Source organism: Zea mays, chromosome 6 (assembly GCF_902167145.1).
Source record: "Zea mays cultivar B73 chromosome 6, Zm-B73-REFERENCE-NAM-5.0, whole genome shotgun sequence".
NCBI lineage: Eukaryota > Viridiplantae > Streptophyta > Magnoliopsida > Poales > Poaceae > Zea > Zea mays.
Window position 1 is genome coordinate 78862395 of NC_050101.1, and position 72089 is coordinate 78934483.

The 72089-nt window shown below is 44.7% G+C and overlaps 1 protein-coding gene and 2 pseudogenes across 1 annotated transcript; 1 reads left to right on the forward strand and 2 right to left on the reverse strand.

Annotated features, from left to right (window-relative positions):
• Positions 1 to 20046: 20046 nt before the first annotated feature.
• Positions 20047 to 21530, reverse strand: LOC100277923 (uncharacterized). Its single transcript, NM_001151366.2, has one exon. It carries the CDS (start codon positions 21410 to 21412, stop codon positions 20264 to 20266), a length of 1149 nt encoding a protein of 382 aa, NP_001144838.2. The 5' UTR covers positions 21413 to 21530; the 3' UTR covers positions 20047 to 20263.
• LOC103629461 (GT1 superfamily pseudogene) lies at positions 23012 to 24241 on the reverse strand (annotated as a pseudogene).
• LOC103629462 (uncharacterized) lies at positions 29369 to 31135 on the forward strand (annotated as a pseudogene).
• Positions 31136 to 72089: the final 40954 nt, after the last annotated feature.

The following is a 72089-nucleotide window of genomic DNA, read 5'->3' on the forward strand; positions in this document are numbered from 1 at the left end:
ATATGGTGAGCCGATGTGTTATTTTGTTGTTGGATCGGATATGTATGTGGCTGCGATAGTTCTTTTGTACGTCGTAGGGATTGGTCGCGGATGTAGTAATTGTTTGCTAAAGCACTTCGTCATAAGGTAGTGTGTTAGTTGTGGTAAATTAAATAAAGCGTAAAACATACTTAGTAATTTCCATAGTCGGCTAATGAGTTAGTCTATGTTAAATATATTTTATGTATTCATCGTGGTGTAGGATAGAGTGGGTCGAAGATATAAATTATGAGACATGTGATTTGTGTTTAAGGACGAGAGGTGCGAATAATCGGTTAGTGTTTCACTTGTCTAGTCGATAAATGTGGTCATGAATAATTGTGCTCGACATAAATGTTTGGTCGTTGTATCACTTCCTCTATGTTTATAAGTCGGGCCAAAATGCGGGATACTAGTGGTACGCTAGGCGGTGTCCAAATAAATTAACCGGTCGATGTGGTAGTGGTCGTGCGTGATTTATGGCTAGCGAGTAGTTGAATTACGAGTTATGCGAGAATCATGTTAGAAACTAATGTGCGGCGTGTAACTGTGCTCGGGTGGTAAACCATAGGTCAGTAGGTATTATTGGTGTCATTAGCAAAAGGGGATGATTCTTGTTGTGCGATAAAATTTAAAAGGCAAAGAACATGGATAGTGTGTCGATCAAGTTAACCGATAGGTTTCGTAAACACGCTTGTAATGCTTGTATGAACGTGATAAAATCGATGCCTTGTCGTCGTAGTCTTAGGAAATTTTCTGAAATGCGCTAGTGCTCTACTGATGGGTTGAATAAACTTGAGATGTATTACAATAGCTGTGTCGTGCCGGTCATCTAAAAATGGCGAAAGGTGGTGTGTGATGGTAATTGGGAAATAGTCACGTCATTAGCCAACTCATGTTAGGTAGGAGCTGATTGTGTTAAGTGATTGTTATATATGTTGTGTCTTGAATTGTGATAATAATAGGCAAGCCGACGTGTATGCTGTCTAGCGGGCGGTGTCGTTGTTCTAGCTAGCCGACTCTTAGATGACTTTAGTTAAGCTTGTAGTCACGGTAAATTGCTTGTTGTATTCTAAATGCGTATGGTTACGGTCGCGGATGAAAAGTATTAGTGCTCATATAATGTCTAATTTAAAACGCAAATGGTTGGGTGATTATCGGGGAGAATGCGTCGTTGATTGGTTGTAGTAGTTTTAGTGCACTAAATGACTTGAATAAAAATTGTAAGTTGACTTGTTGGTTCTCATTTGATTAATTTAACTCTAACAAATGGTAAAGCGTTAGAGTAATTCAAGTCTCTCGAACGCGGCGATTCTTGAATTATATAGAAGCTGAATTTTATTGATTGCTGTTTTGGACTGCACGCGCTGTTTTAGTTGTGCTGTATGTTTGATGAACCAAATTGTGTTTTCTGTAGATATGTGCTATAGAAAAGTGGTAGATAACTTTATTATCTTGCTGGTGTTAAAATTTGACAACCATAGGTCTGACGGTTTAGGAGTTAGGATTTTTACAAATTCAGTAACTGAATCTGTCCAAATTCTGTACAGATTTCAGAAACTGCATTGTTTGCCTAATTTAATGTTACAATCTGTTCATGGTCATTATAAGAAAGTTGTAGATGCTTTTCTGATCTTGCTTGTGTTAAAATTTCATAAACACAGGCCTGATAGTTTAAGAGTTATGAATTTTACAAACTGGTTGCTGTGTTCTGTCCTCTGTCAGAACAGATTTCGAAAACTGTAATGTTTGATTTGATTAATCCTGGAATCACTTCTTGGTGATTATAAAAGTTATGTAGTGCTTTTGCCAAGCTTTCCAAAAAGTCTTGGATCACTATTTTTGGTGGTCTGAAGATTAAGTTACATGTGTTTGAAGTGTGAAGACTGAATCTGTCCAGTTTTGGACAGCACAGCCTTCATAATATATTTTACCCTTGATACATGCTAAACCAGCTAGGGATGTTTATAAATGATATGTAGACAATTTAATTAGCTTTCCAGAAAGTCTAGGATCAATTTGTTTGGATGTCTGAATCTTCAGTTATGAATTTTGAAAGTCACAAGTCTGAATCTGTCCAAATCTGGACAGAGCTGCTGTGATTGCACTTTTAACCTTGCTAAGTGTTGAATCTTGTTGAGGTGAAAATACCAAAGTTGTAGAGAACATTTTAATCTTTCCAGAAAGTCCTAGTTTGCTATGTTTGGATTAATATTTGAAAAGTTATGATTAAAACAAGTGACTGCTGTATTGCTGTCCAAAAATCTGCAAGTGCCTATTTGACGATTGTTCGCCCTTTTGGCTAAAAATGCTTAGTTAGCACTTAGCGGACATAGACTCGTAATGGCTAAACATAGGCTAACATGTGTTCCATGATTAAGGTGCTTGCTTGCTGTAGTTGATTGTGATAGATGAGTCCATCGACTTTGATGCATCGGTCCTCTGTTAAACTTGTGTGTGATGCTTTTGTGTGATCAATAGAACTAATGCAAAGTCGTAGCAATTAAATGAATGCGTGTACCTGTGATATCGTATTTGTGTTGCGTGAATAAATAAAATATGGTCGTCTTGTTAATGGTGTTAATGATGAACGCCGATAACGTACGAATAGCTAGCGCTTGCGTATAGTCGTTGCAGTGTCTTACTAATTGGTGTTTAGTTCGCTACCATGTATTGTATATCTTGTGATATTTTTCACCATATTCATCCATATGCATCTTGCACCTCATATAGGACTGAGAGATGATGATCGAGCCAGTGACGTGGTGCCAACCACAAGATGTCGTGGTGGACGACCTGAAGAATGGACTTAACCAGTGGATGCTCGCCAAGCGAGTACCTCCCCAGCAAACACTCTCTAAGTGTTAAATTAAAGGCAAGCCCCGGTTTTATGCATAACCGTTTATATATGCTATTTTACTACACTTAATGTTTGTAGGCTTGTACTGTGCACTTAAGTGTAGGAGTTGCCTGAAACCCTAGTTGCATGAACTCAGGATTCCTTTGAGATGGATACTAGTATGCTAGGTCGAGTAGCTGCTTTAATAATTAGGGATCTCGGTAGAAGTCGAGTGATTTTTCTAGCACTCGCGCGAGGTCAGGAATTGATTGTATCCACTTTGATAACAGAATGATGATGGTCTGTGGACACGGATCCATGGGGATGCGTGGTCTACGAGATGAAATTGGAATAAGGATTAACGTGCGGATACCTGTGTCAAGCGTTTGAACGTACTAAACATATGCCGAGAAATATGGTAAATCGGTAAGCCTAGTACCTGATTGAACCTGGCAGCAGATTGCCCTCCTCACGCGACCTGAGACGAGGTCTCCCATTCCGGTTATGGTGGGTATAAGTGCGGTCACTGCACGACGGCCAGTCGGGGTCAGTGAGGCATTGTACGCCAAGGCGGTGAGCCCCTCTCTGCTGACAGGGAATCGATGGGGACGGTTGATGTGTGTGGGGACGGAGTGCCCCTGCATGTCGTGTGTTTAGGTTTACCTTGCAAGGATAAAAACTCGATTCGAATCGTCTGCTTCTCGCAGCTAATGAGACTGCTTGATCCATTGTACTGCATTGAGTAATAAGTGAAAGTATGATGAGTTGAGATAAGATGTTGATTGTTAATAATGCTTGCTACCATGTATGAGTAGATAGTCCACTTTTAGCCTTAAGAGAGTCACACTTAATTTTGACTAAGTTAAAATCTTGAGTTAGAAACTCAGCTAGTGCTTTTGGCAACCAAACCCCACAGCCAAACAGCTGCATGTCTAGAGGTAGAGGAGTAGACTCCTCACACCGGGTAAGTCTAGCTGAGTATTAGTATACTCAGCCTTGCTTGTGGCATAATTTTTGCAGGTACTTCTTAGGTCGATTGGTTGATGGTGTGACTTGGCCTTCATCCCTGCCACCGGGATAGACGGTCGAGTGGGTTATTGCTTCCGCAGGAGAGGACCAGGAGGAGTAGCGTGGCCAGGCTTCGCCATGTTACTCGGTTTTCTCCGTTAGTTATTTCCGCTGCATTAAAATTTATGGTTATTATTTCTGAAACTCCGATAATGTAATCACTAATGATACTTATTAAATTTGTGGTATTATGCTTTATTGTATTTCTCTGTGCCTCACATTCGAGTGAGCTAGTGGTATTCGATCCTGGTTAAGTGGCTTTATCGGACTAGATCCGAGGGACTGACGGGTTATTCCTGTTTAAGTGTGGTCTAGCCTCTAAGGCGGGACTTAGGCACTTAAGTTGGAATAATTCGGGCGGTTCCGCCACAGCTGGTATCGGAGCGAATACCATTAAAGAGAAGTCAATAAGTCATAAATACCAACTTTTCTAAAGTAAAACTTGCTCAGAAACAAATGTTGGATAGATATCAGGACGATAAGGATAGACATAGGACGTGAAGCCTTAGGAAATAGATGGGTAGCTAGGTGGCTATTTATATAGGCCATAAAGGCTACTAATACTATTAATAGGGATGTTGTAGAAGCACCCGAAAAAAAGTAGTTAGGTCTGAGAAGACGACTAGAATGAGCATGCATCATGATTGTCGCATAATTGTCTCTTGTGCACTAACATGCTTCTCTCACCTTTATTCGAATAATAAAAACTGGTGAATAATGTGATGTACTGCTATGTTAGAAATGCCTTACCTCGTGTCAGATGGGTATGTGTTGTTAGGATTGTGTTATGTGTTTGTCTTGTCTTGCTATCTAGGTAGTATTGTTAAAGTTCAACCCTTTTTGCAAAACATTTTGTTGCTTGTTCTGTTCATAAAAAGACCCCCACCCAAACAACCTTGAGTTTAGCGAGTGAAACCTCAAAAAAAAATCCTGCTTGTGTTGGTATTTTCTAACCCTTGTGTGTTTTACCCATAAAATTTCACCTGCACAGCTTAGAGACCCCCACAGCTTGACCGCTAGACCGACCTAAGTCTCCTTGTGCACTTGTGTAAAAAAAATTGTTGTTTGGTGTCTAGTTGCGCAAACCCTATCAAGGCCATGTTTCTTTCCATAGATCCTGTCCCGAAACTTTATAACATTTCTATTGATCATCCTAGCCGATCATGTTTGCCTACCTCTCCTTTCGCATGGATCTGGTGATCTCTTTCCTTGTGAATCATGTTGTGGCTTTATCATTCGAATCCCTGGATCCTTTAGTGATTCTGCCCCGTTATTTGGTTATCTGCTATAACCCGTTCTCAAGTATCGGATGTTGATCTTGCCTAAATCTCTCATTTCTGTTCATTCTCATACCCCCCCTTCTCCGAGGATCATGACGTTGTTTTATCAATTTTTATCTCTAAACGGTGTATCCATCGGGTTCAATGGATTCCATTGTTGTCCTTAGTTCTCTCATGCCTCTAAAAGCTCATTAATCATGATCTCGTGAGTGCTTCCTTCTCATATCCCATCTCATACTAATCGCTGGCCTGCTAATCTCTGTGATGATCAAGAAATAGTTCTATGAGTTGAAGAAAATTTTTATGTGATGCTCATTTGCCAGCAATCTCTGCTTCAACTCTGATCACATTCTTATTTTCTGGGCCATACTCTCATGGGCTCCATCTAATTATGCCAAGTGAATTTTTCATTGGTTGCGTTTGGTAATGGTATTATGACTAAACGACCGATGGTGCCGCGACGAAACCGAGAGCCTCCTATGGGTGCACACATGATTGAGCTGCTCGGCACGCGCTGGTATCGCGGTTAATAGTCGTGATCCATTACGAGACTATACTGATGTGCTATCTTTCGTGGATATTATCTCAAAGTGATCGCTGCATTTTGTCTCCACATGCCGCGATATTCTACCCAAATCTATCTTCAGTATCTTGTCAGATCACATCTCATAAATTTGCATCTATCTCCAGCCTGGGAGTTACATGCTTCTCCACCCTTAAAGATCCCCATTCGAATCTCGGGACGAGATTCTTTTAAGGGGGGAAGGCTGTGACACCCCAGGTGTCTATTTCGCGTTATGTCGGAAGATTAATCCTAATCTCGGATACTCAGTAAAAATTTTCTATTTCTCGATCGTGCTTATCTCTGTTTATCAGGCTTTCTCTTGGAAGTTCACCGAATTCAGAGTTAATCGATCGCGAGAAACAGCCAATTTTGGAGCGTGTTAAAACTTTTAATTCTCGGAACTAATGCAGACTCGAAGATCATTCTCGAATTACAAATCTCATCTGAAGCTCATTTAATCAAGCGCTCGATAGTTGCTAGTCGAGCTGTGTCAGAGTCCGATTCCCCGAACCTCGATCGATGTCCGACTATTTTATTCGGATCCGTACTCGCAAACGGAATACTCAGTATGTCGTCCTCTAATTCATTTTTACTCGACTCAGCCTAGTATCTTTGTATCTAAACCGAATTCAAAACTCACTCCGACAGCGATTTTTAAAATGTCACGATTCGCTTTCTCCGACTAAAATTCAAAGCCGATCAGAAATCTGAGAGAAACATTTATTTCTAAAATAGTGCGCGAGGAATTATTTCCGAGCGAATTCAAATCCAACTCTCGGACGAACTGATCGCTCAATCGTCCGTTCGTCGAAACTCCAGCTCGCTCTGTTTTTACACAGACGACTCCCGCGAGAGCATTTTATTCTGGAAAATAAATTTAGCGCAGCCCGATTACGTATTTTGGGCCAAGCCCATTCTAGCCCGGCCCATTTGGCCCACTAAGGAAACCCTAACCCTAGCCATCTTCTATAAATAGGGGTGCCCTTCCCTTGCACTTGGGCTATTTTTGCACTCCCACCCCTCCATTTCTTTCAACCGCCAGCAGCTTTCTTCCTCCCACGCGCAGCAGCAAGCGCGCAGGAAGCAAGGCCAGCAGCCATGGAGTTTCTCCTGCGAGCTCCCCTCTCTCCCATGGCCGGACCTCTACTCCAGCTGCTCGACGCCCACTACTCCTTCTCCCTCGCGCAGCAGCAGCCGGCGCCCTTTTTTTTTCTTCTTCCCTGGTCTCCACGGCAACCAGCAGGGAGCTCAGCTCCTCCCATGGCGCCCTCCTCCCTGTCCTCCCTTGCGCAGGGCAGCCGTGGTCGAGCTCCCATAGAGAAGGCACTCCCAGCAGTAGCTTCTTCCTCCCTGCGCTCAGCCTCCCCAACTCGGCGCCCTTGCTGCAGGCGAGCAGCAGCTCCCTGTCCATGGCGCCCCTATTGTGTTTCCCCCTGCGTGCAGCGCTCACCTCCATGCTTGCGTGCTGCTGCGCAGTGCCGTTGGTGCTTGCTTGGTGCTCGGCAAAATGCGCAGCAAGCCACGCACTGCAGCAGCTCCGTCCCTTGCCTTGCGTCGTCGTCATGCTTCGCTACTGCACATCTCCCATGGAAAACAGCAGCCCCTCCGCGTCACGCGCTCGACTCGCTGCGCTCGCCCACGTGGTGTCGCAGTAGGACAGCAGTAGCGTCGCGTTCGCCATCAACATCGCCTTCGTGTACACCCCCTCGCAGCAGCGCCAACATAGCAGCCGCGACACTCCCCTCCACCCCGCACTCGCCACGCTCAACAAAAATGCCTCCCCTCGCGTAGCTACACACTTGTTGTCGCTGCACATTGCTCGTCGATGCGCAGCCCCTTTGCGCCGTGCCTATGATATCGTCGTTCTTGCGGTTTTGTCGTGCCAATCGACAGCCGCAGCAGCCCCTCCGTGGCGTGTGCTCCACCTGGACACGCCCTCGGTGCCTGTCGTGCTCCTTCGACTTCGCTTTGGTCTCCCGCGATCGACGACGCGTTCATTTTCACGCCACATGTGCAGCAACCACGACTGAGGTTTGATATGGTGAGCCGATGTGTTATTTTGTTGTTGGATCGGATATGTATGTGGCTGCGATAGTTCTTTTGTACGTCGTAGGGATTGGTCGCGGATGTAGTAATTGTTTGCTAAAGCACTTCGTCATAAGGTAGTGTGTTAGTTGTGGTAAATTAAATAAAGCGTAAAACATACTTAGTAATTTCCATAGTCGGCTAATGAGTTAGTCTATGTTAAATATATTTTATGTATTCATCGTGGTGTAGGATAGAGTGGGTCGAAGATATAAATTATGAGACATGTGATTTGTGTTTAAGGACGAGAGGTGCGAATAATCGGTTAGTGTTTCACTTGTCTAGTCGATAAATGTGGTCATGAATAATTGTGCTCGACATAAATGTTTGGTCGTTGTATCACTTCCTCTATGTTTATAAGTCGGGCCAAAATGCGGGATACTAGTGGTACGCTAGGCGGTGTCCAAATAAATTAACCGGTCGATGTGGTAGTGGTCGTGCATATGTTCATTAAGTAAGGGGGAGTTTTTTGATAGTCGTTTTTTCCCTTGACACCCTGCTGTCCCTTGACATCATCCTATGTTCTTGCTCGAGTATGGTTTTTGGTGTTTGATGTCAAAGGGGGAGAATTTGTGCATTAAAGCTTATCTCAACCTGAGAGGAAAGCTTATCCTAAGGGGTGATGTGTTAGTTTAAGCTTTGCTAGTGTGTTATTCATATGCTTCCTGCAGTATTATATGTGTTGCATCATATGGACTAGTGCTTCCGTTGCTATAAATTTATTGGCATCTATTGTGTTCATTCTGAAATAGATAGTCATGTGGTTAATGGTGCTTTAAGATTGCTTTCAATTAGTGTCTTAGTTTGAATTGGTATCTTAATGATGAATAGTGGTAGGCTGATATTTCTGTGATATATCCACTAAATTGAATGGTGTTTAACTCTGATTATGTGCATTTGTGTGTTATAGCATCATGGTTTGATTCTTGCCAATGCATACTAAAAAGTGCTAAGGTGTAGAAATGTTTCGATTTGCCTAAGTATGTGCAAATTGGCGTCTGAGACCAAAATTATGTTTTTGAAGTAAGCACTTATTTAGGGGGAGCATTCTATAATCTTAGAATTCAAATTTGTGCTTCAAATCTTATTCTTATGTAAGCTTTAATTGTGTTGCCATCAATCACCAAAAAGGGGGAGATTGAAAGCTCTCTTGTGAGTTTTGGTGTTTGGATGACAACTCAATTAAAGGACTAACAAGTGTACTAAGTGTTGAACAGGTGCTTAAAGTAAAGCCTACAGGGTTCAACACAAGTGAACAAATGTGATGGTCCAAGAACTGGATTATGGATACATAATGGACATCACAAGTAAGATGGACATTGCAAAAGTGAGACTCGGGTGCGTAGCTCGGAGACAACTGATCAAGCCAAGGACGAAGGCAAGAAAAGCTTCGAGGTACCAAGTGCACGGGAGAAGGTCAAGGAGGCTGAGGAACCCAAAGCCAAGGGTGAAGAAGAATGCTTGCAAAGTCAAGGGTGATCGAGTTGAGAACAGCTACGGCACATCAAGGATCACTACATAAGGACGTGACTTACAGCCAATGAGGTAACAGCTACAGTTATGTGGTGTAAGTCATAAGGCTCAAGATCAAGCTCTAAGGAGGAAATCAAGGTCACTAGAAGGAGAACAAGTGTCAAAATCAGAACTGGAAGCAGCCCAAAAGAGCTAAGTTCACTTTGATCTTTAGTTTGGGTTATTCCTATGTTTGGAGATGTTCTATGTGACCTTTACAGGATGTTGGAGCCAAGTGATGTCAATCTAGATCAAGTCAAGCCGACTTGATGATTTATGAGTCCAACATCAAAGCTCAAGCATGTGGAATGCTATAGATTTAATGTTTAAGAGAAGGTATGTTTCTATACTTAGTACATTGGTTTTGTGGACTAATATACGTGTCTAAGTGTTAGAAACAGAAAGAAGAAGAAAAGAAGAGAGGTGCAAAGGGCTTGGCTATGTACAGCCAAGGCAGCTCAGTCTTGCACACCGGACTGTCCGGTGGTGCACCGGACAGTGTCCGGTGCGCCAGGCTGAACTCTGGCGAACTAGCCGCTCTCGGGAATTCACCGGCGACGTACGGCTATAATTCACCGGACTGTCCGGTGTGCACCGGACTGTCCGGTGAGCCAACGGTCGGCCGGGCCAACGGTCGGCCGCGCGATCTGCGTGGGACACGTGGCCGAGCCAACGGCTAGATTGAGGCACCGGACTGTCCGGTGTGCACCGGACATGTCCGGTGCGCCAACGGCTCCAAGACTCCCAACGGTCGGCTTCGCCATAGAAGGAAAGAAATCGGGCACCGGACAGTGTCCGGTGTGCACCGGACTGTCCGGTGTGCACCGGACTGTCCGGTGTGCACCGGACTGTCCGGTGCGCCACCCGACAGAAAGCTGATATTGCCTTCCAAATGAAGTCCAACGGCTCCTAGGCCCCTTGGGTCTATAAAAGGGACTCCTAGGCGCCTCCAAGAGATGATGTAGCGCAGCCAACAAGTGTAGACTTCACTCGAATCAATTCTCACTCTCCCTCTTGTGTGTAACTCTATAGTTTGTGTAGAAGGCACAGCTATAAGCCTTAAGAGAGAGGAGAAGTGCTGCTTAGAGCTAGAGCAAGGTCTTGAGCGTATCGTTACTCTGCCGGGGTGCTGCCAAGAAGTTTGTAAGCAGCCGCGGTTCTGCTGTAACCCCACTCAATAGTGAAAGGCTCTATCTGTCATACTGACAGATCTGAGCAAACGGAGGAAGGAGTTGAAATAGACTCCAAGCCCAGGTGTGGCTAACTCCAACGAGGACTAGGCAAGCATTTCAGGCTTGGCCGAACCTCGGGATAAATCCTTGCGTCTGTGTGCTCTGTTCTGTATTGTATCCTGACTCTCTGTCTTACTCGTCTTTATATCTGCACTTAAATACTTATCTGTGGTATAAGATTTATTTGAAGTGCAGGACATTTTGAGACAGGATCTTCCATTCCGCTGCAACCTACTCGAAGAGTCTTCTCACTCCACTGCGTACTAAGTCTTCGAGTAGAGTAAGAATTTAAGTTTTAAAGTAATAAGTTTTATTCGCCTATTCACCCCCCCCTCTAGGCGACATCCAGATCCTGTTCCCGGGTCAAAGGGAACTTTCAATTGGTATCAGAGCTAGGCCTCTCCAGTGTGGGCTTAGCCGTCCGGAGATAACGATGTCGTCACAAGAGGTAACTGTAGAAATTCTTTTAGGCGATGGCTCTAATTACAAATCTTGGTCTGTCTCTATTTATAATGCTTTCATGAGTGTTGATTCTGATTTGAGACAGATCTTCAGTAGAAGTATTTTTCCATCTGATATTAGTAAAAATCCCTCTAATGATGAACTAAGATGTTTATCTCTCAATCACCGTGCTTGCAACATCTTAGTTGAGTCTCTTTCTAGAAGTGCCTATTTTGCCATCATGAGTAGTGATAATGATTTGGTTGTTGATGCTCATGATTTATGGAATAGAATTAAAGTAAAATATTTTGTGGCAAATTGTACTACTTCTACTCCCTATATTGCTTGTGATGCTAACCATTCAAAGGGAGAAGATCAAGAACGATGGACACCCAACGATGAATCTACCTCGTCGACAGGTTTGGTCTCCACTAATAATAAGTGTTTTATTGCTAACAATGACGGTGGAGACAAAAGCCATGATGAGGAGGAGTATGAGGATGATAGCGAGGATGATTCTTCATCATCACAAGGTACATTTTCCTATATTGCTTCCACTGACATTAATGACAGGGAAAATGAGACCGATGATGTGGAAGAAGAGGAGATTCGCCGTTTCTACAACCATCTCAACAAAGCGGACAAAGCTCTCTTGGTTAAGCTATTGAGAAGGAACAAGGAACAAGGCGAGACGCTTCTCAGGCTAGAGGAGACTCTAATCAAAACAAACAACAGCCTGGAGAGGATGACCAAAGAACATGAGGAGCTAAGGTGCTCTCATGATGTCTTGGTCCAACGGTATGATTCAATGTTAATTGAGCAAAGTAATAATTATGACGCTCTATCTAATGTTGCTCAACTTAAAACTGAAAATTCTATGCTTAGAAGTCAAGTAGAAACAATGAATTTAGAAAAACTTGCTCTTAGTAAAAAGTATGATATGTTGTCATACTCTCATAGTAAACTAGTTGATGATCATATCATGCTCGATATTGCTCATGAGGTAGTAATTACTAGTTTAAACTCATATGAACCTCATTCTTGCACTAGTAATCAATTGGTCAAAATATTATCATGTGCTGACCTCCACCGCCCCAAGAAAGGCCAATCCTTGTTTGAGAAACAAGTTGCAGGATCAAAAAGAAAATTGCGTGGGAACAAGAAGCAAAGACAGCTAAGGAGAAGACACATTGCTCAACTCTCTCAAGATATCCACGGGCGCGTGGTGAAGAAGCTTGAGAAAGGAAAAACTGCAGCAAGTGTTAAGCTCAACAAGAAGAATGTTCCCAACGCTATAAATGAAGAAATCAACATGAACGAGGAAAAAGGTAAAAATTCAATTAGTCATGTTGTTTGTACTAATCATCTCTCCATGTCCTTCAAGCACAAAAAGGGAAGAGGAAAAAGGAGGTGTTTCAAATGCAAGGAGATAGGCCACCTCATCGCGTCTTGTCCGTACAAAGACAAAAATGAAGGGACAAGGAGTTGCTTTAGATGCAACAATAAGGACCACTTTATCACTTCATGTCCAGTCATGAAGAATCAAGGTTGTGCATCCTCCAGGATGACCCTCTCCAAGGAAAATGACAAACAGCAAGCGTCATGTCAGGTTGAGCAACGCTTCTGCTACAAGTGTGGTGAACAGGGTCATATATCAAAGGTATGTTATAAAGGTAAGATTCCTAAAGAAGTGAATGTGTGTCAATCTCATTTGCTTAGGAGACCCAAATCATACACTTGTGCTAGATCTATAACGAGATCACCTAGAACTAGCACAAAGGCAATTTGGGTACCAAAAGCGCATTTAGATGATCATTATGGACCCATCCAGAGATGGGTACCAAACTGTGCTAACTAGACCATGCAGGTGCCTTGAGATGGACAGGAGGCCATGGGAGAGCTTAAGACGGTTATCTAAAACTCTATACTTAAGCTGTTAATTGTTTTGGTGTTTATTGACCCAAGGTTGAATTATTGTGAAACACTAATCCCATGTTCATCTCAAGTGAAATAAGGTGTATAGGTCCTGAATCATTATTGGTGAATCAAGTAAAGGACCTTGATGATAATCTACAACATGGTACCCCGTGTATTTTAAGTACATAATTGCAATTTAGTATTGCTCTTAAGTTGGCTTGTTGTGCTACCTATCTTTAGAGTAGTTATGCTTTATGATTGCCTCTGCTAAATGAATCATAATGATGTTTACTTAATCATGACTGGTGCTATATCTTTTGAATCATTCATGGGTAGCTCTTTCATTTGTTATATCCACAACGATTAACTCTCTTGGTGTATATGGATAAACCTTTTTTTTGTAAGTCATGCTATATGCAATTATGACATTTTGTTTAGTCCATGTTCACATGATTACCCTAGTTTGGTACGGTGTGAATTTCAAATCCATGTTGTGCCCTCTTGAGCTATGAGGTGCATGAGCAAAAGGAGCCCTGAATTGGTGATAACAAGTGCTCTCATAAAGGCAAAGGTATGGAAAATGGAACTGTGCAATTTTATTGAATATCTTGAAGTTCCATTGATAGTGATCATAGCTATGTTTCTTGTCTTTCAATTGGTAATATCTTGGTTTAGGTAATTTATGTTTTTAAAATGTTGTTTCTTTTGTGCATCTAAGAAACCTTCTTAATCATGACATGCTTAGATATTTCGCTTTATATACATGATTGTGTTGATCTTCAATTGGTATATGCAATGATAGTTAAATATGAAGCATGTACAGGTTGAGAAAATGTTAGACTTCTGTAAGTATTCAATTGGCTTAGGTGTCACTAAGGCGTGCATTGCTGTATTTAGTCAACCTTTCATTTAGCCTTCAATTGATGTTAAGTGGCGTCTCATTTGATATTCAAATTGGCATCTTTGGGTGATGAAAGTGGTAGAGTATGCCTTGACCAAGGTATGGTGTGATCCCCTCTAGTTCTAAAGAAGCTAGAATGTGCAAAGTGCAAGTCATTCAAATACTTGATGCACAACTTGAGGGGGAGCACACATAACTTGTGTCCGTTGAGACTAACTGTTTCTTGAGCGATCTTGTATAGTCTCTAGGTGGAAAAGAGAAGATAAGCAAGAAATGAAGCAATCTGGACTTGGGTACCTCTGTAAGTCAAGAAATTGGTATCTCAAGTTGTGAGTAAGTGCATATCTTTAGATTGCTCATGCTCTATAATATCTGGTGATAATAGATGTTTAAATATCATGGAGCCATGATAATAAATGAACTTTGCAATTGGTATCTTTCAATTGGTAGCCGTAATAGTTCGCTTCAATTGACATCTTTCGATAATCATTAGATTGGAAGTTTCTTCTTGTGCCAAATACTATAACTTGTTCTAAGTTTGGTGTCTTAGCAACAAGAAAAAGTAAGGATACAGAATCAGGCACAAGTGTGAAGAAGCTCTTGAGAGATCAGATACTTTCAAGATGGGAAGTACACTACAACATGGTAAAGGTACAAAGGGAGTATTAGTCTTTTTGCATATATGTATCTTACCTAAATGTTGATAGTGCATATGTTCATTAAGTAAGGGGGAGTTTTTTGATAGTCGTTTTTTCCCTTGACACCCTGCTGTCCCTTGACATCATCCTATGTTCTTGCTCGAGTATGGTTTTTGGTGTTTGATGTCAAAGGGGGAGAATTTGTGCATTAAAGCTTATCTCAACCTGAGAGGAAAGCTTATCCTAAGGGGTGATGTGTTAGTTTAAGCTTTGCTAGTGTGTTATTCATATGCTTCCTGCAGTATTATATGTGTTGCATCATATGGACTAGTGCTTCCGTTGCTATAAATTTATTGGCATCTATTGTGTTCATTCTGAAATAGATAGTCATGTGGTTAATGGTGCTTTAAGATTGCTTTCAATTAGTGTCTTAGTTTGAATTGGTATCTTAATGATGAATAGTGGTAGGCTGATATTTCTGTGATATATCCACTAAATTGAATGGTGTTTAACTCTGATTATGTGCATTTGTGTGTTATAGCATCATGGTTTGATTCTTGCCAATGCATACTAAAAAGTGCTAAGGTGTAGAAATGTTTCGATTTGCCTAAGTATGTGCAAATTGGCGTCTGAGACCAAAATTATGTTTTTGAAGTAAGCACTTATTTAGGGGGAGCATTCTATAATCTTAGAATTCAAATTTGTGCTTCAAATCTTATTCTTATGTAAGCTTTAATTGTGTTGCCATCAATCACCAAAAAGGGGGAGATTGAAAGCTCTCTTGTGAGTTTTGGTGTTTGGATGACAACTCAATTAAAGGACTAACAAGTGTACTAAGTGTTGAACAGGTGCTTAAAGTAAAGCCTACAGGGTTCAACACAAGTGAACAAATGTGATGGTCCAAGAACTGGATTATGGATACATAATGGACATCACAAGTAAGATGGACATTGCAAAAGTGAGACTCGGGTGCGTAGCTCGGAGACAACTGATCAAGCCAAGGACGAAGGCAAGAAAAGCTTCGAGGTACCAAGTGCACGGGAGAAGGTCAAGGAGGCTGAGGAACCCAAAGCCAAGGGTGAAGAAGAATGCTTGCAAAGTCAAGGGTGATCGAGTTGAGAACAGCTACGGCACATCAAGGATCACTACATAAGGACGTGACTTACAGCCAATGAGGTAACAGCTACAGTTATGTGGTGTAAGTCATAAGGCTCAAGATCAAGCTCTAAGGAGGAAATCAAGGTCACTAGAAGGAGAACAAGTGTCAAAATCAGAACTGGAAGCAGCCCAAAAGAGCTAAGTTCACTTTGATCTTTAGTTTGGGTTATTCCTATGTTTGGAGATGTTCTATGTGACCTTTACAGGATGTTGGAGCCAAGTGATGTCAATCTAGATCAAGTCAAGCCGACTTGATGATTTATGAGTCCAACATCAAAGCTCAAGCATGTGGAATGCTATAGATTTAATGTTTAAGAGAAGGTATGTTTCTATACTTAGTACATTGGTTTTGTGGACTAATATACGTGTCTAAGTGTTAGAAACAGAAAGAAGAAGAAAAGAAGAGAGGTGCAAAGGGCTTGGCTATGTACAGCCAAGGCAGCTCAGTCTGGCACACCGGACTGTCCGGTGGTGCACCGGACAGTGTCCGGTGCGCCAGGCTGAACTCTGGCGAACTAGCCGCTCTCAAGAATTCACCGGCGACGTACGGCTATAATTCACCGGACTGTCCGGTCTGCACCGGACTGTCCGGTGAGCCAACGGTCGGCCGCGCGATCTGCGCGGGACACGTGGCCGAGCCAACGGCTAGATGGAGGCACCGGACTGTCCGGTGTGCACCGGACATGTCCGGTGCGCCAACGACTCCAAGACTCCCAACGGTCGGCTTCGCCATAGAAGGAAAGAAATCGGGCACCGGACAGTGTCCGGTGCGCCACCCGACAGAAAGCTGATATTGCCTTCCAAATGAAGTCCAACGGCTCCTAGGCCCCTTGGGTCTATAAAAGGGACTCCTAGGCGCCTCCAAGAGATGATGTAGCGCAGCCAACAAGTGTAGACTTCACTCGAATCAATTCTCACTCTCCCTCTTGTGTGTAACTCTATAGTTTGTGTAGAAGGCACAGCTATAAGCCTTAAGAGAGAGGAGAAGTGCTGCTTAGAGCTAGAGCAAGGTCTTGAGCGTATCGTTACTCTGCCGGGGTGCTACCAAGAAGTTTGTAAGCAGCCGCGGTTCTGCTGTAACCCCACTCAATAGTGAAAGGCTCTATCTGTCATACTGATAGATCTGAGCAAACGGAGGAAGGAGTTGAAATAGACTCCAAGCCCAGGTGTGGCTAACTCCAACGAGGACTAGGCAAGCATTTCAGGCTTGGCCGAACCTCGGGATAAATCCTTGCGTCTGTGTGCTCTGTTCTGTATTGTATCCTGACTCTCTGTCTTACTCGTCTTTATATCTGCACTTAAATACTTATCTGTGGTATAAGATTTATTTGAAGTGCAGGACATTTTGAGACAGGATCTTCCATTCCGCTGCAACCTACTCGAAGAGTCTTCTCACTCCACTGCGTACTAAGTCTTCGAGTAGAGTAAGAATTTAAGTTTTAAAGTAATAAGTTTTATTCGCCTATTCACCCCCCTCTAGGCGACATCCAGATCCTGTTCCCGGGTCAAAGGGAACTTTCAGTGTTCCATGATTAAGGTGCTTGCTTGCTGTAGTTGATTGTGATAGATGAGTCCATCGACTTTGATGCATCGGTCCTCTGTTAAACTTGTGTGTGATGCTTTTGTGTGATCAATAGATCTAATGCAAAGTCGTAGCAATTAAATGAATGCGTGTACCTGTGATATCGTATTTGTGTTGCGTGAATAAATAAAATATGGTCGTCTTGTTAATGGTGTTAATGATGAACGCCGATAACGTACGAATAGCTAGCGCTTGCGTATAGTCGTTGCAGTGTCTTACTAATTGGTGTTTAGTTCGCTACCATGTATTGTATATCTTGTGATATTTTTCACCATATTCATCCATATGCATCTTGCACCTCATATAGGACCGAGAGATGATGATCGAGCCAGTGACGTGGTGCCAACCACAAGATGCCGTTTTGGATGACCTGAAGAATGGACTTAACCAGTGGATGCTCGCCAAGCGAGTACCTCCCTAGCAAACACTCTCTAAGTGTTAAATTAAAGGCAAGCCCCGGTTTTATGAATAACCGTTTATATATGCTATTTTACTACACTTAATGTTTGTAGGCTTGTACTGTGCACTTAAGTGTAGGAGTTGCCTGAAACCCTAGTTGCATGAACTCAGGATTCCTTTGAGATGGATACTAGTATGCTAGGTCGAGTAGCTGCTTTAATAATTAGGGATCTCGGTAGAAGTCGAGTGATTTTTCTAGCACTCGCGCGAGGTCAGGAATTGATTGTATCCACTTTGATAACAGAATGATGATGGTCTGTGGACACGGATCCATGGGGATGCGTGGTCTACGAGATGAAATTGGAATAAGGATTAACGTGCGGATACCTGTGTCAAGCGTTTGAACGTACTAAACATATGCCGAGAAATATGGTAAATCGGTAAGCCTAGTACCTGATTGAACCTGGCAGCAGATTGCCCTCCTCACGCGACCTGAGACGAGGTCTCCCATTCCGGTTATGGTGGGTACAAGTGCGGTCACTACACGACGGCCAGTCGGGGTCAGTGAGGCATTGTACGCCAAGGCGGTGAGCCCCTCTCTGCTGACAGGGAATCGATGGGGACGGTTGATGTGTGTGGGGACGGAGTGCCCCTGCATGTCGTGTGTTTAGGTTTACCTTGCAAGGATAAAAACTCGATTCGAATCGTCTGCTTCTCGCAGCTAATGAGACTGCTTGATCCATTGTACTGCATTGAGTAATAAGTGAAAGTATGATGAGTTGAGATAAGATGTTGATTGTTAATAATGCTTGCTACCATGTATGAGTAGATAGTCCACTTTTAGCCTTAAGAGAGTCACACTTAATTTTGACTAAGTTAAAATCTTGAGTTAGAAACTCAGCTAGTGCTTTTGGCAACCAAACCCCACAGCCAAACAGCTGCATGTCTAGAGGTAGAGGAGTAGACTCCTCACACCGGGTAAGTCTAGCTGAGTATTAGTATACTCAGCCTTGCTTGTGGCATAATTTTTGCAGGTACTTCTTAGGTCGATTGGTTGATGGTGTGACTTGGCCTTCATCCCTGCCACCGGGATAGACGGTCGAGTGGGTTATTGCTTCCGCAGGAGAGGACCGGGAGGAGTAGCGTGGCCAGGCTTCGCCATGTTACTCGGTTTTCTCCGTTAGTTATTTCCGCTGCATTAAAATTTATGGTTATTATTTCTGAAACTCCGATAATGTAATCACTAATGATACTTATTAAATTTGTGGTATTATGCTTTATTGTATTTCTCTGTGCCTCACATTCGAGTGAGCTAGTGGTATTCGATCCTGGTTAAGTGGCTTTATCGGACTAGATCCGAGGGACTGACGGGTTATTCCTGTTTAAGTGTGGTCTAGCCTCTAAGGCGGGACTTAGGCACTTAAGTTGGAATAATTTGGGCGGTTCCGCCACATCATTTGCATTACATTGTGTGATTTATTATTAATTATGATCTTTTATTTAATTGAGATGATATACACTTATACTTAGTAATTGCTAATAAAATTTTGACCAACTTATTAAAAGCAATGCTCAGCCTTAATCATTTTCTTTTTGGTAAACCTTATACTTTATATGAGCACCATCGTAAGTGAACTCATGCACATTATTTCCCACAACTTGCTGAGCGATGAACTTATGTGAGCTCACTCTTGCTAAACTCACACCAGGTCAAGAACATGTACTGCAAGATGATAACCATTAAAGATGCTACGATGAGTTTGGAGAGGTCTAGACCGTTGTTTTTCAGTCAACTATGATTGTGAAGGATCGTTGTCGTCATATGATGTATGTGTTTAGCTATTTTGTAAACTTGTATTATATAATAAAGATGTAATATTAATTTTTTTACCATGAGTTATCGTATGTGTAAGATTTGATCATATCACACATTTACTACGCGCTTTAATTTGTCTTTAGATCCTGGTGTGACATTTTTATATCGATTATTAATCTGAATTCTCAAGCAATCGAGTAACTGATCCACGACCTGAACAAATTTTATACCAGTAATAAGTATGTTTGACCGTATTTGACTATAGCAGAACTGGTTTTCCCGTGATTCAGTGATCAGCATGCTACCCGGAGTACATTGCACATATACCAGCAGAGAAACAGTGTAACATAACGGGACTCTCTCTAGCGTGCGGACAGATAAAAACGTGTTTTACCAGATAGAAGAAAGAACATATTGGTCTAAATCCCACAAATATGAGAGTACAAATAGAAGCAGAAAACTTGTCTGCCATAGCAAACTTATCCACAAATATGAACTGCTACGGCTGTAATCTATAGAGATAAAAACACCGTAAAAACAGTAAAAACTGATACGAATTAAAGTCAAGCGAACATACTTAACAAGTCCGTGGAAATTTGAAGAAATGGTGCTGGTGCCATACACTATAACTGACAGCAAAAGAATAGTTTTAGATAGATAACATGAACAAATAGCTCAAAGGGCCCTCCTTTGCTTTCCTTCTCTGCTTGAATGAGAATAGCAGCACATCACTGCAATCTGCCAGATGAGCAACAACTACCTAACAGGCTAACAACTACCTAACATGATCCATCCACTCCATTCATTTGATTTCAACTTCGTGCCGGCTTCTCCAACACTGCAGAGAGGTACATCGCCGGCTTTGCGCTCCCTGTTCCGGCCTTCTCTCCCGTTACCCATTTGAGCTTCTTGTAACCAAACCTACCAATTAGCCTGACGAGCAGCTGCCTCCGTTCATCGCTGTGGCACACGTAGCTGTCAATCCAGAGCAGCCCACGGGCGCGCAGCACCCGGTCGACATCAAACATGAAGAACTCAAGCGCTTCCTCCGTCCCGGCCTGACCCAGCGCCGGCGACCCTCCTTCGGCCAGCGCGGTGGTCCCGACGTGCACGAGGTCGAACACCCCGTCGTAGAACGGGAACCGGTGCGCCGGCGAGAGCAGCAGCGGGAACAGCCCCCTGGCCGCCACGAACTCGTTCATGGGCTTCCCGGCGCTGTCGAGTACCGTGGTGAAGACGGTGACCCCGCGCTCCCTCATCCGGGCGGCGAAGTTGGCGGCGCCGCCGGCGACGTCGAAGCCGATCCGGATCTTGCCGCCGCCGCCGGCGAGGCGCAGGACGTCGTCGATGAGGAACTCGTGGTCGTGGCGCGGCTTCACCCAGCGGTGGCTGTCGACGCCCATGTTGGAGGCCGGGAGCGCGGCGCGCGGGCCCCGGGAGAGGCAGCGGCGGCGGGGCAGCGGCTCGCAGGCCTTGGAGATGAGGCGGTGCGGGAGCGTGGCGTTGCGCCGCGGGCAGGCGGTGTGGGGCGTGTAGGTGGCGAAGGCGGCCAGGAGCGCCAGCGTGGGCGGGGAGCGGAAGCAGGCGTGCGCCACGGAGGCCGGCATGTGGGTGAGCCCCGTGCGCGCGTCGCGGCCCAGCGGGAGCGCGTGCGGGGACAGGAAGAGGAGCAGCTCCGGGGGCAGGGCGCCGCCGCCGTGGCGCGGGACGAGGCGGGTCGCGTCGATCTCCCGCGCGATGGCGGCCACCTGCGCGGAGATGGCGGCGGAGGAGGAGAGGTTGGCGGCGCCGGCGGCGGGGACGGAGTGCGCGCGGGGGGAGAGAAAGGCGCGGAGCGCCAGGAGGTTGGTGGAGAGGAGGGAGAGCAGCACGAGCAGGTTGAGCAGCGCGGACGAGCACAGCCACGCCAGGCGCCGCCCGCCGCGCCGGGATGACGCCACGTTCAGGGACACCGACCCCATCGCGCGGCGGCGCCACTGCCCACGGCCTGCAGAGGAGAGAAAAGGCCGCAGATTTCGCCGACGCTGGGATTCGCCGCGTTCGTGTCAGTGTGCGACTGTGCCTGTGCGTGCGTCCGCGCTCGAGCTCGGGACGGGGAAAGGGAGTGGGGGCTGGAGATAGCGACACTGGAGGAGGCGCGTGAATGGTATGTCGGCTGCCCGTAACCCCGTGCCCAACACCCGGATTATCAGAACGACCCGGCTGTTCCGTACTGTACTAAACATTCGGTCGAGACGAGAGAGAGAGAGAGAGGGGGGAAGGATCTGTGACAGCAATCAAATCAAATGGTAACATTAAAGCTTGGTAACGAGCTGACGAGTTGGGCGATCAGTCCTGTTTTGTGAATGCCCTAATGACATGTTTGGATGAAACTGATTCTACTGACATTGATTGAAGTTGAGAAATTGAAGGTTGGAAGGAAAGTGTTGTTCCCATTTTTAATTTCGTTGTTGCACTGAACTAAATTTGTTGCTTTTAAAACATGTAATCTGAGAAATTTGCTATTTGAGATGAGTAAAGTGCGTACATGAACTATTTTAGATGTTCAAGGTTATAGGAACAATTATTAACTATTTAAAGTGTGTTAAATGAAATCGAAATGGACCAAGGCCCATTCCAACAGCTGACGTGGCGTTCCACCTAAGGCTTTGTTCGGCAGTTTGAGATTTTTTCCTAGGCTGGTTTTTCTCCATATATGGATCAGGTGAATCCAAAATTTTCACCTAATCCTTTGTGGGATTAAATCCCTAAACTCAATTCACCAATCTTTGTTCGTTTTTTCCATATGGATTATATCCTAAAACCCAATCAACTATGTTTTTTCGTTTATTCCATATGGATTAAATCCCAAACTTGAAAACCAATAAAAGCCAATGAAACCAACAAAGTTTAAGCATAGAACATGTCACTGTATCTCTCCAGAAATTTAAGCATGCATGTCACGTGATTCTCAATACATATTTTTCGTTTAGATTGAACACATTTTTAATCCAGATTAAATAAAAACACAAGTCAACATAACATCCAATGATCCTAGAGCACAAATCAACATAGTTTCTTTATCCTTAGATGGTAGAACACCATTGATCCTGGAGCACAAATCAACATAGTTCAATGCGTCAACTAGAAACTAACACGATGTAGATTTTCTGATTCAGACCAACGGTGCTACAGAAGTCCAAACTGCAAAACACGATAGAGAAGCAACAATATTAATCAAACTACTGAAGCCCAAAGATAAGAACTATAGTACAATTCCTACCAGAAATACTCCTACTACTCAGGCAGCTACACTACCACACCCTGCAGGATTGGGAAAAGAAAAGCAACTATTTTGCAAAAGAGAAGAAGCTGGATGATTGCATTATATTATTGCTGCATAGCACAAGAGAATTAGGTGTTTGTGCTATAAACATACTTCAAGACAGTTACACAGCAATGAAACAATGATTTCAGTTTTTAAAATTCAAAGATTTTTAGTTTTGAAAAAAAAACAAATTGACTATACTTAGAATATTAGAAAGTCAAGAAGTTCAACCTTTTACTTTAAAGAAACTAATCATAGATTATACTTACCTTAGAGCTTATCCATCTTCCGTGTTAACCATAGGAGGGTAGTTTCTAGCTCATCAATACTAAAACTGATAAAGGTCTCTGTGTTGTTTGGTATGTCGAACACCTCAGCTGCTTTTATCTTCTCATCTGCTGTCACATTCATGGATCTAAGAACAGAAATGCATCTCATGATGGAGAAGTCATTACCTTGAGCAGATTCTTTTCCTTTAGCCATTTGTGTAACCTCATCCTCAACTTGTTTTGATTTTAGATCTAGATATCTCCCAACAAGTCCTTCCAAAGAATCCTTGTTCATCCTCTTTGCTTCCTTATCTTGATTGATTGTTGATGCAGTAGACCTTCTTGTTATTACATGTACCCTCTGTTCAGTCATTTCAATTATAGGATCTTCATCTTGTTCCAATCTTGAATCCTCTTCTTGTGGTTGTTGTTGAATAATACCTTCCTCATCCATTCTTGTGGTGTTCACTTATTCTTCTTCATTTGAAATTGTGTGTCCATTCTATAGATGTTATGTTCCAGGTCCCTTGTGCAATGTGCCCATCGTATAGTTCCCCAAGAGCATCAAAGAGAGGGAAAGACTTCTTTTGAAATTTCTTGGCCCTAGGAAATCACTGATAAAACATTGTAAAAAAGTAAGTTCCTAAACTACTTTATGATAAGTTCACAATTATAAAGCTGGAGGCACAATTAGATATAAAGCTGGAGTCAAAAACTTACTTTTATGATGTTTTCCCATATTGGTGGATCAACAACAATCATGCATCGTTTCTCATTCCAGGAAACACCACTTTGCTTTCTAGCATCTTTCAACATCTTGTAATCCCTTTTCAATTCCCTCTCCTTCTCCTGAATTTGAATCTTGTTGAATGTGACATACTCATGCTTCTTGTTGAATTCAGTAACAATTTTGTTCCAAGCATCTGGACTCCAGCCATTTTGAGCCCTATATGGAGGTACATTGTGCTCAAACAACAAATCAACGAGGCTCTTCTCCAATTCAGAATTCCATGTTGCTCTCTGAACACCACCTAAATTTCAAAAAAATATGAGGGACAATTAATCATTTGAAGTTGAAACACAATAAGAATAACATGTACAAGCTTTATATTAAATAACATGTACCTCCACACTTCTTTGATGTAGAAGCTTTAGGAGAAACCTTCTTTTGAGCAGCTTTAGATAACATCAAAATTTTGGGAGAACCTCTTGTCAACATCATATCTATTATAGAGAATCACCAGCAAAAAAGAAACTATGAACATCATTTCTACTTTTATTTTTGTGACACAAGGAATAAACTGTGACCCACCCCCACCGAAACACTAGCAAAAAGGAGGCTGTAATTTGCCATCACAAAATATCCATTACAACAGTAATTTGCAAAATAACCATTACAACAAAATTCAGCAGCTTACAAAAATACACTTGATTATTCTCAAAACAGTAGTAATTTGCCATCACAAAATATCCATTACAAAATATCATCACATGTATGTAGTCCAATGGAAATGACATTTATTGATCACATAATATCCATTACAGAAATGATTCACTGATTTCTAAGTTGCTCATAATCTGCCCACATATGATAAGCTATCATATCTCTTAAGTTATTCCCTTCCATATTCCCTTCATCATTTCCATGGTCACTATCGGGTAGGCTGACAAAACTTTGCGGGTTGATATTTCCTTGATCATTTTCTAGCCATCTCTCATCACCATTGTGTGATCGAATTAAGTTATGGAGGACTGCAGTAGCAATAGGTATTTTTGCTTGATTTTCCATTTTGTGAAGGGTAGCAACTTTAAGGATTGGAAATCTCTTCTTTATGACACCCAAAGCCCTCTCTACATAATTTCTTAAAACATCATGGCGATGGTTGAATAACTCTTTGTGACTTTGAGGCCTTCGATGACCATGACCAAACTCTTTTAGGTGATATCTAACCCCACGATATGGTGCAATAAAGGAAGTCGTATTGGCATAACCACCATCTACTAGGCAGTACTTCCCAGAAGGTACTTCAAACTTTCCTACAACATTGTTCATTGCAGATCTAAGAACCATTGAATCCGTTGCTGATCCTTCCCATCCGGCTGACATATAAGTTATGTTAAGGTTAAAATCACACGCAACCATTACGTTTTGGCTAAGGGTCCCTTTTCTATTCCTGAATAGTGCGGCTTGATCGAGTGACATTGATACTGGAACATGGGTTCCATCTATTGAACCTATGCAATTCTGCAAAAAAAGAAATGACCAGATCTTCATCTGTCTAACAATATTCTGCAGGAGGTTCTGGCGGAGAAAACTGCCGCTGCTCTCTGGTTGAAGCTGGAGTCGATCTGTATGTCAAAGGATCTGACCAGCAAGATGCATGTCAAAATGAAGTTGTTCTCCCACAAGTTGCAGGAAGGAGGATCCGTTCTGACGCACATATCGGTGTTTAAGGAGATCGTGGCCGATCTGACGTCTATGGAGGTAAAGTTTGATGATGAAGACCTAGCTCTTCTTCTCCTATGTTCCCTCCCTGCATCGTTTAGCAATTTTCGAGATACCATCCTATACAGTCGTGATACTCTAACCGTGGCTGAAGTGTATGAAGCTTTGACTGCGAAAGAAAAGATGAGACAGATGGTTAACTCGGAAGATGCTGCTGGCTCGAGTGGAGAAGCTTTGTATGTCCGTGGCCGCACTGATCAGAAAAAGTCCAACTTAGGTGGCAAAGGAAAGGGGAAGAACTAGAGGGGTCGCTCCAAGTCAAGGGGGCCATCCGATGAATTATTTTGCAAATACTGCAAGAAGACGAACCATGTAATTGAGAACTGTTACAAACTGCAGAACAAGGAGAAGAGGAACAAGGAGAAGGGTAAGACTGGAGGTATTGTCTCTGTTGCATCCGAAAATAATTCTGATAATGGTGATGTTCTTATTGCCTTTGCTGGTTGTGCTGCTGATGATGCCCAATGGATCCTCGATTCTGCTTGCTCGTATCATGTTTGCACTAAAAAAATCTCTGTTTAGTACCTATGAAGCTGTGCAGAACGGAGGTACTCTTCGGATGGGTGATAATTCCCCTTGCACTGTTGTTGGCATGGGCACCGTGCAGATCAAGATGTTCGATGGGATTGTACGCACATTGACTGAAGTATGGCATGTTCCATCCATGTCCAGGAACCTTATCTCTCTGAGTACTCTGGACACAAAGGGCTACAAGTATACCGCCGGTGAAGGTGTCATAAAGGTAACAAAAGGCTCTCTTGTGGTTATTAAAGGTGATTTGAAAGCTGAAAACTTATATGTGCTTCGAGGTAGTTCTGGCTCTGCTAATGCTGTTGTTGCATCTGATTCTGAGACTACTAAAATTTGGCACATGCGCCTTGGCCATATGAGTGCACCTGGTTTGGCAGAATTGAGCAAGAGAGGCCTTCTTGATGGTTGCCATGCTGATACTCTTGATTTCTGTGAGCACTGTGTTTTCGGTAAGCATAAAAGGGTAAAATTCAGTTCTGCTGTTCATAATACCGGAAATATTCTTGATTATGTTCATGCTGATTTATGGGGGCCGTCACGTATACCTTCACATGGTGGTGCTCGTTACATGTTGACTATCATTGATGATAATTCACGCAGAGTTTGGCCTTATTTTATTAAGCAAAAATCAGATGCCTTTGAGTCTTTCAAGGTTTGGAAGACTATGGTTGAGAAGCAGACTGAGAGGAAGCTGAAGGTTCTGAGAACTGACAATGGTATGGAGTTTTGTTCTGGTGATTTTAACTCTTTCTGCAGGAAGGAGGGCATTGTGAGGCACCACACTATACCATATACGCCTCAGCAAAACGGTGTGGCAGAGCGTATGAATAGAACAATAATCTCCAAGGCTCGGTGTATGCTGTCCAACTCAGGTTTGAGCCGAAAGTTTTGGGCTGAGGCCGCTTCCACTGCTTGTCATTTGATCAATTGTTCACCATCCACTGCTATCGATAAGAAAACTCCAATTGAGGTTTGGTCTGGTTCCCCCTATGATTATTCTCAGTTGAGAGTGTTTGGTTGTACTGCATATGCACATGTTGATAATGGTAAACTTGAGCCTAGAGCAATTAAGTGTGTTTTCTTGGGTTATGGATCTGGTGTTAAAGCATATAAATTGTGGAATCCTGATACACAGAAGGCATTTTTTAGTAGAAACGTTGTGTTCAATGAATCTGCTATGTTTCCTTCGGTTGTATCTACCAGTGCTACTAACCAGAATTCTGAGTCTATCAGTGTGCAGGTGGAGCACGAGGGGGATGTTGATGATCATGCTCCACCATCTGCTGAACCTGCTGAAAATTCTGTTTCTGAAATTTCATCACCTGTTGTGGAGTCTCATCCCCAGTCTCTTGCTGAAGGCCGAACTAGGAGGCAGATAGTTCGGCCCCAAAGACTGATTCAAGAGTGCAATGCTGCTTTTGCTTTGGCTGTTGCTGAAGAAGTTGATAATGTTCAGGAACCATTGAATTATTCAGAAGCTATATTGTGTACTGATATTGAAAAGTGGATGGGTGCTATGCATGAAGAAATGGAGTCTCTTGATAAGAATGGCACTTGGGAACTAGCTCGGCTGCCTTCTGGTAAAAAGGCAATTAAGTGCAAATGGATCTTCAAAAGAAAAGAAGGTATGACTCCAAAAGAGCCTCCGCGCTTTAAAGCAAGGCTAGTTGCAAAAGGTTTTAGTCAGATTCCAGGAATTGATTACTCTGATGTCTATTCTCCTGTTGTCAAGCATAGTTCAATTCGTACCTTTCTTAGTCTTGTTGATGTACATGACTATGAGCTTGAACAGTTAGATGTGAAAACTGCTTTCTTACATGGTGATTTGGAGGAGGACATTTATATGGACCAGCCAGAGGGGTTCATTGTTCCTAGAAAAGAAGACTATGTGTGCAGGTTGAAGAAGTCCTTATATGGTCTGAAACAATCTCCCAGACAATGGTATAAGAGGTTTGATTCATTTATGCTTTCTAAGGGATTTCAGAGGTCTCAATATGATAGTTGTGTTTATCTAAAATTTGTTAATGGATCACCTACATATTTGCTGCTATATGTTGATGATATGTTGATTGCTGCCAAGAGCATGAAGGAAATCACTGCTTTAAAGGCACAGCTGAGTAGCGAATTTGATATGAAGGATCTGGGTGCTGCAAAGAAAATCCTTGGCATAGAGATAGTCAGGGATAGGAAGTCTGGACTGCTGTACTTGAGCCAGAAGAATTATATTGAGAAGGTCCTTCGTCGTTTCAACATGCAAAATACTAAACCTGTGAGTACTCCGTTGGCTCCTCATTTTAAACTGTCTGCTAAACAGTGTGCTGAAACTGATGCTGAGTTTGAATATATGTCAAAAGTTCCATACTCTAGTGTTGTTGGGTCACTCATGTATGCTATGGTTTGTTCTCGTCCTGATTTGTCTCATGCTATGAGCGTTGTTGCTAGATACATGTAACACCCCAGGTGTTTATATTCCGCTCGACAACGAGTACGAATTTAAGCACGTGATATCAGTGAATAAGACGGACACTAGGGTCTAATTATTTTCATCTATCGCGATTCTCATATCGCATCTGTTTCGTTTGTCACGAGCGCGACATCGTTTTTATTTTTTTATCTGTCTGGGCTCTTCCGAAATTTTCGTGCTATTCGAAACATCGTCATTCCGAAAATCGGTGCGTCCGGTGATTATTTAAAATACATCGCTCGCACGAATGCGAAATCGGAAGCTCGATCTATTCTTACCATTTTATCCCGGACAAATTAATTAGAATCGCGCGTCGTCTGAGTAAAATCGTGCGCGCGAGGTTATGACCCAATTTATCCTCCAGCACGCTGTTTTGGCGAGCACAAGAGTAATAATTGGGTTTTTTTTTTCTAGTATGTTATCTTCGATAGAGAAATCGGGTGCTTGATTAGTGAATGAGATTATCAGGTTAGACGAATTAAGCGCCGACTAAATACCGAAGCCGAAATCCGTCTAATTCGATCTATTTGCATCCTGTCCGAAGCAATCCAAACCACCGTAATTAGTACTGACAGCAAGTAATTAGTAGATAATTTAGTTCATTAAATCATTAGAATAAAATGTGTAGCTGTATAGCATGTCAACCCAGTGTATATCTCTAAAAATCGTGATCGAAATATCTGTAATTTCCGGTTAAAAAAAAGAAAGAAATAATAAAAAAAAACTACCAGCCGATCCTATCCTGGCGTGAGGATTTTTCTCCTCCTCCCGTCGCTATCCTCTCCCTGGATCTTTCTTCACCAGTGCTTATCTCCTCCAGCCGAGCGCTCCAATCTTCATCCGTGCACACATTTGTTATCCACCGCCGTTCTCTCTCCGTGGAAAAATCTTGCCGCCGTTCATGGAAGGAGATTCCGCCGCCCCTGTGGATTTTTTTGGCGCCGTTCTTATCCCTGGCGGCATTCATCTCTTGCTCGCGCTTATCTTCCTCTCTGCTCTCTGCCGTTCAGAAGCTCCCAGCCGAAGCCCATGGCGCTCGGTCGCCCGGCTACCTAGCCCAGCGCCGATCTCCCTTCAGCTCCAACCCCCTCTGCGCGCGGACCTCTCTCATCCCCATGGCGTCTTCCCCTACTGGTTCGCCGGCGCCCGAGCTCCCTCTGCCCATCAATGGCCTCAGCCCAGGAGTTCGTCTGCTTTCCCCGCTCGTCCTTCCCTCAAAATCGCCTGACCGCGCGACCTCCATGTAGCTCCCTTCAGTTCTTCCCAATTCGTGGCCGCGTCCCTCAGCTCGCTCTCCCATGCCGCACCCAGCCCCTGCTCTGCTCGCCGTGGAGCTCGCCTCCGACCCCTGCTTGCCGCGTTCCTGCGCGCCGTCGCCTTGCTGCGTGCGTCGTGGTTTTCTTCCTCTGCGCGCCAGGCTGTTCCGGAGCTTCCTTTGCTCCATTCCTTGGTTGCGTGACGAGCCCCTCGCGCAGGCGCGAGCTGTCTGTTCGCCGTAGTCGAGCCGTTCTCAGTTGCTCGCCGTCGAAGCTCCCCTGTTGGCTGCGTCCTGCTTGTGCCGCATGCGCTCACTCCTCATCCATCGGGTTCTGGCGGGTTCACGTTAAGCGTCGAGTCGTCAAACCCATCATCCTCTGCTCAAACTCACCTCGTCAGCTCGCTCCAGACATAATCCTGTCGTCGTTCTGTGCGTTGAGTGAAGACGGAGCCAGCAGTGTGGTATTCACCAAGTGCGTGACAAAAATCTCGGACATCCTGCGCGACTCAAGTTCGACTCGTCAGAATTATTCAGTCGAGGAAAAGATCTTCAACAATTGATTACCGAAGAAAAGAAGGCCCCTGGGTGACGTCAACCGGAACCCGTAGCTGTGCTTGCGACTATTGCGTCGAATTAGTCAGGGTAAGCAAATTTGTTATTCGTATTAGCGGATTGATGGATGGTTTGACTAGGTAAAATATTTATTAGATTGTCTGAGTCGCTTTGGTAAATTGGTCGACGTCGTAGGATAAAAGAGGTCTCAATAGGTCTCAGTATTGCAGAACTATAGGTACTAAAAATGAAGTGTTATTAATATATATGATACACAGGTTAACCGGTAAATTAGTTTAGAAAGTTAATGAAAATTCTTCTATCAAATTTTATAAGTATTAGGTGCCCAAGAATTTTGAAGTTAAAATTATAAGCCGTTTAGTGTGTTCTCTAGACTAGGTATGGTATTTTATGTGTTGATCGAGTTCATACTTAGAATGGATGTTGATTGCTGCCTCGACTGTTTAGCTAGGTTAGAAGAGCATGATTATCGTAGGTAACAATATATCGATAGCTAGTGTCCGCAATGTCTCGTCATTAGGTAGGTTATTTCTCTTTTGCGTAGTATCGTAATGTCTGGTGTTATTGTTCCTTATATGCATTCATGTGCATAATGCATCTCAATTAGGTACGTTAATTGATCGCGCGATGCGGAAGACGACCCAAGTCGACCCCAAGCGCAGGCTAATCTGCAAGCTGAAGCTGATGAATCAACCTAAAGATGGTTAAATCAAGCAAGTGCTCGGTCGAAGAATACTCGTCAAGCGGACGTCACCTAACAACACTAACCTAGTGTTACTCAGGCAAGCCCCGGTGCATTTGCCACCTTCCTTGATGTTTTAAAAATCTTTCTCACTTGCTTGATGCATTAGGTGATAGGAGTTGCTTGATAAAACAATTCCTGCATTACCTTCCTTGATCCCCCGTTTTACAAAAGATTTTGATGCTTAGCCTTGCTTTAGAAAAACAAAATGTTTTGTTTTTACAAAAGATGATGTGGCAAAAGTGGGTGGGAGGTTTTTGAAAATAAAATTTGATGGTGGATCCATCAGGGCCTTGATGGATTCAACATCTGGAAAAGATGTACCTCTGCCAGGTACCAAACTTTGGGTTTGAAATGATTAAGCTGAGACCGGACGGGTGACTTGCACAAGAAAGGAGTCTCGGTGTAGTGTCTCCGTCTGAGTCGATTAAGGACCTTGTCGATGTAGGCTTGATGATCGAGGACCCTTTAACTGGTCACATGCCTCGTCATGGGTAAGCCTTGCCTCGGGCAGACTAAGGCCGGAATAAGACAACACGAGATGGGCGTGGAGCGGTGGCGAGAGTAGCGTGTACCCTCCGTGGCAAGAGGCTGGACGGTGGTGTATCTGTGCTCTCGGTCTGCGTGAACCTGATCCGGTCTTAAGAACCCCGGTGGCGGGTTGACATATGCAAGGGTTAAGTGCTACATATGTCGTGTGATTGGAGATCATCAGCTGAGTATAATCGATTCGGATCGCCGTACCTTCGCGGTTATGAAGACTTGGTCACTGCCCTACACGTAGCATTCCACTAAAGATGATGGGTCTTTGTTAAGAAAATTGGCTAGTATAGGCAAAGTGATTGAACTAGGGTAGAAAGAACTCTAGTTGCAGGTAATTGAACTTAACTTGACAAATAAAATTGGATTTTAAGGATCCACTTTAGTAAGCATTTCTGCAAAACAGAGTCTTTGATTATTGAGAAGCCTTACCTTGGCTCCCTTACAACCAGCATACCCTTGAGAGTCTTTTCTTTAGTCGGGTAAGTCTTGCTGAGTAATTCCATACTCAGGGTTTTATTCCCTGTTGTTTTTCAGGTTCTAACTTTGTGCTGTTGTTGATGGTGTTAAGTGCCGGTGGGCTCGGCCTTCTTATAAGTCTAAGTACTCCTTCTATACTTCTTATTGTGGATGGTCACTTAAGCTAGCATATATTTCAAACTTATACTTTTGTAATCACTCCGATAAAATAATATAAAATTTTTGTAACTTGTAAAATTTGGTAGTAAGATTTCCGCTGCAATAATATTGGTGTGTGTGATTTGTGTTACTTAATCCCGCGGTTCTGGTTGAAAGTGGTTTATCCGATGTCCTTGGGGCAATCGGACAGATCCTGTTGAGTTATCTGGTGCACATGCATGGCCGTCTGAGGTCTTCGGGACAAGGACGGGTGCATGTGGGCCCAATAACTTGGAGGTTCTGCCACAGGCTGGTATCGGAGCAGGATTAAGTATATACGGTCACATACATATTTTCAAAACAAAAGTTTTGGTTATAGAAAACCTATTTTCAACTAAACACATTGTTTGGCTTTGAAAAACAGTTTTAAAAAAACTATAATGCTAGCGACATCCTCTATTAAGCCCTAAGTTAAGGACTATCAGGTGGCTTAGTTCAAAACCACTAACCCACAACCGGGGGTATTGCATACATGTGTATTGTTATTTTTGAGGCCATTCAGTTCTGAATGGATCGACGCTCAGGTAAGGTGAGATGTGAGAGCATGACCGAACAAACGTCGGTCTAGGGGAGAGTATAAAAAGCGCTTGATTATATACATGTTTTACATATGTATATATGAAGACTGCGATGTGGAGTATTTACTTTTTTGGGAATTCAGTACCCCATGGATGTGTATGGGTATACAGACATGGGAATACTGAGAAGTGTAATGTACTTGTAACGACGCACCTGTAGGATTACGGGGAGGCTACGCTAGCGCAAAACAAAAATTTTCATCCCCATAATACCAAGAACTACTGCGGTTATAGGTCATGGAATTACCACTAGACGCGCAGAGCAGCGGAAGACGTCTCGATGTAGACGAACGCGTCGAGCAGTGTCGTGCAGTCGCCGGCGTCCTTCACGTCCTCGCACGGTTCGTCCAAGTGCTCCAGATGCAGCACCTCCGAGGTATCCACACGTACAGGGAGGAAGCGCCGCGTACCGAACTGCTAGGTTCGCGACGGCGGCTTGGCGAGGGCGAGAGGTGGGCGGCGGCTGTTAGTCCGCTGGTGGCGAATTAGGTTATCCTTAACCGCGCCCCCGCCCCTCATTATATAGGCGTTATGGTGGGCTTCTGACGCCGAGGCCCATCATTAACCCTAAAGCCCAGTCTAATTTCGGATCTAATCCGAATTAGGCTTCCTTCCCCTTAAGTGTGTGACCCTATAGGTTCACGTACAAATAGACATAGCCCGAGTACTCTTACTTGGCCCAATAATTGACAGCGGCCTCTAGCAAGACATGTCAACTCCTATGTGTACGTAAAGATCATATCAGACGAACCATTGCGACATTAAGTACATGCTGTTCCCTTTGTCTCACGATATTTGGTCTGGCTCTAAGCTGACCTCTCTTTCTCGATACTGTGAATTGGAATCCTTTCAATGGTTAACTCTTAACCCTAGCACGGCCATGCATTTCTTGATCCAATCACTCGAGGGGCCCAGAGATATCTCTCTCACAAAGAGAGGGACAAATTCCATCTTGACTGACCATGCCTCATAGCATGCTTCCTGACAAACCCAAAACTACCTTTATAACTACCCAGTTACGGGATAGCGTTTGATAGTCCCTAAGTAAGTCAATTCACATCTTGAGAACATGCGACAATCTCAGGTCTAAGGATACAGTATTCATGTTGCAAGAAGAGAACTATATTACAATATCTCACGTTGGGTCGGTCCAGCCTCATGTCATACATGCGCCCACATTATTAATTTAACATCTCCATGTTCATGACTTGTGAAATGTAGTCATCAACTAATACATGTGCTAGTCATCGACTCTGACTAGGGACATCATTTAGAATAACCATATAAGTAAAGAATCTCACAAACAATTCACATAATTGCTAATCAATACAAGGTGCCTTCCATGGATATTCAATTAAGCAATATATATATCATGGATACAAAGAAATATGCTCATCTCTATGATTATCTCTAGGGCATATTTCTAACAGTCTCCCACTTGCACTAGAGTTAATCTAGAAGATATCTAATACCCATAGATCTCACGTGTGCCTCATGCTTAGGTTGTGGAAGAGGTTTTGTCAAAGGATCAGCAACATTCAAATCCGTATGTATTTTGCATATCTTTATCTCACCCCGCCTAATGAATTCCCGTATGAGGTGAAACTTCCGCAGTACGTGTTTGTTTTTCTGGTGGTTCCTTGGCTCCTTAGCTTGCGCAATAGCCCCATTGTTGTCACAGTAGAGGTTCAATGGGCTAGATGCATTAGGAAACACACCAAGCTCGATGAGGAACTTTCTTATCCAAACACCTTCCTTCGCAGATTCAGAAGCTGCAATGTACTCGGCTTCTGTTGTAGAATCGGTCACAGTCTCCTGTTTGGAACTCTTCCAACTAACAGCACCACCATTTATTGTGAACACAAAACCTGATTGCGATTTTAACTCGTCTGGGTCAGTTTGGAAGCTAGCATCGGTGTAACCAGTTACAACGAGCTCCTCCTTACCCCCATATACCAGGAACATATCTTTAGTCCTTCTTAAGTACTTAAGAATGCCTTTTACCGCTGTCCAGTGATCCTCACCTGGATCAGCCTGGTATCTACTCGTAGCACTTATAGCGTATGAAACATCTGGGCGTGTACTTATCATGGCATACATGATTGATCCAATCGCTGAGGCGTATGGTACCTTACTCATGCGCTCTCGCTCATTAGCCGTCGCAGGACATTGCATCTGGCTAAGGTGTTTACCATGTGACATAGGTATGAAACCTTTCTTGGACTGTTCCATGTTGAACCGTTTCAAAACCTTGTCAATGTACGTATCTTGACTTAATCCTATAAGCCTCTTCGACCTATCTCTATAGATCCTTATGCCCAAAATATATGCTGCTTCCCCTAAGTCCTTCATAGAAAAACTCTTTTTCAGTGAAGCCTTGACGGACTCTAGCATAGGAATGTCATTCCCAATCAATAATATGTCATCCACATACAAGATCAGAAATACAACAGCGATCCCACTTTCCTTCTTGTAAACACAAGCTTCTTCTTCATTCTGATGAAAACCAAGCCCTTTGATCACTTCATCAAAACGAATGTTCCAACTCCGAGATGCTTGCTTCAACCCATAAATGGATTTCTGAAGTTTGCATATCTTTCCAGCATTGATCGGATCGACAAAACCCTCGGGCTGTATCATATACACGTCCTCATCAAGGTTTCCATTAAGGAAAGCTGTTTTGACATCCATCTGCCAAATCTCATAATCGAAATATGCGGCAATAGCTAGAATGATCCGAATAGATTTAAGCATCGCTACTGGCGAGAATGTCTCATCATAGTCAACTCCTTGAACTTGTCGAAAACCCTTTGCAACAAGTCGAGCCTTATAGATGTGAACATTTCCATCCATGTCTTTCTTCTTCTTATAGATCCATTTGCATTCTATAGGTCTAACACCATCAGGCGGGTCAACCAAGCTCCAAACTTGATTTTCTCCCATGGAATCTATCTCGGATCTCATGGCGACATGCCATTTCTCGGAATCTGGGTCCATCATCGCTTCTGAATATGTTGCAGGTTCGTCGTTGTCTAACAACAACACTTCCCCATTGCCCAACAATAGCACTTCTCCTCGTGCCTCGCGAAGCCTTGCTGACCTTCGTGGTTGTGGTGGTGTTTCTCTTGCCATAGACGTCTCAACTTGTTCTGCTACATTAGCATCGCTTGTTGAATCTTGTCCCACTGGCTCATCCTGAACTTCTTCAAGATACACCTTTTGTTTACTTTTCTCTCTTTTGAGAAACTCTTTCTCTAAGAACACACCGTTCCGGGCGACAAACACTTTGCCCTCTGACCGGTGGTAAAAGTAATATCCCAAAGTTTCCTTTGGATATCCCACGAACATGCACTTGTCCGATTTTGGAGTGAGTTTATCCGACTGTAGTCGCTTGACGTAAACCTCACAACCCCAAATCTTCAGAAAAGACAAGCTGGGAGTCTTCCCAGTCCACATCTCATATGGTGTCTTAACAACGGACTTAGACGGCACCCTATTTAATGTGAAAGCTGCTGTTTCTAGAGCGTATCCCCAAAACGACAAAGGTAGGTCCGACTGGCTCATCATTGATCGAACCATATCCAATAAAGTCCGATTACGTCGCTCAGACACGCCATTCCTCTGAGGCGTTCCAGGCGGCGTAAGCTGTGGAACAATTCCACAACTCTTTAGATGATTGCTAAACTCATGACTCAAATATTCACCACCACGATCTGATCGCAGTGCTTTAATTTTCTTGCCACGCTGATTTTCTACTTCATTCTGAAACTCTTTGAACTTTTCTAAGGATTCAGACTTGTGTTTCATTAAGTAGACATACCCATATCTACTAAAATCATCAGTGAAGGTTATGAAGTATTGGAATCCTCCCCTAGCTGTCGTACTCATTGGTCCGCACACATCAGTATGTATGAGTTCCAATAAATCTAACGTCCTCTCCGGTAAACCCGTGAAGGGCGCCTTGGTCATCTTACCAAGTAAGCAAGCTTCACATGTCTCGTATGATTCAAAATCAAACGAAGTTAAAAGCCCATCAGAATGAAGCTTCTTCATGCGATTCTCACTTATATGACCCAAACGACAGTGCCACATGTAGGTAGGACTTAAATCATTAGGCCGAGGCCTTTTAGCACTAATATTACAGATAGGTGCATCATCAAGATTTAAAATGAATAACCCATTCATAATGGATGCAAAAGCCACAAACATGCCATTCTTAGAGATCACACAACCATTGTTTTCACTCGCAAATGAATAACCATCCTTCATCAAACATGAAGGAGACATGATGTTTCGACTCATACTAGGAACTAGATAACAATTATTTAACTCCAAAATAAATCCTGATGGGAGGTGGAGTTGCATCGTCCCGACGGTCAACGCAGCAACTCTTGCATTATTGCCTACCCGGAAATCAACTTCTCCTCTTTTCACGCTTCTACTTCTTATCATTCCCTGCATCGAATTGCAAATATGGGCAACCGATCCGGTATCAAATACCCAAGAATTAATATAAGAATCAGCAAGAAAAATTTCTGTAATGTGAATAGCAAGTGTACCTGCTGCGGCTGTACCCTTACCGCCGCGATCCTTAATAGAGGCCAAGTACTGCTTGCAATTCCTTTTCCAGTGACCAAGTTCTTTGCAATAAAAGCACTCTGCATCTGCAGCTGGTCCAGCCTTGGGCTTTTGATTTGGCTTGGATACTGTATCCTTTGCCTTGCCCTTATTCTTTTGAGACTTACCCTTCTTCTTAAAGTTGGGTTTGTTTTGGACCGCCATCACATGGCCGCTACTGCCAGTGCTTTTCTTTATGTCCCCCTCTGCTGTTTTCAGCATGCCACATAGTTCATTGAGGCCCCTCTCCGCCCCATGCATATGGTAGTTCGTGATGAAGTTTCCATAGCTGGGCGGAAGAGATGCCAAAATGAAGTCAGTGGCCAACTCTTGGCTTATTGGGAAGCCTAGCTTCTCCAACCTCTGACTGTAACCAACCATTTTGATTACATGTGGCCCAACTGCTGCGCCTTCTGCTAGCTTGCATTCCAGAAAGGCTTTGGACACATTGAACCTTTCAGTCCTAGCCTGAGTCTGGAACATATCCTTGAGCGCCACGATCATATCGTACACCTCATGGTTTGTCTCAAACTGCATCTGGAGCTCAGGCTCCATGCAAGCAAGCATTAGGCAACTCACTTCAAGATTAGCATCCATTGCTTTCTTGTAAGCGGTTTTAGCTGCAGCAGTTGCATTTTCACCAGGATCCTCTGGCAGTGGGGTGTCTAGAACGTCTTCCTTTTTTTCAGCCCTGAGAACAATTCTCAGGTTACGGATCCAATCCGTATAGTTTGTTCCATTTAACTTATCCTTTTCAAGAATTGATCGCAAAGTAAATGTTGGTGTGCTAGGTGCCATCTACAACAAAATAATGCAAAATACTAAGACAAAAATATCCATGACAGAGTAAATCATATTAAACATTTAATAGTCTACTCCCACTAAAATCAATATCCCTCGATTGATACTTAGTGATTCAGAACCCACAACTAACAAGTCTACTAGTGAGCTTTAGCATCACCGCTAGAAGACAAGGTAGATCGGTAAGCAACTCCTTGCTAATCATATCATATATATGACTCCTGTTGTTGGGTGACATCTCTATGTCTCGGCTCCCAACCTTATGCCTCAAAGTCCTTAACCATTAAGCTGACTTTGTTTAAGTTAACCAACCCTTTCTGCAGTTCGTATCCGATACAAACCTATCTAGTCAAGGAAAACTGGTGGCACCCTAATTTCATAGACCCACCACCAATTGTACAAGACTTATGATAGTGCAAGGTTTGGAGAGGCATTAAAGCTTAAACATTTATGAGGGATCGTCCTACTTATAACATCGCACGCAAGGAATTATATGCAATATAAACAAGTAGAACAATAAGAATGGCATTCACACAACAGTTGTGATTCGGTATGGCTTGCTGTCACATGGTGATCCCCATCTCCAATAATCTGTCCATCATGATGATCTCCATCTCCATGATATAGGTATGCCATCCTCCAGGTGATGAGTCCTTGAAGACCTATCTAACGTATGCTGGTAAACAAATTACATATACGCTTTGGATCATCACATGTTGACACGCAGGTCATTACATTAAATTTGGACAATACATGTGGCTCCAGCCGTATTGCCCTGGTCACGACACGCAGGTCATGAATAATTTATTAACATGCATCACATACACATAATAGCCATACCGATCACATGTCCTGCAAAAACAGGTTAGACAAACACGTTTCTATACGTTCGCCACTACAGCAGATAGCCACGGCGGTCCCGCTGGTCGGTCAGCGGGCGGGGGGTCGAGGGGGGAGCCGCCCCCGCGGGTCTCAGGGCAGCGCCCTGAAAACCTCACAGGATTCCATGCATCATATGTATGGAAATTCCACTGGAAATCTCATGCGGTTGATCAAATCAACCCAAATCCGAGACTTTCGACCCGAAGAAGATTACACTCATGACGTTGATCTGTTACATCAATCTACTAGTTGTGTACGCAGTTAGCCCCGATGGTGATTCCAGCCGGTAGGGGCAAGTCGCGCACATAACAGAGAAGGACGAACTGATCTCTCCAGTCATATCCGATGTAATCGACTTCAACCCTTCATAACCAATTGATCTAATCAAACCGTGCATCAAGTAGATCCATCTCATGAACCTAGATCCAGACCTAAAACTACGCAGAACCTGGCTCCGATACCACTGTAGGATTACGGGGAGGCTACGCTAGCGCAAAACAAAAATTTTCATCCCCATAATACCAAGAACTACTGCGGTTATAGGTCATGGAATTACCACTAGACGCGCAGAGCAGCGGAAGACGTCTCGATGTAGACGAACGCGTCGAGCAGTGCCGTGCAGTCGCCGGCGTCCTTCACGTCCTCGCACGGTTCGTCCAAGTGCTCCAGATGCAGCACCTCCGAGGTATCCACACGTACAGGGAGGAAGCGCCGCGTACCGAACTGCTAGGTTCGCGACGGCGGCTTGGCGAGGGCGAGAGGTGGGCGGCGGCTGTTAGTCCGCTGGTGGCGAATTAGGTTATCCTTAACCGCGCCCCCGCCCCTCATTATATAGGCGTTATGGTGGGCTTCTGACGCCGAGGCCCATCATTAACCCTAAAGCCCAGTCTAATTTCGGATCTAATCCGAATTAGGCTTCCTTCCCCTTAAGTGTGTGACCCTATAGGTTCACGTACAAATAGACATAGCCCGAGTACTCTTACTTGGCCCAATAATTGACAGCGGCCTCTAGCAAGACATGTCAACTCCTATGTGTACGTAAAGATCATATCAGACGAACCATTGCGACATTAAGTACATGTTGTTCCCTTTGTCTCACGATATTTGGTCTGGCTCTAAGCTGACCTCTCTTTCTCGATACTGTGAATTGGAATCCTTTCAATGGTTAACTCTTAACCCTAGCACGGCCATGCATTTCTTGATCCAATCACTCGAGGGGCCCAGAGATATCTCTCTCACAAAGAGAGGGACAAATTCCATCTTGACTGACCATGCCTCATAGCATGCTTCCTGACAAACCCAAAACTACCTTTATAACTACCCAGTTACGGGATAGCGTTTGATAGTCCCTAAGTAAGTCAATTCACATCTTGAGAACATGCGACAATCTCAGGTCTAAGGATACAGTATTCATGTTGCAAGAAGAGAACTATATTACAATATCTCACGTTGGGTCGGTCCAGCCTCATGTCATACATGCGCCCACATTATTAATTTAACATCTCCATGTTCATGACTTGTGAAATGTAGTCATCAACTAATACATGTGCTAGTCATCGACTCTGACTAGGGACATCATTTAGAATAACCATATAAGTAAAGAATCTCACAAACAATTCACATAATTGCTAATCAATACAAGGTGCCTTCCATGGATATTCAATTAAGCAATATATATATCATGGATACAAAGAAATATGCTCATCTCTATGATTATCTCTAGGGCATATTTCTAACAGCACCTACGCTCAGGTAAGAAGGTGAGTTACCATAATGAGTTGCCCTATGGTTAAAGTGTGGCAACGGCGCCTATGCGTGGCTCGGCGCTTAATGATGAGCTGGCCTCCATATAGCAATATATGGAGTATAAACTATGATAAATTGTCATGTGTGACTTGCATCATTGGGAATTGGGCTGCAATGGATTTTCTGCAGGTACACTAACCTCGAAAACGTATGTGTAGTTGACGACTAGCAAAATACCGTGAGAGTCGTAAGTATGCCACCGAGATAGAACGCTATCGCCATATTATGTTGGCAAAATCATTGAGGACGAATAAGACGAGCATGCATCCTGATTGTTGCATTATGTTTGTCACCTATACACCCAAGATGCTTCTCTCATCTTTATTCCAGTAACCATTGATTGTAGATAATGTGGTATAATGCTGAATTATGAACTTCGATGAAATAGCTGTCCTCCATTCTTTAGGTAATCTGTTTAGGTGTTATATGTATTTTGCCCTAGTGCTTGATGTGTCGATAGAAGGTTAGTGACTTATTTTGCCTAAACCCAAAATTAGGCCATGTTCTTAGTTGGTGAACCATGACCTAAGGTTGATTTTTCCGTTATCCCTCCCTAACCAAACTCACACAAATAAATGCTTAGATAATTTCTTTGTTGAACATAAAATGTACCCAAGCTTAAAACAAGAATCTCGAGTCTGTATTCTTGACAATTAGTTTATCACTCTTTTATGGTCCTATTTCCAACCAAAACCATGCCTTTGCTTTGTTGGTGCAAGCTAATACCCCTAATTTCAGTTTGCTTCTTCTTGAGGATCCTACCGTTGTTTTATCAACCTAACCTAGGAAAGGCTTGTCCGACCATTTTCTTAAAGTTTGATGCCTTTGGATTCCCCATCTCTATTGAAGGCCTACCAACTTAATCTTATGATTGTTTTCCCTCCGTATCTAATCGGATACTAATTCTTGACCTTGTAATCTCTACGATGGGCATAGAAATATGCTTGAGGCTGAATTAACAGTCTCCCATCGTACCCCTTTCATTAATTTTAGGTTATGGACACGCCTTGTTCATTTCATCGGGACATAATCTATTTGGCTCTCTACTTGTAACCATTTTTACAGGTGGAGTATCTCCTTGTATATTGTCACCCTTGTTCAATTCATTTGTATCGCGCGAGATTTCTTATTGGTTACGTCTGGTAATGGCATTATGGCTAAAACCTGTGGTGCCGTGACGAAACCGAGGGCCTTCTATGTGTGCGCACACACGGTTGTGCTGTTCGGCACACGCTGGTATCACGATTAGTAGTTGTGATCCATTATGAGACTAAATCAATGGGTTATCTTGGCACAATCTATTTCTGCTACATAAGATTCATTATTGGTGTTAGTTCGATGATGGTGTCCTAGTCAATAACTTAGGGTGCCGCGTAAATCCGAAAGTCTCATGTGGCGGCCGACACATGGTAGTACTATTCGGTACGCTAGTATCGAAGTTGTTGGCTATGATCCATTATGGAACCACACTAACATGCTATCTTCCGTAGATCTCTTCCTTGAAACGATTCCGGTGTTGTTTGTCGAAGTGACCAAGCAACATCTGTCATCTTCGTTGGATCAAAAGGGCATACCACTCTCATGTGTGGTCTTATTTATTTTGATCTTGGTAGTGACTACTCATACCCGTTCCCTTTACGTCCTTTGTGTAAAGGTGAAGCCTTGGAGATTTTTTTAGTGTCAAGAGACAAATGATTAGCTCTCAATATGGAGATCTATTTCCCCTGCTGCTGAGATGCAGGAGTTTGTTCATTCGCTCTCTTATTTAATCCATGTATTCCCTAACCAAGTGGATAATGCGTCTCGCATGAAGAAACGGATGAACAACATGACCAAATAGATTTCTAACCAAGTGCAGGATTTCCTGTTAGCAAATGTGAACTCTCAACCCTTGGCTTACCGATGGTACTGAGAGGACTTGCCCAATGTCAAAAGTAGTTCAACAAGTTGGTTTTGACTAACTTGTAACTGCATTTGAAACAAAGGTTGAGTTTAGAGATCGTTTTATCGATTTGCCTGAACTCACTTTGGTTTAGCCCATCCTAAGGAAGTACTTACAAGAATTGAGATTAAGTCGACCAATAACCACCTAGTTATCGCTCTAGTCATGCCTCGATCGCCTCATGTGTGCTTTTCCAGCATGTGTGCTCAAGTCGAGTCGTGACTAGTGCTGGATACAATGGACTGGTCGTAAAGTCCGAATCTACAGATCCCTTCGCGGGTGATTTTCTTGAATCTATACCATCTTTCGTGGACTTGAATTCTCGGGTTAGCCACATGTTAACCGCGACAGTATTCAACATCCACACCCGTCCCTGTACTATGAACTTACCGTAACCGCTTGTTGGTAAACCTTATTCTGTGTGTTTACCCAAGAGGTTGTATCTGATTCTGTTTGGGTAAGATCGCGTATTTGCCGCTCGCTCAACAGACTCAGATAGTACAGTGTCATCAGAAAAAAAGCAAACTGCACGCATGAAACCTTATGTGTTCTTCTGGCAGATATTGTCTCTACTAATGGACATTTCTAAATTGGCTTACGTCGATACATGTTATGTCCACTAGAGAAACAACATTCTGAAACACTCGCCTTTACTTGGAACAGCCTTACGATTATCGCTGATATGGAAATGGGATTACCTGCTTCTCCACTCTTGAAAGTCTTTTGCTCTGAATCTCGGGACGAGATTCTTTTAAGGGGGGAGGGCTGTAACACCCCAGGTGTTTATATTCCGCTCGACAACGAGTACGAATTTAAGCACGTGATATCAGTGAATAAGACGGACACTACGGTCTAATTATTTTCATCTATCGCGATTCTCATATCGCATCTGTTTCGTTTGTCACGAGCGCGACATCGTTTTTATTTTTTTATCTGTCTGGGCTCTTCCAAAATTTTCGTGCTATTCGAAACATCGTCATTCCGAAAATCGGTGCGTCCGGTGATTATTTAAAATACATCGCTCGCGCGAATGCGAAATCGGAAGCTCGATCTATTCTTACCATTTTATCCCGGACAAATTAATTAGAATCGCGCGTCGTCTGAGTAAAATCGTGCGCGCGAGGTTATGACCCAATTTATCCTCCAGCACGCTGTTTTGGCGAGCACAAGAGTAATAATTGGGTTTTTTTTCCAGTATGTTATCTTCGATAGAGAAATCGGGTGCTTGATTAGTGAATGAGATTATCAGGTTAGACGAATTAAGCGCCGACTAAATACCGAAGCCGAAATCCGTCTAATTCGATCTATTTGTATCCTGTCCGAAGCAATCCAAACCACCGTAATTAGTACTGACAGCAAGTAATTAGTAGATAATTTAGTTCATTAAATCATTAGAATAAAATGTGTAGCTGTATAGCATGTCAACCCAGTGTATATCTCTAAAAATCGTGATCGAAATATCTGTAATTTCCGGTTAAAAAAAAGAAAGAAATAATAAAAAAAACTACCAGCCGATCCTATCCTGGCGTGAGGATTTTTCTCCTCCTCCCGTCGCTATCCTCTCCCTGGATCTTTCTTCACCAGTGCTTATCTCCTCCAGCCGAGCGCTCCAATCTTCATCCGTGCACACATTTGTTATCCACCGCCGTTCTCTCTCCGTGGAAAAATCTTGCCGCCGTTCATGGAAGGAGATTCCGCCGCCCCTGTGGATTTTTTTGGCGCCGTTCTTATCCCTGGCGGCATTCATCTCTTGCTCGCGCTTATCTTCCTCTCTGCTCTCTGCCGTTCAGAAGCTCCCAGCCGAAGCCCATGGCGCTCGGTCGCCCGGCTGCCTAGCCCAGCGCCGATCTCCCTTCAGCTCCAACCCCCTCTGCGCGCGGACCTCTCTCATCCCCATGGCGTCTTCCCCTGCTGGTTTGCCGGCGCCCGAGCTCCCTCTGCCCATCAATGGCCTCAGCCCAGGAGTTCGTCTGCTTTCCCCGCTCGTCCTTCCCTCAAAATCGCCTGACCGCGCGACCTCCATGTAGCTCCCTTCAGTTCTTCCCAATTCGTGGCCGCGTCCCTCAGCTCGCTCTCCCATGCCGCACCCAGCCCCTGCTCTGCTCGCCGTGGAGCTCGCCTCCGACCCCTGCTTGCCGCGTTCCTGCGCGCTGTCGCCTTGCTGCGTGCGTCGTGGTTTTCTTCCTCTGCGCGCCAGGCTGTTCCGGAGCTTCCTTTGCTCCATTCCTTGGTTGCGTGACGAGCCCCTCGCGCAGGCGCGAGCTGTCTGTTCGGCGTAGTCGAGCCGTTCTCAGTTGCTCGCTGTAACACCCTGAATCTGGGGTATAAAATTTCTTTGCTCATATTCACAAATTCAGGTGTTACTTCCCTTTTCTCATCCTTTCTCATTCTTTTCTTTCTCATTTCTATAGGAGAAAAGTGCTTATTTTATTTGTAATTATAGTTTAATATGGTTAAACCCTAAGGGAGTATGAGTTGTTGCATCATGTTGAACCCTAGATTTCACTTTTGCTTGGTGCATAATTCTTGGAAAGTCTAATTTGAATTTGTGGCTTATTTGGATTTGAATCAAATAGAGAAAATAAAAAGAAAAGAGAAAACAATTCCAGAATAAAAGAAAAAAAGGAAAGAAGCCCACTCCCCCGCCCCCTCAGCCTTTCGGCCCAACTAGGCCCATCCCCCGCGCGCGCGCCTCTCCCCCCCGCTCTCTCTGCCCTGGCGGGCCCGCCCGTCAGCGCGGCCGCCTTCCACGCGCCCGCCCCCGCTTTCCCCTCTCTATCTGCTCGCGGGCCCGGCTTGTCAGCCCCGTCGTCCTCGCGTAACTACCGCCCGAGCTGCGCGCGGCCGCCTTCTCCGCGCCCACGTCGCGCGTGGAGCTCGCAACCGCCCCGCCCCTGGCCACTTGAGCCCCGAGCCCCACTCGCCCTCTCCCCCTCCCCCATTTGCGCTCCAGCAGACCCCTCTTCCACCTCTCCCTCGCTGCGCGCACGCCAGAGCACCGCCGCCACAAATCCCCGCCGTCCCGAGCTCGTTTCCAGGCCGCCGTTGGAGCTCCGCCGTGTCCGTTGCCACGGTGAGCTTCGCCCCGGCGTCCGCAACCCGGGACGCGCCCCAATTCCCTCTCCCCCTCCCTATTTCTCTCTGCCCGCGCTCACCCGCCGTTCCCCGTGCAGCCGCGGAGGTCCGCCACCGCCGCCCCGGGCCACCGTCGCGCCATTGCCGCCGCCGAGGAGTCCCCGGAGCCCGCCTTGAGGTAAAGAACCTCTCCCGCCCCTATCGACCCGTGTATTGCCTTCTGCCGTGTGTAATTCCTCGCCGGAGTAGATTTATGCCGCCGCCGAGCCGCTCCGCCGTGGACCGCCCCCCTCCGGTGCCCCTGCCCCGACCCAGACCCCACCAGAGGACTCCCCGTGCCCTCCCCAACCTTCCCGGCCGCTCAGGTCGCCTCGGAGGCCCGCCAAACGCCCGCGCCCCTCGTCTCCGGCGAGTCCTCCGCCGCGGGGACGAGCGCCGCCGCCCCAGCTAGCCGTAGGAGAAGCCCAGGCCGGCCACCCGATCCCCACCGTCCGTCCCAGATCGGGCGGTCCCGTTTTAATTAGGTCAAGCCTAATCCTGGCCGTCCACCGGAGATCCAGCGGCCCAGGCCCGCTTCCCCCACACCCCGCCTCCCTGCCAGTTGGGTCCCGCCTGTCAGCCCGCCCGCGCGCTCGCTCTGCCCGCCGGCCCCGCCTGTCAGCCTGCCCGCGCCCCGCGCTGCCCGTCCGGTCCCGCCTGTCAGCCGCCCAGGCCGCCGCGCGCTCGCGCGCCCGCCCGCAGGATCTAATCCTGGCCGTTCGCTTTAGATCTGACGGCCGTAGTAGCCCGATACCCCTTCGCCCGCGCGTTTTCTTAAAGAGACCCCCGGTTTTCCGGAATTTGAACCCGCCGTCCCTGGTTTCTCTCAGTTAGGTCCCTGGGCCTTTTATTTAATTCAAAATAGGTATTTAGGGTATATTTTTAACCCCTAAACTTGTAAAATCCATAACTTTGTCATATGAACTCCAAATTAGGTGCTTCAAATTGCAAAATGCTCATGATGTTTTTGTCTATCTATTTAAACAATGTTTCCCTGCTGTTTCCATGTACCAATTGATGATTAATCATTAGGATAGGATTAAGGTTATTGGAACCCTATTTGAGATAATTAGAAGTTGGTAGACTTTAATAAAAGTTGGAGTACTTAAGTTTAGGGACTTAAACACCTAGGTTTAGGAACTTAAAACCATGTAATGATTTAATCCCACCCCTGACTTAAACCTGATTAGTGGATAATGAATCACTTTGTATAGTCCTCTACCCCAGACCTAGGGAACACCAGAGTGCCCATCCTTTTCTGCTATGAACTTGTGATCTCTCTCTGCTGCATATGTTTGGTATGTTGCTTTCTGTTTGTTATTTTCCCAAGTGCATAGTGTGAATGATTACTTTACGTAGACAACGAGCAGTCTGTGTTTCCCGAGGAAGTTGCAGAGGAAGTCCCTGATCAGCAGTTTGGTGAAGGCAAGTGTCCTCTGTCCCATTATGTCCTATTCATTTATAACTTACTACCCCGCATTACTTACTTGAAACCTAAGGATTGACTAGCTTTACACTTTACTTTATCCTTGATGACCTTATGGGCTGTTATGGTTAGCACTCTGCTATTGCCTTAACTTAATCAATGAACATGATGTGACTATTTATGATACTGTTATCCTGATGATGTTGAGGATCTTGTGATACTCTAGGGGGCTCAGGCTGTTTCCTGAGTACCTCTCCGTAAGGACTTGTTCGTTGAGAGACCACCCGGGATAACAGTGCAACCATGAGGGTGAAATGGGATGCCCTTAGCTGATTAATTAGATGAATTAGAGGTGTAGTTGCTTAGCCGTCGTGCCGTCAATGGGGTCCAGGCACAGTGCTTGCTCTGCCGAGGCTGAGTGCCGAGGTTCTTTCGTTTTGCTCTTTGTTAGTCACTCTCCTGCGGGGAGGGGTACTGTGTTTATCAAACTGGAGAAACCTAACAGGCAGCTATGATCTCTAGGGAATCTTTGTAAAAGCTACGTAGTGGTGCCCTGCCGGACCACCTAGGTAGTGGTCAATGGGGATTAGCTCTCCCCGGGTAGAAAGGGAATCATGACTCATGGGTAAAGTGTGCAACCTCTGCAGAGGGTAGTGAAACTGGTATATCAGCCGTGCTCACGGTTAAGAGCAGCCTTGGGATCCTCTTTGATTAGAGATACAGATGGTTCGGGATACAAGGATTATGTTATGGTTTCGGTTCGACTATAATGATGATGTTCCTCGATGAGGAGATGGTTTACGGGTTGGTTAATGATAAAATCTGGCTTCTACTAATGATAAATACCTGACCAACTAAAAGCAACTGCTTGAGCCTAACCCCACATAAAGCTAGTCCACTTCAGCCAAACGGGACATTTGCTGAGTACGTTGATGTGTACTCATCCTTGCTTTACCACAAAACACCAGGTTGTCCGCATTGTAACCACTGCTCAGGAGAAGGCGAAGCCGTGGAAGGAGACTTCTAGGAGTTCCAAGACTACGACGAATTCTAGGTGTGGGTTGGCGGCAACCCCCAGTCAGCTGCCTGTGAAGGCCTTATCTTTACTGCGTTCCGCTAGTACTTTGATTTACTTGTTAAGACAATGACTATGTGGATGTCTATGACTCTATGATGTAATAAGTACTCTTTTATGTTATTATTCGAGCATTGTGTGATGATGTTCATTTATGTAATCGCTGTGTACGTGAGTTCTGATCCTGGCACGTACATAGTTCGCATTCGGTTTGCCTTCCAAAACCGGGTGTGACATAAGTGGTATCAAAGCCAGGTTGACTGTAGGACCGCTGACCTAGAGTAGCACTGGTCGTACTAAGGACTATTGGCCTTCCCTCTCACCTTGACCTCTGATGTTACTTCAAAAGTCGGTCACCTCGACCAACCCTATGTTTTACTACATATATATATATATTATATTATACCTTGTTAAAATTTTTTTTTATCTTATTCTGTCTATGGTTTACTCACTTGTCATATTAGTTCTGCTCTTACTCTTATGCTTACGGTGTCTTTTGTAGATGGCTCGTCTTAGACACACTGCACGTAAGTCGGTGATTCCTTTCCTGCCGTCTCGACTTGCGGAGCGTCCTCTGCACCGCACTGTGTCCGGTCAGTCGAGTCACCTGGAGAGACTGCACCGCCGCCTGCGTGAGGAGCAGGAACGCCGGCGTCAGCACAGAGAGCAGCAGGGCTCTTCCTCCCCTCACCAGCAGGAGGTGGAGTCCGTGAGGCCCCGTTCCTCTGTTGCCCAGTTGGAGGCGCCCCCTGCACCACCACGGGACGCCCCGGCTGTTGGAGGAGCTACTGGAGGAGATCCTGGAGGAGACCCCGACGACGACGACTCAGACCACAGCACGGAGTCCTCTGAGCCGCAGGAGGCGGAAGGATGGGTCGCCCGTTCCATCACCCGTGACGCTGCTCGCGGTTGTCACTTCCACGACGCACTCGACACCTTGCTGCGCCAGGCTTTCGACCGGCACACCTGGTCGATCGAGTATCGTTGTGTAGTCTACCAGCACAGTCGAGGGAGGTACCCGGACCGCTGGGAGGCTACCTGCCTAGTTCGCCGTCCGGAGGATGACCTCCGGGGTGCGGAGGCCGTTTCGGAGCACTATTCCATCTCCGAGAGGGACACTGCAGAGGCGGCTATGCAGGATGCAGCACGGCGTGCACTCTCCCAGTACTGTTCTTTGTTCGGTGGGGTGGCCGACGGTCTTAACCTTCGGTACTACCCCCGCCGTCCTACTGGCAGCACAGAGAGTGTGGTTGTCTCACCTGTTGGTGAGGGTAACCCTAGGTTGAGCAGCACAGTCAACCTAGTCACAGTGCTTAACACTGAGCTGGACCACTCTCTGGACGAGCTAAGCAGGGCTCGAACGGAGATTGCGGAGTTGCGTGCTGAGCTGGCAGAGCGCCATCACCAGGAGGGTGGTTCCCCCGCTCCTGTTGGGACTCAGCACCCATACCGCTCACCACCACGTGGTCACCACACTTATGGTTCCCCTGTCTGTAAGACCAGGATAGATCTGGATCCTTAGATCGTTAGCGTCGGAGTTTGTAATAATTCTTAAGTCAGATGTCTCAGTCTTAGGTAGTCAGTTTAGTTTGCTTATCAGTTGCTTCCATTTAGTTTAGTTTGCTTATCAGTTGCTTTCATGCTTGTTATGATGAACTTGTGCTGGATTTGAATCTTTGTAATGACTGTAGCCAACATGTGGGTTTCCCCTGCAGTTTGGCTTAGCTAGTAATGTTAATGAAGTCAGTTGCTTAGTTGGGAAACCATTTACTTCTACTTTCCTTCTTATCTGAGAGGCTGTGTTGAATCATAATGAGGATCAGTGAAGCTCCTTGTTCACTCAGTGTCGTGAAGAATTCTGTATTCTCTTTTCTTATGCTGAAGGGTTGTAAGATCAATGCTGATGTATGAATGTCTTCCACAGATGTCTGACAACAGGCGCCGATGCAACAGGCGTGCTCAGCAAGAGCAGCATGACCAGCAGGAGGAACAACAGAGGCAGCCTCCCCCACCACCCCCGATGTCAGTGGAGCAGATGTTCTTGATGCAGACACAGGCAGTGCAGGCCATTGGGCAGACTCTAGCAGCCATGCAGCAGGCTCAACAGCAACCCCAACCCCAATTGCAAGTGCAGATGCCCCAGATGCCACGAGATAAGCGTGGTGAGTTCATGAGAGGGCACCCTCCTACCTTCGCCCATTCTGCTGACCCCATGGATGCAAAAGACTGGTTGCGCGCAGTGGAAAGAGAACTGCGCACCGCCCAATGTGACGACAGGGAGAAGGTTTTGTATGGCCCCCGTCAGCTGAGGGGAGCAGCCCAGTCCTGGTGGGAGTCCTACCTCGCCACCCATGCTGACCCCGAAGCCATCACCTGGGAAGAATTCAGCGAGAGTTTCCGCAGGTACCATGTGCCGGAGGGACTGATGATCGTGAAGAAGGAGGAGTTTCTGGCTCTGAAGCAGGGACCCCTGTCTGTTAGTGAATACAGAGACAAGTTTCTGCAGCTATCCCGTTATGCACCTGAGGATGTCAACACTGATGCCAAAAGGCAGTACAGGTTCATGAGAGGTTTGGTGGATCCCCTGCATTACCAGCTGATGAATCACACCTTCCCCACCTTCCAGCACCTGATCGATAGGGCAGTTATGACTGAGAAGAAGCGTAAGGATATGGAAGATCGGAAGCGCAAGATGAGTGGACCCTAGTCCGGAGGCATCAGCCGTCCACGTTTCTCAGGCAGTTCGTCTCATCAAGGCAGACCTGGTCACCCACAGGGATATCAGAATCAGAATCAGCGTCCGCATCAGCAGCAGTTTCAGAGGCAGTACCCACAGCAGCAGCAGTATCGTCAGCACAGCCAGCAGGGAAGTAATCAGTATCAGAAGCAGAACAACCAGGCACCTCGCCTTCCTGCCCCAGCAGCAAATCAGAGCAACCAAGCAGCCCCAGCACAAGGAGGAGGCAGAGGATGTTTCCACTGTGGAGATCAAGGCCACTGGGCGATGCAGTGCCCAAAGAAGATAGCTCAGCAGCAGGCCAACCCCAATGCTCCAACAAGGCAAGGTGTACTGCAGCCGGCAGCAGGCAATCGTAACCAAGCGTACAACCGTGGAAAGGTGAACCACTTGGAGGCCGAAGCAATCCAGGATGCACCAGATGTGGCAGTAGGTATGTTCTCAGTCGAATCTCATCCCGCAAAAGTGCTATTTGATACTGGTGCAACTCATTCATTTGTCACTGCAACCTGGGTAGAATTGCATAACATTTCAGTAGAGGCAATGATGCCGCCCATGAGGATTAATTCGGTTGGTGGCAAGGTGCAAACAGATAAAATATGCTCAAATATAATGGTGGAAATAAGGGGGATAGGATTCCCCAGTGACTTAATAGTAATAGACACCCCTGGGATAGATGTTATTCTAGGGATGAATTGGTTAATGAAGTATGAGGCAAATGTTAGTTGTGACAAGAGGACCGTAACATTGAAGTCCCCGTCAGGAGAAGAGTTAGTGGCCGAGCTATGGATGCCTAAATCAGAAGAGGGAGTCTGTCACCAGATTTCAGTGGATAGTAAAGAGCCCAACCCGCTCGAGGCTATCAAGGTTGTGTCAGACTTTCCGGATGTGTTTCCCGAGGAGCTAACGGGCATGCCACCCGAGAGAAAAGTCGAATTTGCCATAGAGCTTATCCCTGGTACCGCCCCCATTTCCAAAAGAGCCTATCGAGTGTCTGGACCAGAATTGGTGGAACTCAAGAAGCAGATAGATGAGATGTTAGAGAAGTGTTACATCAGGCCAAGCACCTCGCCTTGGGCCGCCCCAGTGTTGTTTGTAGAGAAGAAAGATGGTACCAAAAGGATGTGCATAGACTACAGAGCCTTGAATGAAGTCACTGTCAAGAACAAGTACCCCCTGCCAAGGATAGAAGATTTGTTCGACCAGCTCAGAGGTGCCAGCGTATTCTCGAAGATAGATCTGAGATCTGGTTACCATCAACTCAGAATCCGACCCTCGGACATACCGAAGACAGCATTCATCACCAAGTATGGGTTATATGAGTTCACAGTTATGTCCTTTGGTTTGACAAATGCGCCAGCCTTCTTTATGTACCTGATGAACAGTGTGTTCATGGATTATCTGGACAAGTTTGTGGTAGTGTTCATCGATGACATTCTCATATACTCTCAAAGTGAGGAAGATCATGTAGAACATTTGAAGATGGTATTGCAAAGGCTTCGAGAGCATCAGTTGTATGCCAAGCTGGGCAAATGCGAGTTCTGGATTCATGAAGTCTTATTTCTGGGTCACATCATAAACCAAGATGGGTTAGCAGTGGATCCAAAGAAAGTGGCAGATATCCTGAACTGGAAAGCACCGAAGGATGTTCGTGGGATCAAGAGCTTCATTGGAATGGCTGGATATTATAGGCGTTTCATTGAAGGCTTCTCAAAGATTGCTAGGCCAATGACAGCGTTACTAGCAAAGAAGGTTGAGTTTAAATGGACTCAAAAGTGTCAGGAAGCATTTGAAGAACTGAAGAATAGATTGACTACAGCTCCTGTGTTAGTCTTGCCTGATGTTCACAAGTCATTCTCAGTGTATTGCGACGCTTCGTACACCGGATTGGGATGTGTGCTAATGCAAGAAGGAAGAGTTGTAGCATACTCATCTCGACAGCTGAAGATCCATGAGAAAAATTATCCCACCCATGACCTGGAGTTGGCAGCAGTGGTTCATGCCTTAAAGACCTGGAGACATTACCTGTATGGGCAGAAGTGCGACATCTACACAGATCACAAGAGTCTGAAATACATATTCACCCAGTCAGAGTTAAACATGAGGCATCGAAGATGGTTGGAATTGATCAAAGACTATGAGTTAGAGATACATTACCATCCAGGCAAAGCCAATGTTGTTGCAGATGCTCTGAGCAGGAAGAGTCAAGTTAATATGTTGGCCTCGTACCCGATGCCGTATGAGTTAGCCAAAGAGTTCGACAGACTGAGCCTCGGTTTCCTGAACAGTACGCAAGGAGTAACAGTGGAATTAGAGCCCACCCTAGAGCGGGAGATCAAAGAAGGGCAGAAGGATGATGAAAACATCAACAAGATCCGGCAGCTGATCTTAGAAGGAAGAGGCAAAGACTTTCGAGAGGACGAAGAGGGAGTAATATGGTTCAAGGACCGATTGTGTGTTCCCGACCTCAAACCCATTCGGGAGCTGATCCTCAAGGAAGCTCATGAGACAGCCTACTCCATACACCCGGGAAGTGAGAAGATGTATCAGGATTTAAAAAGGAGGTTTTGGTGGTATGGCATGAAAAGAGAGATCGCAGAATATGTTGCCATCTGTGATAGCTGTCAGAGAACCAAAGCAGAGCATCAAAGGCCCGCCGGATTGTTGCAGCCTTTGCGGATCCCTCAGTGGAAGTGGGATGAGATCGGGATGGATTTTATAGTTGGCCTACCTCGTACCCGGGCCGGCTATGATTCCATCTGGGTGGTTGTGGACCGCTTAACAAAGGTGGCCCATTTCATACCTGTGAAGACAACATACACCGGAGCAACGTTAGCTGAGTTATACATGTCACGGATAGTCTGCCTTCATGGTGTGCCGAAGAAGATAGTGTCAGATCGAGGAACGCAGTTCACCTCTCATTTTTGGCAACAGCTACAAGAAGCTTTGGGCACACATTTGAACTTCAGCTCAGCTTATCACCCGCAGACAGACGGTCAGACTGAAAGAACTAATCAGATCCTAGAAGATATGTTGAGAGCCTGTGCGTTGCAAGACAAGTCAGGATGGGACAAAAGGTTACCTTATGCAGAATTCTCCTACAACAATAGTTACCAGGCCAGCTTGAAGATGTCACCGTTTCAGGCACTCTATGGACGGAGTTGTAGGACTCCGCTGCATTGGGACCAGCCTGGAGAGAGACAGGTGTTTGGCCCCGACATCTTGCTTGAAGCCGAAGAGAATATCAAAATGGTTCGGGAGAACCTGAAGACAGCCCAGTCAAGGCAGCGAAGCTATGCGGACCGAAGGAGAAGGGAACTGAGTTTTGAAGTGGGAGACTACGTCTATCTGAAGGTGTCCCCTATCAGGGGAGTCAGAAGGTTCGGAGTTAAAGGCAAGTTAGCACCCCGGTACGTTGGGCCATATCAGATTCAAGCAAAGCGTGGAGAAGTGGCCAACCAGCTCAACCTACCAGAGAGCTTGTCAGCAGTGCACAATGTGTTCCATGTGTCGCAATTGAAAAAGTGTCTGCGAGTACCAGAAGAACAGTTGCCAGTGGAGGGTTTGGAGGTCCAGGAGGATCTGACCTACATAGAGAAGCCAACGCAGATTCTGGAGTTTGCAGACAGAGTCACCCGGAGGAACACCATCAGGATGTGCAAAGTCAGATGGGGTCACCACTCTGAGGAAGAAGCAACCTGGGAACGAGAAGATGATCTGAAGGCCAAATACCCTGAACTCTTTGCTGACCAACCTTGAATCTCGGGGCGAGATTCTTTTAAGGGGGATAGGTTTGTAACACCCTGAATTTGGGGGTATAAAATTTCTTTGCTCATATTCACAAATTCAGGTGTTACTTCCCTTTTCTCATCCTTCCTCATTCTTTTCTTTCTCATTTCTATAGGAGAAAAGTTCTTATTTTATTTGTAATTATAGTTTAATATGGTTAAACCCTAAGGGAGTATGAGTTGTTGCATCATGTTGAACCCTAGATTTCACTTTTGCTTGGTGCATAATTCTTGGAAAGTCTAATTTGAATTTGTGGCTTATTTGGATTTGAATCAAATAGAGAAAATAAAAAGAAAAGAGAAAACAATTCCAGAATAAAAGAAAAAAGTAAAAAAGCCCACTCCCCCGCCCCCCTCAGCCTTTCGGCCTAGCTAGGCCCATCCCCCGCGCGCGCGCCTCTCCCCCCCGCTCTCTCTGCCCTGGCGGGCCCGCCCGTCAGCGCGGCCGCCTTCCGCGCGCCCGCCCCCGCTTTCCCCTCTCTCTCTGCTCGCGGGCCCGGCTTGTCAGCCCCGTCGTCCTCACGTAACTGCCGCCCGAGCTGCGCGCGGCCGCCTTCTCCGCGCCCACGTCGCGCGTGGAGCTCGCAACCGCCCCGCCCCTGGCCACTTGAGCCCCGAGCCCCACTCGCGCTCTCCCCCTCCCCCATTTGCGCTCCAGCAGACCCCTCTTCCACCTCTCCCTCGCTGCGCGCACGCCAGAGCACCGCCGCCACAAATCCCCGCCGCCCCGAGCTCGTTTCCCGGCCGCCGTTGGAGCTCCGCCGTGTCCGTTGCCACGGTGAGCTTCGCCCCGGCGTCCGCAACCCGGGACGCGCCCCAATTCCCTCTCCCCCTCCCTATTTCTCTCTGCGCGTGCTCACCCGCCGTTCCCCGTGCAACCACGGAGGTCCGCCACCGCCGCCCTGGGCCACCGTCGCGCCATTACCGCCGCCGAGGAGTCCCCGGAGCCCGCCTTGAGGTAAAGAACCTCTCCCGCCCCTATCGACCCGTGTATTGCCTTCTGCCGTGTGTAATTCCTCGCCGGAGTAGATTTATGCCGTCGCCGAGCCGCTCCGCCGTGGACCGCCCCCCTCCGGTGCCCCTGCCCCGACCCAGACCCCACCAGAGGACTCCCCGTGCCCTCCACAACCTTCCCGGCCGCTCAGGTCGCCTCGGAGGCCCGCCAAACGCCCGCGCCCCTCGTCTCCGGCGACTCCTCCGCCGCGGGGACGAGCGCCGCCGCCCCAGCTAGCCGTAGGAGAAGCCCAGGCCAGCCACCCGATCCCCACCGTCCGTCCCAGATCGGGCGGTCCCGTTTTAATTAGGTCAAGCCTAATCCTGGCCGTCCGCCGGAGATCCAGCGGCCCAGGCCCGCTTCCCCCACACCCCGCCTCCCTGCCAGTTGGGTCCCGCCTGTCAGCCCGCCCGCGCGCTCGCTCTGCCCGCCGGCCCCGCCTGTCAGCCTGCCCGCGCCCCGCGCTGCCCGCCCGGTCCCGCCTGTCAGCCGCCCAGGCCGCCGCGCGCTCGCGCGCCCGCCTGCAGGATCTAATCCTGGCCGTTCGCTTTAGATCTGACGGCCGTAGTAGCCCGATACCCCTTCGCCCGCGCGTTTTCTTAAAGAGACCCCCGGTTTTCTGGAATTTGAACCCGCCGTCCCTGGTTTCTCTCAGTTAGGTCCCTGGGCCTTTTATTTAATTCAAAATAGGTATTTAGGGTATATTTTTAACCCCTAAACTTGTAAAATCCATAACTTTGTCATATGAACTCCAAATTAGGTGCTTCAAATTGCAAAATGCTCATGATGTTTTTGTCTATCTATTTAAACAATGTTTCCCTGCTGTTTCCATGTACCAATTGATGATTAATCATTAGGATAGGATTAAGGTTATTGGAACCCTATTTGAGATAATTAGAAGTTGGTAGACTTTAATAAAAGTTGGAGTACTTAAGTTTAGGGACTTAAACACCTAGGTTTAGGAACTTAAAACCATGTAATGATTTAATCCCACCCCTGACTTAAACCTGATTAGTGGATAATGAATCACTTTGTATAGTCCTCTACCCCAGACCTAGGGAACACCAGAGTGCCCATCCTTTTCTGCTATGAACTTGTGATCTCTCTCTGCTGCATATGTTTGGTATGTTGCTTTCTGTTTGTTATTTTCCCAAGTGCATAGTGTGAATGATTACTTTACGTAGACAACGAGCAGTCTGTGTTTCCCGAGGAAGTTGCAGAGGAAGTCCCTGATCAGCAGTTTGGTGAAGGCAAGTGTCCTCTGTCCCATTATGTCCTATTCATTTATAGCTTACTACCCCGCATTACTTACTTGAAACCTAAGGATTGACTAGCTTTACACTTTACTTTATCCTTGATGACCTTATGGGCTGTTATGGTTAGCACTCTGCTATTGCCTTAACTTAATCAATGAACATGATGTGACTATTTATGATACTGTTATCCTGATGATGTTGAGGATCTTGTGATACTCTAGGGGGCTCAGGCTGTTTCCTGAGTACCTCTCCGTAAGGACTTGTTCGTTGAGAGACCACCCGGGATAACAGTGCAACCATGAGGGTGAAATGGGATGCCCTTAGCTGATTAATTAGATGAACTAGAGGTGTAGTTGCTTAGCCGTCGTGCCGTCAATGGGGTCCAGGCACAGTGCTTGCTCTGCCGAGGCTGAGTGCCGAGGTTCTTTCGTTTTGCTCTTTGTTAGTCACTCTCCTGCGGGGAGGGGTACTGTGTTTATCAAACTGGAGAAACCTAACGGGCAGCTATGATCTCTAGGGAATCTTTGTAAAAGCTACGTAGTGGTGCCCTGCCGGACCACCTAGGTAGTGGTCAATGGGGATTAGCTCTCCCCGGGTAGAAAGGGAATCATGACTCATGGGTAAAGTGTGCAACCTCTGCAGAGGGTAGTGAAACTGGTATATCAGCCGTGCTCACGGTTAAGAGCAGCCTTGGGATCCTCTTTGATTAGAGATACAGATGGTTCGGGATACAAGGATTATGTTATGGTTTCGGTTCGACTATAATGATGATGTTCCTCGATGAGGAGATGGTTTACGGGTTGGTTAATGATAAAATCTGGCTTCTACTAATGATAAATACCTGACCAACTAAAAGCAACTGCTTGAGCCTAACCCCACATAAAGCTAGTCCACTTCAGCCAAACGGGACATTTGTTGAGTACGTTGATGTGTACTCATCCTTGCTTTACCACAAAACACCAGGTTGTCCGCATTGTAACCACTGCTTAGGAGAAGGCGAAGCCGTGGAAGGAGACTTCCAGGAGTTCCAAGACTATGACGAATTCTAGGTGTGGGTTGGCGGCAACCCCCAGTCAGCTGCCTGTGAAGGCCTTATCTTTACTGCGTTGCGCTAGTACTTTGATTTACTTGTTAAGACAATGACTATGTGGATGTCTATGACTCTATGATGTAATAAGTACTCTTTTATGTTATTATTCGAGCATTGTGTGATGATGTTCATTTATGTAATCGCTGTGTACGTGAGTTCTGATCCTGGCACGTACATAGTTCGCATTCGGTTTGCCTTCCAAAACCGGGTGTGACACTCGCCGTCGAAGCTCCCCTGTTGGCTGCGTCCTGCTTGTGCCGCATGCGCTCACTCCTCATCCATCGGGTTCTGGCGGGTTCACGTTAAGCGTCGAGTCGTCAAACCCATCATCCTCTGCTCAAACTCACCTCGTCAGCTCGCTCCAGACATAATCCTGTCGTCGTTCTGTGCGTTGGGTGAAGACGGAGCCAGCAGTGTGGTATTCACCAAGTGCGCGACAAAAATCTCGGACATCCTGCGCGACTCAAGTTCGACTCGTCAGAATTATTCAGTCGAGGAAAAGATCTTCAACAATTGATTACCGAAGAAAAGAAGGCCCCTGGGTGACGTCAACCGGAACCCGTAGCTGTGCTTGCGACTATTGCGTCGAATTAGTCAGGGTAAGCAAATTTGTTATTCGTATTAGCGGATTGATGGATGGTTTGACTAGGTAAAATATTTATTAGATTGTCTGAGTCGCTTTGGTAAATTGGTCGATGTCGTAGGATAAAAGAGGTCTCAATAGGTCTCAGTATTGCGGAACTATAGGTACTAAAAATGAAGTGTTATTAATATATATGATACACAGGTTAACCGGTAAATTAGTTTAGAAAGTTAATGAAAATTCTTCTATCAAATTTTATAAGTATTAGGTGCCCAAGAATTTTGAAGTTAAAATTATAAGCCGTTTAGTGTGTTCTCTAGACTAGGTATGGTATTTTATGTGTTGATCGAGTTCATGCTTAGAATGGATGTTGATTGCTGCCTCGACTGTTTAGCTAGGTTAGAAGAGCATGATTATCGTAGGTAACAATATATCGATAGCTAGTGTCCGCAATGTCTCGTCATTAGGTAGGTTATTTCTCTTTTGCGTAGTATCGTAATGTCTGGTGTTATTGTTCCTTATATGCATTCATGTGCATAATGCATCTCAATTAGGTACGTTAATTGATCGCGCGATGCGGAAGACGACCCAAGTCGACCCCAAGCGCAGGCTAATCTGCAAGCTGAAGCTGATGAATCAACCTAAAGATGGTTAAATCAAGCAAGTGCTCGGTCGAAGAATACTCGTCAAGCGGACGTCACCTAACAACACTAACCTAGTGTTACTCAGGCAAGCCCCGGTGCATTTGCCACCTTCCTTGATGTTTTTAAAATCTTTCTCACTTGCTTGATGCATTAGGTGATAGGAGTTGCTTGATAAAACAATTCCTGCATTACCTTCCTTGATCCCCCGTTTTACAAAAGATTTTGATGCTTAGCCTTGCTTTAGAAAAACAAAATGTTTTGTTTTTACAAAAGATGATGTGGCAAAAGTGGGTGGGAGGTTTTTGAAAATAAAATTTGATGGTGGATCCATCAGGGCCTTGATGGATTCAACATCTGGAAAAGATGTACCTCTGCCAGGTACCAAACTTTGGGTTTGAAATGATTAAGCTGAGACCGGGCGGGTGACTTGCACAAGAAAGGAGTCTCGGTGTAGTGTCTCCGTCTGAGTCGATTAAGGACCTTGTCGATGTAGGCTTGATGATCGAGGACCCTTTAACTGGTCACATGCCTCGTCATGGGTAAGCCTTGCCTCGGGCAGACTAAGGCCGGAATAAGACAACACGAGATGGGCGTGGAGCGGTGGCGAGAGTAGCGTGTACCCTCCGTGGCAAGAGGCTGGACGGTGGTGTATCTGTGCTCTCGGTCTGCGTGAACCTGATCCGGTCTTAAGAACCCCGGTGGCGGGTTGACATATGCAAGGGTTAAGTGCTACATATGTCGTGTGATTGGAGATCATCAGCTGAGTATAATCGATTCGGATCGCCGTACCTTCGCGGTTATGAAGACTTGGTCACTGCCCTACACGTAGCATTCCACTAAAGATGATGGGTCTTTGTTAAGAAAATTGGCTAGTATAGGCAAAGTGATTGAACTAGGGTAGAAAGAACTCTAGTTGCAGGTAATTGAACTTAACTTGACAAATAAAATTGGATTTTTAAGGATCCACTTTAGTAAGCATTTCTGCAAAACAGAGTCTTTGATTATTGAGAAGCCTTACCTTGGCTCCCTTACAACCAGCATACCCTTGAGAGTCTTTTCTTTAGTCGGGTAAGTCTTGCTGAGTAATTCCATACTCAGGGTTTTATTCCCTGTTGTTTTTCAGGTTCTAACTTTGTGCTGTTGTTGATGGTGTTAAGTGCCGGTGGGCTCGGCCTTCTTATAAGTCTAAGTACTCCTTCTATACTTTTTATTGAGGATGGTCACTTAAGCTAGCATATATTTCAAACTTATACTTTTGTAATCACTCCGATAAAATAATATAAAATTTTTGTAACTTGTAAAATTTGGTAGTAAGATTTCCGCTGCAATAATATTGGTGTGTGTGATTTGTGTTACTTAATCCCGCGGTTCTGGTTGAAAGTGGTTTATCCGATGTCCTTGGGGCAATCGGACAGATCCTGTTGAGTTATCTGGTGCACATGCATGGCCGTCTGAGGTCTTTGGGACAAGGACGAGTGCATGTGGGCCCAATAACTTGGAGGTTCTGCCACAATACATGTCTAATCCTGGTAAAGAGCATTGGAAAGCTGTTCAGTGGATTTTCAGATATCTACGTGGTTCTTCTAGTGCTTGTTTATGTTTTGGTAAATCTGGATATGGTCTGATTGGCTATGTTGATTCAGATTATGGTGGTGATTTAGACAGGAGGAGATCTCTTTCAGGTTATGTCTTTACTATTGGAGATTGTGCTGTGAGTTGGAAAGCTCGTTTACAGGATACTGTTGCTTTGTCTACCACAGAAGCTGAGTATATGGCAATTGCAGAAGTTACTAAGGAAGCCTTATGGTTGAAAGGTATATATTCAGAGCTATGTGGAATTAAGTCTTGCATTACCATCTATTGTGATAGCCAGAGTGCCATTCATCTCACCAAAGATCAGATGATTACTGAGAAATCCAAACATATTGATATCCGTTATCACTTCATTCGTGATATCATTGAAAAAGGGTTGGTGAAGGTATGCAAGATCAGTACTGATAATAATCCAGCTGATATGATGACAAAGCATGTTTCTGTTGCTAAGTTTGAGCTATGCTCAAACTTAGTTGGTATTATAAATTAGCCCTTAGTGGCTGTTGGCGCCGGCAAGATAATGATGCATTTGTTTAAGGTGGAGGTTGCTATTATGATGCTACAAGGAATTTGTCTCAAGGTGGAGTTTGTTGAGTTTGTGATCCAAATTCTGAAAAAGGCGGTCAAGTTGGCGAGCGAAGCGGAGGCCCGTCGCCGGGAGGCTTGGGCCGGATCGTTTTAGGGTTTCACCTCTATAAATATCTTTGTAATCCGCAGGAGATATCTATCTCAATTGTAAATCTCCTGCGATCTGTAACCACCCAAAAATAGTGAGAAGTTGCCTGCCGGCGCCCGTGGTTTTTTCCCCTTCACTTTGGAGGGGTTTTCCACGTTAAATCCGTGTCTTCTCTGTGATTGATCCTATTTGTGTCGCATTCATTTGTAACACTAGCTAATAATTTAGATGAACATACGTACATGCACATGAACTGTGCGTGCTCCTTATAATTTAGATGAACATGAGCAGTCCTCTCGTATAGCACAGTTTATGCAGATGCGCAAAGCAAGCAAGCAGCTAGTGAGGACTGAAAAGAATTACTGCACATTTATTACTGCCCTGGCGTTAATGGTGCATCTATTACAACTGATGAATGACGTGAATGGCGCAAAGCAAGCAAGAAAGCGGTCACCGCTCGTGGCCGCCTGTACGTACATATGCGCTAGCTATGCTGTCCTGCGGTGCGGTGTAGAGAGAGAGGAGAAGAAGAAGCTAGGTGGTGCTGGTGGCCGAGGAGGATCCCAGCGCGCGGTGTTGCCTGTGCTTGTCTAATGTCCATGGGGAAGCTACACGGCGTCGAGGAGGATCCCAGCGCGGGGTGCTGCCTATGCCTGTCCAACACCGAACAAAAGAGAGGTAGAGAGTAGATCTAATGAAGGAGAAGGGATCCTACCGGAGAAAAGCTCGCCAGCGGGTAGAGGTCGCCGGCGGCGGGGAGGATGGCTCGTCTTCTTGCGCCGCCACCGCTCCTTGGTCAGTTGGTCTCATGGGATTTTTTTCCAATCTAGGACCTTCTCTAGCTAAAAAAATCCCAAACCCATGGGCTTCAAATCCAGTGGGTTTAACCGAACACAAAAAATTAGAATCCAGATTTTTTCCTGGGCTTGGAATATAACCTGGATTAGGCTTCAATCCAGCCTCAACCTAGCCTGGTTGGGTAGAAACGAACGAGGTCTAATGGGGGTTCCTATGACCTTTGAAATAATTCATAGACCCAAATGACACACTTTAAATAGTTAATGGACCTAAATGACACACTTTAAATAGTTAATGGAGCTAGATGACCTTGAAATAGTTTATTTGACACACTTTAAATAGTTAGTGTGGGTTCTTGTGACCTTTAACAATACATGGACCTATATGACATACCTAAAATAGTTCATACACTGTTGATGCACTTTACTCAAAGTGCCTCAATACAACGTAGAGCCAAAGCGAGGTGAAAATTTAGGTTGGGAAACTATAACTAGGGCTAGAACTACCCCTAAGACTAATGCATAAGGTAAATAAGATAAAACTGGTTTGTAGATCGAATGTTCATGCTTCAATCTATTGTACCCCTTCATATTTATAGGGGAGCTCTAGACCCGTTCCTAGGCGAAGTCCAAAAAAACTTATCAGATATCTGGAGAATCCCACAAGAAATCAATACTCTATCCTGAACTAATCTAATCACGGACCGTTTGGGCTAACACGTCGACCGTAACGGGCGCAGACCATCCAGCAGTACTAGTGCTACCAAATTACGTGCTCAACACATGTCCTCTACCTTTTGGCTTATGATAGTCCTCATATACTTCAGAGATGTTTATGCCAATCATATATCTTCCCGGAGAAAAACTCAATTTGAGATCATCGGCTTTCTAAGCATCTTTGCCAAACACTAGGATAATATCGTGTCAAGAAACGACAATTTAATCCTTTAAACAAGTTCTCTCCTAGCAAATTTTCCAGAATGTATGCATTAGCAGAGATTATCTGCATGATTCTATAAGGCACTTCCCAGCTTGAAGACCATTTGCCAAAGTTATGGTCCTTTGGCCTTTAATGGCAAGATTGTCTTCCACACCAGATCCCTGAACTGAAATGACTAAGTCTTTACTTTTTTATTGTAGGCCTTAGCAACTATAAGTTTTTCTTTCTCAATCTCCTTCAAAGCCATTAACTTTTGTCGGTCACCTCATCGATATTATCCACATTAGATCATGGTATTCATCAACAATTAAATCATTTTGCCTGGTGAACCTGATGTTGTTTAAACTTATCTCCACAGGCAAAATAGCTTCCTACCCATATACAAGCTCAAAAGGAGAAACTTTGGTAGCACAGTGCTTAGATAATCTATGAGCCCATAAAGCTTCATACAAAACTTTATGCCAACGCCAGTGGTAGATCCAAAAACAGATCAAAAGAGTCAGTGTTTCGAACCAGCTCCGACAAGTTGGTTAGGGTCGGGCAGAGATTGCTCTGTCTCTCTCGGCACGGTGACTCATGACTTATCTAGGGGCGGGCTCTTCCGGGTCAAACCTTTCCCTCGTCCTTCTAATGACTAGTGGGCCCTAGGTTCCTAGGGATCTTTTCTCTCACAAGGGGCTACACATTATGGATTAGGAAGGCTAGAGATGGCAGTAATACAAATGCATAGAGCCGCCACGAAAAGGGTGTACAAATTACATATGTGTGTGGGTTGTTGTGTGTCGTGTGCATGAGTGATGAGCTATTATGTGTCTCCATCTTGTAACGACAGACCTTCTTCCTATGACTATGCTAAAATTACTACAGGGTATCAAGAGCATCTCCAACCAAAACCTTAAAATCAGTGTCCTATTTTTAAATATATAAGGCTCAACTCATAAAAACAGCTTCAACGATGTCCTATTTTATAATTTTCTATCAAAAAATATAAGACAAACCTTAAAGTGACCTAAATATACTACACCCTGGATCGTCATATCTTTTATTGATACATCATCCTCAATATTTTATTTTCTAAAATACATGATTTAGGGCACATTTGTTGGAGTTCAATTTATTTTTAGTGTTCTACACTTAAAATATTTTAGTATTTTAATATTTAGAACACTATTTTAACTTTTAAGGTATTTTATTGGAGATACTTTATGGACTGTTGGACCAGAGCTACAGGCCCGCCAGCCCTGGTCCTACATCCACCTTTGGCCATGCCTAGGATAATAAAATATTATCTTTTTTATAAGGTTAATTAATGCCATGTTGCTTGACTCGGCTTGACCATTAGCCTATGAAAGGGAAATGGGCTAGTTAGCCATTTCTACCTATTTTGGTGATTGAGTGTCCAACACACAATCACTGACTAACTTATTTGCTAATTATATGAGAGCAGATTTACTTATATGCAATCCAAAGGTTCGAAGTCGAAAAGAGATCAAAAGAGGCTAGAAAATGCAACTTTGGGAAAAATGGTAAAACAATGAGGTTTGAACCTTTAGATAAGTTGCAAATGCCTATTACAATGTTTCTAGCACTTTAGCTTGATGTCTAACCTAATTCCGTGAGAAAAGTGCATTTTGGACTTGAGAGCACCTAGAGGGGGGGGGGGGTGAATAGGTGATCCTGCAAAATATCACTCAAAACCACAAACTTGGTCTATAATATGAGTTAGAGTAAATTAAACCAAGATTGGAAGTAGAAAAAGAGAGAAAAGTTCCTCTCACTTGATTGCTCTATCAAGATATGATTTATACTTAGAGCAATATCACAAGTGAGAAGATGGAACTAAGAAGAGATAAAAATTGCGATATGGTAAATGGCACAAGGGACACAACAATTTTTATCTCGTGGTTTTGAAAGAGAAATGGGCTTAATCATTTCCTATAATCGATTTTGATGTTTGACGTCTATCACAAACCACGTAGACTAACTAGTTTGCCTAGTTGATTATTTCTCAGGTGCATAAGAGGGTTTTTGTAATTGAAATAATTTCTTCCCCTTTGTGAAATAGTTTTTGAAAATTTGAAAATGGGTGGGTGGTGGTGCACCAGGGTGGTGCGGTCCTTTTGCTTTGGGCCTATTACTTTCTCCCCTTTTGACATTAAGCGCCAAAAATGAAGAACCTTGAGAGGCCTCAAAATTCTCCCCCTTTGGGGGCCTATTTTCTCCCCCTTTGGTAAAGAAAATATGAGTGAAAGTCTATACCAATTTGAAGTTTATGAGTAAGGCAAAGGATAAATGATACCGACAGAGTTGGAGTGGAAGCCTTGCCTTTGCTGAATACTCCATTTCCCTTTCAATTTAAGACTAATCATAGAAATATACTTGAAAACACATTAGTCTTAGCCTTTACATAAGAAGAATAAGAAATATGCATTTGTACCAAATGAAAGAGACATGATCAAAGGTATATAAATGAGCAATGTGTGCAATGTTTAAATCAAAGTTTCGAGAATCAAGTATATTTAGCTCATTACTAAGCTTGTTAAAAGTCTTTTCATCTAGTGGCTTGGTAAAGATATCGGCTAATTGGTTGTGGGTGCTAACATAAGCAATTTTGATATCATCTTTTTGTTGGTGACCTCTCAAAAAGTGATACCGGATGTCTATGTGCTTAGTGAGGCTGTGTTCAACTGGATTATCCGCCATGCGGATTGCACTCTCATTATCACATAGGAGAGGGACTTTGCTCAACTTGTAGCCTTAGTCCCTAAGGGTTTGCCTCATCCAGAGTAATTGTGCACAACAATGTCCTGCAGCAATATACTCGTCTTCAGCGGTGGATAGATCTACTGAGTTTTGTTTCTTTGAAGCCCAAGACACCAGAGATCTTCCTAGAAACTGATAAGTCCCTGATGTGCTCTTCCTATCAATTTTACATCCGACATAATCGACATCGGAATACCCGATTAAATCAAAGGTAGATCCCTTGGGGTACCATAGCCCAAACTTAGGAGTGTAAACTAAATACCTCATGATTCTTTTCACGGCCCTAAGGTGAACTTCCTTAGAATTTGCCTGGAACCTTGCACACATGCATACGGAAAGCATAATATCCGGTCGTGAAGCACATAAATAGAGTAACGATCCTATCATTATCGACCGGTATACCTTTTGATCTACGGATTTACCTCCCATGTCGAGGTCGAGATGCCCATTTGTTCCCATGGGTGTCTTGATGGGTTTGGCATTCTTCATTCCAAACTTCTTGTGTATGTCTTGAATGTACTTAGTTTGGCTTATGAAGGTGCCCTCTTGGAGTTGTTTGATTTGGAATCCAAGGAAATACTTCAGCTCCCCCATCAGTGACATCTCAAATTTCTATATCATAATCCCCCACTTGGGAGTCATTAGTCTCATCAAACATAGTGTCATAAGAAACTTCAACTAATCCAGTGGACTTGTTGAAGACTCTATATGCCCTTGTGTTTGAGTCATAACCAAGTAAAAACCTTCTACTGCTTTAGGAGCAAATTTAGAATTTCTACCTCTCTTGATAAGAATAAAGCATTTGCTTCCAAAAACTCTAAAATAAGAAACATTGGGCTTTTTAGCGGTGAGGAGTTCATATGATGTTTTCTTGAGGATTCAGTGAAGGTAGAGTCGGTTGATGGAGTAGCAAGCGGTGTTAATTGCTTCCACCCAAAACTGATCTGGTGTCTTGTACTCATCAAGCATGGTCCTTGCCATATCCAAGAGTGTTCTATTTTTTCTCTCCACAACACCATTTTGTTGAGGTGTGTAGGGAGAAGAGAACTCATGCTTGATGCCCTCTTCCTCAAGAAATCCTTCAATTTGTGAATTCTTGAACTTCGTTCCATTGTCGCTTCTAATCTTCTTGATTCTCAACCCAAACTCATTTTGAGCCTGTCTTAAGAATCTCTTTAAGGTCTCTTGGGTTTGAGATTTTTCCTGCAAAAAGAATACCCAAGTGAAGCGAGAATAATCATCCACAATAACAAGATAATACTTACTCCCACCGATGCTTATGTAAGCGATCAGGTCGGATAGATCCATGTGGAGTAGCTCAAGCGGCCTGTCGGTCGTCACGATGTTCTTGAGTGGATGACGAGCTCCAACTTGCTTTCCTGCTTGACATGTGCTACAAATCCTGTCTTTCTCAAAATGAACATTTGTTAGTCCTAAAATGTGTTCTCCCTTTAGAAGCTTGTGAAGATTCTTCATCCCAACATGAGCAAGTCGGTAATGCCAGAGCCAGCCCATATTAGTCTTAGCAATTAAGCAAGTGTAGAGTTCAACATTGTTATCATTAAAATCAACTAAGTGTAGCTGACCATCTAACACTCCCTTAAAAGCTATTGAATCAAAACTTCTTCTAAAGACAGTAACACCAACATCAGTAAAAAGACAGTTGTAACCAATTTTACATAATTAAGAAACTAAAATCAAGTTGTAATCTAAAGCATCTACAAGAAAAACATCAGAAATGGAATGGTCAGCAGATATAGCAATTTTACCAAAACCTTTGACCAAACCTTGATTTCCATCCCCGAATGTAATCGCTCTTTGGGGATCTTCATTTTTCTCATATGAGGAGAACATCCTTTTCTCCCCTATCATGTGGTTTGTGCACCCGCTATCGATTATCCAACTTGATCCACCGGATGCATAAACTTACAAAACAAATTTAGGCCTTATTCTTAGGTACCCAAACGGTCTTGGGTCCTTTGACATTAGAAACAAGCACCTTGGGTACCCAAACACAAGTCTTGAGACTCTTGTGTTTGCCCCCAACATATTTGGCAACTACTTTGCCTAATTTGTTAGTTAGCACAAAAGATGCATCAAAAGTCTTAAATGAAATGTTATGCTCATTTGATGAATTTGCAATTTTCTTTTTAGGCATTTTGATATGAGTTGAATGCCTAGAGCTAGAAGCCTCATTACTATACATAAAAGCATGATGAGAAACAAAATGAGGTTTTCTAGCATGAATCTTTCTAATTTTGTGCTCAGGATAGTTTTCAGGATATAAAATGTAACCCTCTCTATCCTGAACCATGGGAGCCTTACCCTTCACAAAATTAGAGAGTTTGTTCTTGGGGGCATTAAGGTTGATGTTGCTTTGGCTCCCTTGTTGGAAGCCAATGCCATCCTTAATGCCAGGGCGTCTCCCATTATAAAGCATGCTTTGAGCAAATTTAAATTTTTCATTCTCCAACTCGGCAATTTTAGCATTTAATTTAGCTATGTGATCATTTTGTTCTTTAATCATGGCAAGGTGATCATCTATAGCATCAACATGTCTACATCTAGTGCAAATAGTGACATGTTAAACAGTAGATGTAAAAATATTGCAAACATTCAATTCTTCTGTCTTAGCATTTAAATTAGCATTTTCATCTCTAAGACAGGAAATTGAATCATTGCAAATGTTAAGCTCTTTAGATAAATTTTCACATTTTCTACCTCTAGAGCATAAGCATTTTTCAACTTAACAAATTTTTTTATTTTCCTTAACGAGCAAGTCCTCTTGACATTCCAAGAGATCATCCTTCTCGTTAATGGATTCTATAAATTCGTTTATCTTTTTCTTTTGATCCTTGGTAAGGTTAGCAAAAAGAGAGGTTAAATCATCATTATCATCACTAGAGCTACCCTCATCATCGGAAGTAGTGTATTTGGGGGTATCTCTAGAATGTACCTTCTTTTTCTTGCCGTCCTTAGCCATGAGGCATTTGTGGCCGACGTTGGGGAAGAGAAGTCCCTTGTTGATGGCGATGTTGGCGGTGTCCTCGTCGGTGGAGCTCTCGTCGAAGTCCCATTCTCGTCCCATATGCGCCTCGTCACCCTTCTTCTTGTAGTATCTCTTCTTCTCCATCTTCTTCTTCCCTTTCCATGGAATAACGTAGATTATTCCGGACAGGAGAAGCTTTTTAGAAAAACACATATGCGCGAACCATCCGGGCCCTTGCGGCGGACCGTTCGCGACACAGGGTGAGCCTCGGACAAGAACACTGCAAAAACACAAGTTAACACTACAGACCATCCGAAGGAGAAGCGAGCACCGTCTGAGACCAAGCGCGGACCGTCTGGTCGTTGTAAAACTAGATAAACCCGAAGGTGGCAAGTTCGGTAAAATTCATTTTTAGCGTCCTCGCGGACCGTCCGGGGTGCACGACCGAATCGTCCGCGACTGCTTTATCTGACATCTGATGATGCATTAAATGCACTATAGCCGTTGATATAACCGTTACTGCTGATCGTTACGATTTCAGTCGTTGATGTGCAGGGGCGGACCATCCGGACTAGGGGCGTGGACCGTCCACGGGCAGCAGAAAAAGAGCGACGTCTAGAAAGTGGTTGGGGGCTATAAATACAACCCCAACCACCTCCATTCACAACACCCAAGCACTCCACTCATTCACATTCAATACAAGAGCTAGCAATCCATTCCAAGACACATTCAAAGCTTCAAATCTCTCCAAGTTCCACAATTAAGACAAGTGACCATTAGTGCTTAGTGACTTGAGAGAGTGTGATCCATGTGTTATTTGTCGCTCTTGTTGCTAGGTTTTCGCAATCATGCTATCTTCATCTCTTCTCAACCTTCTAAGTGAATTGTAAAGCAAGCAAGAGACACCTAATTGTGTGGTTATCCTTGCGGGGTCTTAGTGACCTATGTGATTAAGAATAAGCACTCGACTGGTCTAAGTGACCGATTGAAAGAGGGAAAGGGTTGGAATAGACCCGGCCTTTGTGGCCTCGTCAACGGGGACTAGGTTCTTTGGAACCGAACATCAGTAAACAAATCACCGTGTTCATTTGTGTCGATCTCCACTCTATTTTGTTTCCCGTCCCTTCCTCTCTCTAAAGGTTCCCTTGCTCATATTTATTTGAGTTGGCTCCCAAAGTTATCCGCATTGATTGAGCAACTCATAGCAAGGAGAACTATCTTCCACACTATGAATTAATTCTAACACTAACCTCGGGCATAGTGCGTGTTTAAAGTTTATAATTTTTAGGTTTCGCCTATTCACCCTCCCTCTAGGCGACTTTCAGGTTTGGTCAAGCGTAATATGCTTGCCTACTCTGAATTGTGGCATCCTAATGGACGAGGGTTGCACTCAACCCCTCTCAAGTGATCCAAAGATCAAACTTGAGTACAACGGTTCTTGCTTATATCTCGAAATCTTGTTTCTGAGAAATCTCCACAACTTGGAGTATCTCACGCTTTACACAACAATCACAATAAAAACCGAAGTAAGGGGGAGTAAGAACACGCACATAAGAGCACAACGCAGCAAGAACACACACAAAAAGCAAAGAAGAGAGCACAAGAACACAAATACAAAGTGATAGCTCAAAAACATAGTCAAATCTCTCTCAAATACTAGAAGGCGTGGTCACAGAGCTTTGGAGTTGTAGAGTGCTCCTAGAATGCTTGGTGTATAGTTCCATGGCGTCTAGGGGCTCCTTTTATAGCCCAAGGGGCCTAGGAGCTGTTGGAGCTTCATTTGGAAGCTCCTAGCCTTCCTTTGTCCGTAGGTGCAACAGACTGTCCAGTGCACACCACACCGCTTCTGTGCAACAACCACAAAATTGTTGATTAGCCCCTTTCCTTCTTGGGAGGGCACCAGACTGTCCGGCGACCCGTCCAACTGTTGACTTCGTCCACGTGGCACCACTAGCCGTTGGCCGCTAGACACGTCAGACTATTCGATGCTCTACCCAGACTGTATGATGAGTTTTAGCCGACGAGGTCCAGCCAAGGCCGAGGCTAGACAGTTCGACCATAATGGCATCGGGCTGTCCAGTGCACACCAGACTATCCAGTGGGTGCCATCGGAGTGTCCGTCGCTGCCCAAACCAGCCCACTTTCTTCTATTTTGTGCTAAAGTCCTTTAGCTTCTTTTGTCTTGTTTTGAGATGATCCCTAGCACCTAGAAAAATATAGTTAGCAACTAAAACAATTTACTAAGTGATAGAATCATACCTTTTTCTCATCTTTTCACAAGGATTTTCAATATGTGAAAATTCAAGCCCAAAGAATGCTTTTCTCTAGAAAATGTGTTAGAACCCAAACACAAGTATTAGAAACATTGGTAAAGGACCTATGGAACATATTTAAAAGTGAAAACCTCACACCTATACCATTTTACACAAAGTTGCATATTTGGGTCCATGTTTGAGCTCTTTTGGACTTGATATCTTCAATTTGCTTTCCTCTACACCTGTGCTTATGCTCATACAAAGAATGTTAGTCCAAATTGGTGTGTTGAGCACTTAATAACCAAAACAACTAGAAATAACTGAAGGGCACATTTCCCATTCAATCTCCCCCTTTTTGGTGACTTATGCCAACACACCTAAAGCAACTCAAAATATACTAACTTAACCAAATATGAGCCAACTT

Excerpts from the sequence above, each read along its gene's own strand:
- LOC100277923 (NM_001151366.2), bottom strand. The coding sequence starts at position 21,412 with ATGGGGTCGGTGTCCCTGAACGTGGCGTCATCCCGGCGCGGCGGGCGG.